Below are 72,089 nucleotides of genomic sequence, written 5' to 3'. Positions count from 1 at the left end.
ACCTGAGTAAATTTTATTTAATGTTGAAGATCATTTAATACAATTAGTTAACTATTGGTGAATTAAAGAGTTATTAATTATATTTTATTTTTAATTAACAATCATAATATTATAAATAAGATTAGTAAAAAAAAAACGTTTTTACTTTTTAACCAATAAGAATAAGAAAGATAAAAATGGCAAATAATAAATTTAAAAGAAAAAAGAAGGAAGACTGAATTCAAAAGGTCAAAATGCTAACTGTTTTTATTAGTCAATTGAAAAAGAAAGTAAAAAAAGAGAATAAAGAGGATAGAAAAAAGATGTGGAAAAGTATATATTTTTTTTCTCCAAAAGGTACGTGGAGGAGTAAAATTGGTTGGCAAAGAAGTTAGGCTATAAGTGGTTTATCAAGATGGTACAAATATATTTGTTAAGGGCTCTTATAACAAAAATTGTTTGGGCATGGGATGGATGCCTCTTCAAAATCGGAATGTAGCTTTGGAAACCTGATCATTGAAACCCCCAACAAGAAGAAGAAAGAGAAACAATTCCAAATCACAATAGAACATTTACATAGTTCACCGAAATTCAGGATTAATTCCATAGATGAGGAACTTCATTATAATCATATAGAGATATTATCATATTACAATCTCGTAAACCCACTCTCCCATTTGTACTCGCACCTTCGCAAAATTGCCCTACCTCTCCACTTATAAGGTCTCAACCTCAATGTCACACCCCGAATCCTAATAACCCGGTACACGAATGGATAACGAAAACTTTAACGTATTTTAACTAAGTTGATCCGCACCTAAATATCATCAATGAAGTTATAGTGGAACCTTAACAAGTCAATTGTGTTGGGATTTATATGCCCTGTCATAACAAATTCCTATTTGGATTATGGTGACATGTGTTCCTGACATATCTGAAATATATATATTTATATAATTGGTGAATTCAATATATTATGTTTCAATTCATTAAGGAATTGATAGTGTCCATTTGATTACAAAAGATATTTATATATGTATGTAATGACAATCAATACATGAATATAAATAGTAATCATAAAATTGTTCATAATCAGTAATTTTGAATAGACTCATTATTAACTAAGACTTGAACTGGATTCGCGTTAGGTTGAGATATATTGCGAGAGCCGTCGTATGCAATTACTCCGTATCACCGTCATGGCATTTCACTCTTAAGCATGAGAGAAGTATAGACTCTTTTATTAATTAGTAATTATTTTGATTTGTTCGACGGAATCTTCGGAATCCTTAGACCGACACTTTGGGTAATTATATAATTAATAGTTAAAGGATTATATTTTCAATTCATTATTAACTAAGACTTGAACTGGATCCGCGTTAGGTTGAAATATATTGTGAGAGCTGTCGTATGCAATTACTCTCGATCACCGTTATAGCATTTGACTCTTAAGCATGACAGAAGTATAAACTCTTTTATTAATTAGTAATTACTTTGATTTGTTCGGCGGAATCTTCTAAATCCTTAAACCGACACTTTAGGTAATTATATAATTAATAGTTAGAGGGTTATATTTTCAATATTTGCATCATTGCTACTTGTATTTATTTTGTATTGATTATGGTTGATCACAAAGTAAATTCGAAGACCTTCGTGTGTTTTTAGACAAAATGATTTATTATATATTTAAATTATTATTTTTGTCAAACAAATTTTTTTTGTGATCGAGCCAGAAATAATCAATGGTACCAAAATAAATATATTAATTAAGTAGTCGAATTGATGGCTGTATTTATCAGATAACTAATTATGCATAGAGGGGTCAAAGTGCAATATTGAGTTAGAGGTTATTTATTATTTAATTGGAGTTCAATTAATTTCTTTTAGTGGAGTAGAAATTAATTAATGAATTAATTAAATTGGGTCCATGGACCGGTCCAATTATTAATTCATTGTAGCCAATAAAATAATAAGTCTAAAGGATTCTCATTCATAGCCTAACTTGATATTGGAATCATATTAGATTTGAGACATGTGAATTAGAGATTGAGAAGGATTTGTTATTTCTTTTTCTTTATCTTTTTGTTACCTATATATATACATGGTCTATGTATATTTTAGGGTGATTTTGACGAGAAGGAAAAAGGAATATATTTTCTATCTCTAAAAAATTAGGGTTAGTGATCTCATCTAATGGAGGCTCCCACAAACCTAGTTTTTCCAAAGTCATTCATGGAGGCTTATGAGTGATTCCTAAAGGCAAAACAATTACCAAGAAGATGAAGATCCAAGGAGATGGCATCTTGCTAAGGGATCTGCAATAAGTGAGAACATTCACTTTAGAGGAAAAATTTAACGGTTTACTTAGACATTTGGTGTAAGTATTCAATCTATTAATTGAATAATACATCATATTTTATTTTTGCATAAAACTTGTCTCTATGTGATGAATCAAGATCTGTGAATCAAAATCCCTCGAAAAGTTTTTAAAACTTGCACGTTTTTCAACAGTGATATCAGAGCATGGTTTGATTCATTACTAGAGATCATGATTTTATGAAAAACATCATTCATGGATCCAAATTTATATATGCATATGTATATATTATTATATAATCATGATGTATGTATATTTGTGATTGGATGATGTTGATGTATGTTTGGGTTATGGATGAAACTTATAGGTTATTGGAATGTATTTTTTTTTTTTTTTTGATGAATGTAATTAAGGCTTTGATTTAGTCGTTTGAAAGTTCAATGATGAAATTTAATTTTTTTCATTGTATTTCAAATTGTAAATTTATTTAAAGCCATGTAATCTTTATCAAATGATGCTATGAAGCTTCAAGAGGGTCCAAAAGGGTTAAATTAGGCTTCAGGAATTTTCTGAAATTTTTCGAAATTTTTCTGAAATTTTTTGGGCTTAATTTATATTTTTTGGAATTTTTTAAATATTTTCTAGTATTTTCGGTGTTTTTCCGGCGACCGAAGAGTTGCCGGCGGCAAGGTATTGGCCGGAGATAGGAGGACTGATGATCACATGCTTCGCGGAACACAATTATATAGTGCAACTGGAACTGAGCCTTTGGATCAAGGGGAATTATCTTGTGTGCCGTGGAACAGGTGCAATCAACCTTCTGGTGCGTGCTCAAGGTTTCCGGCGAGTAAGGAGCACGCGCAGGACAAAATCAATGATGCTCAGCGCGTGCACACGCATGGAGGCACGTGCCACACGTGAAGGCGCCCCCCAAGCGCGTGCCACGCTCTGCTACACCCCCCAAGCGCGTGCTAGAGCGTACGGTGTCCTTCGGGCGCGTTCCAAGCATTGTTTTGCTTCTCCAGTCGCATACAAGCTCACTACAGGTGTTAATAAGCGGTTGGTGGACGCCCGTACAGCAAGAATAGTATTTAACTGTTAAAAGCTAATTCCATTGGCCATGTTTATTTGCTTTATCTGTCATTTATTGATGGATGTGATGCATGGAATAGATAATTATTTATTAATTATTATTCATGCATTGGATCCATGATATTTATTTAAATGACTTGATTTATATTAATTAAATTATGAAAATTAATTGGATCAGATTACTAATTATTTGAGGGCACATCAGGGGAAACGAAAAATTATTTTTATAAATTATTTTTAAAGTGTGCCTCAAATTAAATATTAGTGAATCATTTAAAGTCCAAATATTTTCTAAATTTAATTAGATTAAAATCAAGACGTTTTGCATGCATTATATCATGGACATGAATAAATAAATAAAAAAACCCCAATTATGAATGATTAAAAAATTAAGTGGGAGCGGGGATTTTTATACATTACCTCATGACCTTCGTTTTTAAAATCATTGTAATTAGATCTTCAAAAATAAGGCTCCACGCATGATTTGAAGAGTCTTAATATTACAAGAATAGTTGTCTCATGAAAATAAAAATATTAAATGTTCATTGTAATTAGATATTTAAAAACAAGGTCCTACGCATGATTTAAAGAGTTTAGATTATAATGACAAGATATTTAATGTTTTATTTTTCATTAGAGCTTTAATAACGTTATACATTCAATCTAAAATCAATAGTGTTAGCTCCCCAATGGAGTGGTCTACACTAGGTGATTTTAGAAAGGCTAAACAAAATCAGGAATTATTTCATATGATAGACAAGACATTGTCTTAAGAGATATGGAAATGATGAGATTTGCCCGCCAATAACAATAATGAACTTCGCCAACCGAATAAGTTATTGGCGTATTGTGTTAACCTTAAGGATTTCATTTAATGACAATCTAGATGTTTTGATGATAACAAACCATTAATGGTGTTTAAGAACTAATATTTACATTGAGTGTTATATAGATTATTCACATTTAAAGAATGACCTCAATGAAGCTATAAAGATCATTCCAAGTATTTTATTATTCAGGATCACATCAATGAAAGAAATGGATACATAGAATAATTGAAGTTGCAATGAGCCAAATGCAAAGTCCATCCAAAGATAACTTGGACCACAACAAGCAAGAAAGCAACTCCAAGAAAGCAAGAAAGTAAGACTACCTCAAAGCCTACACAATCATGGACAAAGCATGAAGAAAGGGGTAGATAAGTTGGTGAGTGTTTAGGATTCATTATCAAAGTATTTATAAATTCATTTGAAGCTCATCTCTATACGACCATGCATATTATACATCATTCATATGCTCCTATTTCCATTAGTAATAGATTATGCACTTCATTCATATATAATTGCACATGAAGTTATTGCTAAAGAGTGAGTTAGTTCAAGCTTGCATAAGCTTTAAAAGAACTCATCACTTGTGCTAGAAATGCTAAGACCATGCACATCAATCATATAATTCATATTGGTCAACAGTTAAGGCATGAGAAGCCTTCATTACTATGAGTTGGTAACGGACATTAAGACCCCAGAATACGCGTTATAAAAAACTGTATTTTTGGCTAAGTGTGAAAAATGAATTTTTGAAATAATGATTATTTCAAAATAATTTTTCCCGGTAATAACTCTTTATACTTAAACTAGCCTAAATTGATTTTATCAGAATTTTTGACCAAGTCTACATTGGTCTACATGTCAAAAATCCAAATTTGTACTAAAACTGAATTTCTACATTTTGATTTAGTTGGATTTCAATTTCCTAGTATTTTTTATTGAATCCAAATGGGGGGTACTTCCTTATTTTGATTTAGCCAAGGCTCATCATGTACAATTCACAACTCAGCCGACTCAGTTTGGAATCCAGCCGACTCAGTTAGGCCGAGGCTCATCAAAATCAAAATTCAATTCAGCCGGCTCATTTGATAATCCAGCCGACTCAATTCATAATTGAGCCGACTCCCTTATCAACCCAACCGACTTAGTTCACAACTAAGTCGACTAAGTCCTGAAGGAATAGCCAACAGCTATATTCCTTCTATGTCAGAGTTGCACATCTTCTTTAATATTTCTGCAATCTTACTCCATGTTTTACACAGACCTTTATACACATATTTCGAGCACCTTTGCACCAGATACAGATATGCCCATCAAGTAGAATCCAAAATAACGGTCATATTGCGTCTCATGGACTTCATATATATGCATCAGTTTTGTATAGCAAACCAAGATAAGAGAGAGCCATATTCGTGAGCCTTAAACAGAGCTTTTGTTATGGGTTTCACTTACCATTTATAGAGCTTTTGTTCTGGTATAATCCATCTTCAAAGGACCTTTTGTTCCTAGCTTGATTTGATCTTAAACAGAACTTTTATTCTGATATTTTACAGAGCTTGTGTTTTGTTTGGTTCCTCATCATCTCTCATACATTTCATACTTAGAGTTTGAGCTTCACTTGATTTCATATATACTCTATTGTAAGGTTTGATTTGTATCAGTTCTTGAGAGGATTTATTGTACTACCACTTCTATTTACAAATCTGCTGTAAGACTAAGAGGTGTTTTTCTTAGCAAAGAATTTGTAAGGGCTGGTGTGGCCCAAGTAAGCCTAAGAGAAGGAGTTTTTTTAGCAAAGCTATTGTAAGGGCTGGTTTGGCCCAAAGGAAGACTAAGAGAGGTTTTCTCTCAGTAAGAAGTTGCTTCTAATCAAGGTTTGCTCTCCATCCGTAAGGAGGAGTCATAGTGGATTGGGAAGTCTCAAGAGGAGTCTTGAGCCGAGGAGTAGGAGTTTCCGAACCTCGCTAAAATCGCCGTGTCTATGTTTGCAATTTCTCTTCCCTTATCTCTCTTATGATTGTGCCATTATATTGCTAAATTCATATATCTATTGTTGCACAATTACTATAAGATACTTGCTAAAAATTGGAGTTCTATAAACTTAAAATCAGCCACTGCTTGCTATTACATTTATATGCTGATTTTGTTTAACTTATAGTTGTAAAATAGAAATTGCATCTTGCACATCTACTTAATTTTAAATCTACCATTATTAGACAAGGACTCTATTCACCCCCCCTCTAGAGTTTATTCTTGGGCAACATATTGGTTATCCGATTTTTCATGTAATGATTAAGGGATCCACATATTATTATTTTAATGAAAGTGCTCACCAAATAGCAAATGAATCCCAACAATAGTAATAATGAACTCCTCTATCAGGATAAGTTATTGATGTATTGATTGTATGATTTATTTTGCTACGAAGTTGAGGAACCCACATTAATTAAAAGGGATTGTTTACCAATAATGATAATGATCTTTTATTCTATTTGAGATTTATTATATTAAGTGGTTAACAAACTCATTTTAATTTTAAATATACATGATAGTATTAATAATTCACCTTGCATATTGTATGAATGCATTTATATTCAGATTAATTATATCTAATCTATTTTATCTGCTTGCTTACATATTCAATGATACTGGACTTTATTTATATTGATTGGAAAAGGAACTTAGATATTTTATTCACAATGTAGTGGTACTAAATGTATTGATTACTCCTATACTTAATCTTTTTACTTTAAGATACTCAATTTGACATTAATGTTTTTAATAAATGAAATAAGGCAAATGATATGACTTGGTGCAATATTTTAGAGTTTATCTTGAATATGCTCCAAAGCTAACATTTACATTATTTTATTTGTTTCAAGCATCATGTTAAATGTCAATGAGATGTTTTGGTGAGATTAGATAGAGCATATGCCTAAGTATTGTGTCAAATATAAATATCATCAAGATAGCCTGAGGAACTCTAGTATGATATCGGATTTTGAAAGATGATTGTTTATTATTGAAAAATTAAACTGGAGGTCTATAGTGTGATACCCTCAAATTTCCACGTGTAGGTTGGCTAGGCCCACACCCGAAAACACGGGAATATTAAAACAATTTAGTATTTAAATAAGCACGGAATACAAAGATGAATAATAAAGAATAAATAAACCGTTGAAGAAAACTATTAACTAAAAGTTTCATTAATAATTCTCCAAAATTTACAACTCGGGAATCCTGTAACTCAAGGACCTCTTCACAAAAGTCCACTATCCAGAAGTTCATTATTAAATACTAACCTTAAATGAAAAATAATAATAATATTCTACTTTTAAATAAACCAAAAGAATGGATAAGTCCTCCAGCTGCGGATCCTCAACCTTGAAACTTGAACATCTAATAACCTGAAAAATAAATCGTGGGTTAAACCCTACGAGCAAGTTCTGTCTACCAAACCTCTGAAAACCAATCAATAGATCATCTCTGATCAAAAGCAAACCTAATAAAGTTTTAACCTTAATATACCATGATATACATATATATAACTAATTATATACAATATAACAATAACATCTATAGCTAGGTGCATTAATTCCAAAATCAATAATGATTTTAAGTATTTAAATCACACAGCCAATATCAAGGCTTTGACAAGTCATCCATGTCACCCCCAGTATTATTTTATTAATATGTATAAAATAATACCCTAACCTGTAAGTACTGGACTATTCTAATTTAAGATTATCTAATCCTAATCCACCTTTTATACATATAATAATCATAGATGATATATTTTAATCATCAAACCCATAGCGATATAATTACATCTTGGCAAATCAACAATGCCATTATAAATATATTTATTTATATATTCGCAATTCTACCATGCCTCGTGAAAGTATATTTATTTATACCTTGGCAATTCAACCATGCCTCCTTAAGTATATATTTTTATACTTTTAACTTAGCAACTCATCCATGCTTCCTATTTATATTTTATTCATCCCTATACTTAGGCAATATATTTACACCTTTAACAACTTATCCATGCCTACAATTCAACCATGTACCAAACCTTATAAATTAATTTACCAACCAAACAATTCATACATAGGCAAATTAACTTACCAATAAAATAATCCATACCTAGGCATTCCATACATATCATATGCATATAATTAATTTAATAACCAGCCTATCCATATATACCAAATAAGACTAATATTTTAATCACCTTAAATGATATATACATATATCAATATATTATACAATATATATATGTATAATACTTTCCACATATAATATATATACACACACTTCATTCCATACTAATCATTAGTTAAATACCACATATATATATATATATATATCCACCCCTCATTCCATCACAAAAAGTATTAATTAACTATGTAAACGTCAATTAAATGCTACTAATACTGTAGTAGTACTCTATGGCTCTCGGAACACCAAGAATACCTTTTCCAATGGTTGCTTTCGACCCTAATGGCTTAAATATCAACTCTGGGAATTCACCGAACCCCACAGGAGCTTTCCGGGACTCCAAACACTGCCTCACGCGTCGTCACGCGCCCAGACTGCTGCACGCGCATCTACGTGCTTCCCTTCATTAGCAGGCGCGTACACGCGCCTGCACACGCTCCCACGTGCTTTCCTTACTCGCAGAGTGAAGTGGCGTCTTTTGGTTGGTTGGCTCCATTCTACTTCGGTGAACTTACCACACTGGATCCATCTACTCCGTTACACCTCATCCAATGGTCCAAAATCCATACGCTCTTGAACACGCCCACACAGGATTATCCTACACCCATCAACTCTATCCAACACCCCCCCAGATCAGCGAGTGTAAACTTTTCCATACACCTGACCACACTAGATCGTTTACTGGTCATCAGAATCATCAAATGGTCCTACCTTGTGGTGCACCAAAGTGCTGCGCACCGCAACTCACCTAAACCTTACCCATATGATGCACACATGCATACTGTGCATATATTTATTTAAAAATTATAAAAATAATTCTAAAATGAATCCCAGAATATTTCAAAAAAATACAAAACACATTCTAAAAATATTCTAAAAATCCAGAAAAATTACAGAAAATTCCAGATAAATTCCAGAAAATATAAAAACCCTAATTAATCCTTTTGGGTCACAAATCCACCTATACGTTGCTTTTACAATATATATACAACACCTTATATTTATTAATTTAAAATCCAAAATTCCAACAGATCAATTATAATAATTTATGTTTTTAATTAATCCAGTCTAACAATGATTTTTAAATAAACAAATTTAATCTGAATATTGATACTCAAGGTGATAAACTTATGGGTCCTAAGAGGAGAGTTAGAAAAGAACTTGCCTGAAGGTTTCAAAACGAAACCGACGCTTCAATCTTTGATTGTCTTTTCAAATTCTGGCATCTTTTTTCTCAGATCCGACCTACTCCTTGTCAGCTTTCCCTTATTCTTCTCTCTCTATCTCTCTTATTTTTCTAACGTGTAAAATTTTCAACAATAAAACCTTATGTCTATATTTATAAACATTAATTACCCTCATCCCATTCCTACTAGGATTACCAAATAAAAATAATAGTAATTATCTTTTAAATAATATAATATATATAGACATAGATTGTATTACTTATATATATATATATATATATATATCTTCCATAATTAATTATTGGTTAATTAAATCATATATCCTATATATATCCTTCAATAACACCAATTAATTAATTATATTTATATATAATTAAATATATAGTTATAATTATACAAAAATGATTATTTAAATAATCACAAAACCATGGGCTTTATTAATTAACCCAATAAAGCTTCATACAAGCCTAAGACCACATCTTTTGGTTCAACTTCTCTTAAGCTCAAATCCAATTAATTTAAATAAATCAAATAATTAAATAAACACTTAAATTAAAAACTAATTACACTAAACACATAAACAAAACAATAAATTACAACCAAATCACACCACACTAATAAAATTAACACGCCAACAATTCAATCAATAATTAAGTACACACACAACAATCATCATATCAATAATTCACGAAATATAAATAAAATAAAATATTAAATCAAGCACTCAAGAAAACAAATTAATTAAAAATTAAAAAAAAAAAACACACACACAATTAATTCAAATTAAATCAAATAAATCATTTAAAATAAAATAAAAGTAATTAATTTCATTTAATAAATCCTTTAAAATATCGGGGTATTACATATAGGGCTGACTTGAATGGTAAGTTTCAAATTAACATGAGTATTGCCTTGTTACCAAACTGGTTCGACTTTTTCAGAGTAAACTAAATAAGGAATTAATTTGAGTTCACACTCGCTGATATTCTTATAGAATTGGTAACAGATGAAGGGATAATCAAGAGTATGGGCGTTCCTATCAATCTAATCTAGTCTATACCATCTTCTTCTAGGCCCAAGTGGATGGGCAAAGGAAAGAAGAAGGATGATAATAGGACTAGGCTAGCACAAAATATGGGTATCCAAAAGATTAAAGGGAATAAGGCAGTGTATGTTAAGGGCGAAGGAAACTGTTTCTTTTGCCGCTAACTAACACACTAAAGGAGAGAACTGTCTAAGCAATGACGTGGCGTAGGAAAATGTATATTTAATCATTGAGCCATGTTATGTGGTTATATCTATTAATTCCTGATGGATAGATTCTGGAGCTACTAAACATGTTTGCAATTCGTTGCAAGGATTTCAGGAATCCAGAAGCCTCGATGATATGGATATATATTTGTCTTTTAATCTGATGCCAAGGTTATAGCTAAGTCAGTAGGAGTATTATATTTGAAATTAGAGAGTATGAGGATATGAGTATTTGAGAACTATCTTTATGCACAGATGTTAGACGCAATCTAATTCTTGTTTTACTTTTGGTTTATAAAAACTGTATTGTTATTTTATAAAAGTGGTTTTATAAAATTGAATAGATGTGCGATTACTTCTGGTGCATTAAAAGATGGTTGATATACTATAACCACAAGCTCTTAATATTTGCATGATGTAGAAACTAATGTTGCATTTTCTGAATTAAATGTTAAGAAAAGATTTGTTGTTCTAACTCATTGTTTTTTTAGTGTCTATTTTTGGGTTATAATCAATCAAAATAAGATTCAAAGATTGGTCAAAGAAGGTTTATAACCTAGTGAGACAGAGGAGCCTAAACCCACTTGTGAATCCTGTTTTGAATGATAGATAACCCTAAGGGCTTTAAATCAGCCAAGTGAAATAGATATAAAGAACAATTGGAGTCGGTACACACTGACACATGTGGTCTTATGAACATCCAAGCAAGATTACTCATGTATTGGATAAATTTACCTGTTGCGACACAAGTCTTAAACTTTTGGTATATTCCGATAGTGTCAAGACTGATATGGAACACATATTAGGTAAACTTATCAAAACACTTCGATCTGATCGTGGATATGAGTATTTCTTGGGATAGTGCAAAGATTAGATGGTCAATGAGGGTGTTGTGTACCAATTTTTTTCGCAATTGACGCTCAATGAATTGAGGTGTCAAATAGGAATAACAACTTTCTGCTTAACATGGTTAGATCTATGATTTGATATGTTTCATTATCTTTTTCATTCAAGAGTTTAGCATTAATGATATCGATACACATTATGAACTGCATTCCATCTTAGTCTGTTTCAAGGATACCGTTTAAGCTGTGTTTTTGACTAAATCTTAGTTTGAATCACATGCACATATGGGGTAGTCTTGCACATGTGCGCTTGAAATAGACAAGTAAGTTGGAAGCAGATCATAAGCATGCTTAATTTGATGGCTACTCTAAATGCACTAGGATGGATTATTTTATGATCGTAATGATAAAAGTTGATTGTTTACACTCACTGTTTATCTATAGGAGGATCATATTATGAATCATATACCTAGTAGTATAATGTTAGAGAATATGGTATGAGTACCAGATGTACCACAAATGAACACACTTATTATAGAGATTGAGAATAATATATGAATTCCCGATTGATGCGTCAGTATCATCTAATAGATAGATTCCTGCATCGGTACATTATTGTAGTGGGAGGATTATCATCCAATCTGACAGAATCATGTTTTTAGGTGAGACCTTTATGGACATCCCTATTAAACATGAGTTGGACCCAATAAGCTACACGGAAGCGTGAACCGATATGGATATAGATCATTTTGGCAAGTTGCTATGAAATCAGAGTTGGAATCTATGTATTCTAATTAAATCTGGGATCTTGTAGAACTTTCTAGTGGGGTGATACCTATGGAAGGCAAGTTAATCTACTAAAAGATACCAAAAGATTTCTTAGTGAATAAATCATGAGTGTACACGGGAATGTCATTATTTTTCTAATTCTATATATATTGATGACATCCTACTCATTTAGAATGATATGGAAAGTTTTGTCATCAGTAAAGAGATAGTTGTTCAATTATTTTGAAATGAAGGATTTTAAAGATGTAAGCTATATTCCTATTATCAAGCTTTTGCAAGATCAGGTTAAAAGGAAAATAGGCTTATCTTAATAATCCTACATTGATAAAGTTTTGACCAGGTTTGGTATGCAAAACTCAAAGAATGAGTTATTGCGTTATTGACATGGATTGCTCTCTCTAGTAAGTAGTTTTCCAAGACTATCAGAGAAGATTGAGCAAATGAAACTAGAACTATATGCTTTGGCATATGGGAGTCTTATATATGCCATGGTCTATACCAAAAAGGACATCCGCCACATGGTAGGGATAGTCAGTAGATATCAGTCCGAACTCGGACTCAATAATTGGTCTGTTGTGAAAAATATCATAAAGTACCTTTGGTACCAATGATCTCATACTCATTTATGGATGTGATGATATGGTTCTAGTCAGGTATGCTGATTCTCATTTTTAATCAGATAAATATACTATGAGGTTCATGACTTAATGTATGTTCTCTCAATGGAAGGGAAATCAGTTGGTAGATTGTTAAGCAATTTTCAATTGCTGACTCAAACCTGCAGGTGGAGTACATTGCAGCCTTATAGGCGGCAAAGGAATCCTTTTGATTTGAACTCACTGATTTAGAGGTTGTGGAGCATATTACCCTGCCTATCGAGCTATATTGCGACAATAGTGCAAAAGTAATCCAAACCAATGACCCAAGGTTCCATAGAGTAACAAGGTACACTGAGAGGAAGTATCATGTTCTACATGATATTGTCCGGCAATAAAATGTACTCGTGGCTAGAACATTGCATTAGAACACAACTTTGTTGATCCATTAACAAATGTGTCATTGATCAATAATTTTGATCGTCATCTGGATAACATTGGAGTTAGATGCAATTTGAATTGGCTATAAGGGCAAGTGGGAGCTGTTGGGATTTATATGCCCTATCATAGCAAATTCCTATTTGGATTATAGTGACATGTATTCCTGATATATCTGAAATATATATGATTTATATAATTGGTGAATTCAATGTATTATGTTTCAATTCATTAAGGAATTGATAGTGTCCATTTGATTACAAAAGATATTTATATATGTATGTGATGACAATCAATACATGAATATAAATAGTAATCATAAAATTGTTCATTGTTAGTAATTTTGGATGGACTCATTATTAACTAAGACTTGAACTGAATCCGCGTTAGGTTGAGATATATTGCGAGAGCCGTCGTATGCAATTACTCCCTATCACCGTCATGGCATTTGACTTTTAAGCATGAGAGAAGTATAAACTCTTTTATTAATTAGTAATTACTTTGATTTGTTTGGCGGAATCTTCGGAATCCTTAGACCGGCACTTTGGGTAATTATATAATTAATAGTTAAAGGGTTATATTTTCAATATTTGCATCTCTTTTGTTGATTAGATTCAAAGACTATTGGAGCTCGATCTTGAATCGATTCGTTGAAAATCTTCTTGAAATACCGCCGATAGTTTCTGATCGAGGGTTGAAAAAGCTTAATCTCGAACGGTATTGTTTGATGATTCTTCGAACTTGTTCAATTACAAAGAATAATAACGACACGTCTGTTGTTTGCCTTATTATTCTTCTTCTTCAAAGTTTGACAAAGATTTTGTATTATTTTTGAGTCTTGATTTATATATCTCTAGTATTTATTTTCTACCTCACCCCCATGCCTCTATTTATAAACTTCATGGATGAATATGACTATGACACTTGTTCTTTCTTGATAAACACAATTATAACTGGGTCGGGCTAGTTTTATTGTGATAATTATTCATTAGAGTAATTATTCCTGCGTATATTTTATTGTGAATAATTATCTTTTTTATTTAACTAACTGGACGGGACTAGTTAAATAATTTAAATTGATCAAATTGGGGTCAATTAAGTAATTTAAATAAATATGAAACCCATATTTGACGGGCCAATTTGTCAAAGAAAAAGCCCACAATATGCCAAGACTTGAATGCCGATGGGTATGATTTTTTTTTTTTATATATATTTTTTATATTTTTATATTTTTTTTAACCAAAGTTAAAGACTTTGTCCTCTTTTTTTTTTTGACCTCCATGTAATCACCATGCACACACATGCAGGGTGTAGCCAGGATTTGAATTCAGGGGGTCATAGTGAAATTTTTTTATAAAAAAAAAAAAAAAATAAGAAGAAGAAAAATAAGAAGAAGAAAAATGGAAAGAAAAATGAATTTTAAAGGAAACAAATTAAAGCAGGATTAAATAAGAAAATTTTGACCTTTTTAAAAGGGTAATTAAATAAATTTAAAAAGTAAAAGAGAAAAAATAGAATTTTTTTTTTTTAAATTTGGAAACTAATAATTTTAAGGGAGCATAATATACTAATATATATATATATATACACACACACACACACACACACACATGTATGTAAAAAATAAAATAAAAAAAAAGTTCCTGGGTTACGAAGTCTGGGTTACGACCTGTGAAAGAAAAACTCTGTAGTCAAAGTAATATACAAAAGTGGATGGAAAATTATACGAGTGGGTCGCCTTACATTAGGCTCCTTCTTGTACTCGTATCAGGAGACGGTAAAAAACAAGAACTGTGAAAAGAAATAATAAAAAATCCAAGTCAAGCCCATACAAGACAAAGCTTATGTGTGCACAGGGAGGAGGAGGAGCCAGTGTGTGCCCAGGAGTGCCTTGGGTAGGGATAGTTTGATTTTTATTTTAATAAATTGCGAGGTTAAAAAAAAAAAAAAAAAAAAAAAAACTCCCCTCGCCCGCACCAAAACTCGTATGGGTTTTTATTACATCAAACTATCCCTACCCAAATGAAACCAGTTTAAATTGGTTGAGTTGAATTTAAATTAAAACCAGTTTCTAGTATTTAAATTTAAATTAAAAACTACTTTTTAGTTTTTTTCCACAAGGTTGCACTTACCCGAAAAGGCACCTTGCTTAAAAATCACTTTTTAGTTTCCAAAGAGTTGCACCTACCCGAAAAAGCACCTTGCTTAAAAACTACTTTTTAATTTTTTCTAAAGGATTACACTCACCCGAAAATCAAAAAAAAAAAAAATGGGTTATATATATATATATATATATATATATATGTGTGTGTGTGTGTGTGTGTGTGTGTGGGGTAAGTGCAGAAAATACTCAAGTATACTCTGAGTGGTACTTTTATCCCCTATTTGAAAAGGTATGCAATAAACACCCATAATCTTTTGAAATTGTGCAAAATTACTCATCTATCAAAAATCTGACATAAACTATTGCTGTAACACCCATTTTATCCTTTTACACTTCCGAAGATACCCATTAAGATGTGCCATTTTACAATTTAGCTTCACCTCGAGTCAGCCATGGCCGCAGATTCCAAATCAGCTTTGAGCCATCTCCACGTCATCTTTCATTCCCCTCTCAACACAAAAATTGCAGTGGCGTCGAGTCATCGTCATCGGCGGAGATGAAAGTCGTTAATAAGAGGAGAGAGAAACGCGGAGATGTCGGTGTGGCAGCAGCGACGTTAGTTCTGTGGCCAATATTTGTTTGTTTGTGGGTGAATCTCAAATGAGGATTAGTGGTGGAGGGTGAACTAGGCAAGGGTGCATGCGATCGGTGTTTCTGGAGGCGAAATTCGCCACGCTTGAGGACGGGGTGGTCGCCGTTGGATTGGATGGCAGGGCAGATGGTGTAGGGGCAGTTATTGAGATAGAGAAGTGATGGTCGACCTCGCCGCCGCTGGATTTCCCTCAATATTTGCAGAGTCTAGCTTTCGGCCGATACCACTTTCAGTGGAAGATTCGAGAGGGCTTCGTTGGTGGGGACGCTTAGTAATTTCGAAACTACCTTCACAGCCAACAACAAATAACAATAAAGTTTCACCTTTGCAACTTCAAGCGAACAAAACCATACCAAACCCTGTTTGGGTTTTGTGATCAATATCAGATAAAAATGTGGATTTTTGGATGGAAAGGGCCATCTGGGTTCTCAGCTTCCTTTACTACTGAGGAGGTCACACAAAGAATTGATGCAACTAGTCTCACAGCCATTGTTACAGGTCTTGTTCTCATCTGGGTTCTTCTTTTTATTTTCTCTATCCTTTTCTATTTAATTATTTTATGCATATTCTTGATTATTCTTTGATGGGATTGTTCGAATATCAATCTACAAGTGTTCTGTTCATTTTGTGGTTGTTGATATATGAATCCAGATGGCCTTTTCCATCCAAAAATCCACAATTTTATCTGATATTGATCACAAAACCCAAACAGGGTCTTCTTCTTGGTCAGTCAGTGTTCTACTCTACCAATGTGATGACAAATAACAATGGGTTTCGCAGAGTCCTTTTTGGTCTTTTTACAAAATTTTGTATTTTTTTTATATATTTTATAAAATTGTTGACTAAAGGTACTTTAGTCAAGTTTGGTTTTAAATTTCTCAGAGGAACTTGATTGCACCAAATTGAAACTTGAGGGGTATTTTTTGTATGAGAGGGGTGTAATATGTGCTGTAAGCATACTCTAGGGGTGTTTTTTGCACTTGACCCATATATATATATATATATATATATATATATATATATATATATATGATAAAATACACTGACCTCCCCTGAGGTTTCATCATTATACATTGACCTCCCCTCTTGTTTGTCAAATAACACTGATTTCCCCTCTAAATGGATGTTATTAACGGAAAGAATAAAATTACTAATTTAACCTTACTTATTAATTTATTATAAAATATATAAAATATCATGGATGTAAAATACCAATGGTACCCTTTTTAAGATTTTTTCTTTCTTTCTCCCTTCCCACGGCCTTGCCACTGTCGACGAGCCCACTCTTTCTCTCCTCTGTCCGCGACGGCTCCCCTACAACCATGCTTCATCTCCAAATGTTTGTTTTTTATATGTTCCCACCTTGTTAGTGGGCCTGTGCTGGAGACGGGTGGTGTCAACGAAAAAGAGCATGGACATTGACGTGCTCGACGACGGAGTGTATCGTCAAACACACGAAACGACGGCGATGCAAGGGGCTGTTCGTACCGGTGGCGAAGGAAGATGTCTTTACCGACGAGCATGGACTAACTAAACAGTGGTTAAGTTAGAAGGAACTGTCCCGGGGAACAAGTGACTGATTTGCAGATGTTGGGACTGTGCTTTACCGATGATGACCCAAGCGGTCTGTACTGTCGACGGCAAGAGAACTTACTGGCTATCAAGGATTTTACGGCAATGGAACTTTCCGGTTTGGTAGCGGCGAGCTTAGAACAACTAAATGGTCGGCAAGGATGACAAGACCGCCGATGATGGTGACCGTCAGTGTGCTTGGATGACGATCGATGATGGTGATAGGCGACGGCAAGCATAACAGTTGCAGCGACGATGGGTCAGACTGTGAGTGTGAGTATGCAAAGCTCCATTAATCTAAGTGTGAGTATGCAAAGCTTCGAACAATATCTCCGGCGAACTCGTTGCATGAACCTTTTCTGTCGAGGAGCGCACCCGAAAGACAACTTGCCGATGGATTCTTTATTCCTCGTGAGTGAGTTCTCCATGTCGCGGTTTGTCCTCGCCAGTAAACTCCTTTACCGCTGTTCATATTTATCGCTCCGTTCTTGTTTGCTCGCCGGCCCATCCTTGCTAAATTCAGTGCTTGCATTGCGGCCGGATCCTTACACTATGTTGCTCACTATCATCGCCGGAATCGCGACTATTATTGTTGTAGCTTGCTCGGCGAAACCCAGTTCCAGCGAGATTCCAGCTGTTGGGAACCGTGCTAGTTTTAAAAACTTTTCGAGGGATTTAAATTCATAGATCTTGATTCATCACATAGAGACAAGTTTTATGCAAAAAAAAATAAAATATGATGTATTATTCAACTAAAAGATTGAATACTTACATCAAGGTTTGAGTAAACCTCAGATCTCTCCTCTAAAGTGAATGTTCTCACTTATTGTAGATCCCTTTTGCTAGACATCTTTTCCATGGATCTCCATCTTCTTGGTAATGGTCTTGCCTTTAGGAATCACTCATAAGCCTCCATGAATGACCTTGGAAAACTAGGCTTGTGGGAGCCTCCATTAGATGAGAACATAAACCCTAATTTTCTAGAGAGAGAAAATTTATTCCTTTTTCCTTCTCATAAAAATCACCCCCTAAAATATACATAAACCATGTATATTTATAGGCAACATAAAAATAAAGAAAAGGAAACAACAAATCCTTCTCCATCTCTAATTCATATGTCTCAAATCTAATATGATTCCAATATCAAGTTGGGCTATGAGTGAGAATCCATTGGGCCTATTATTTTATTGGCTACAATGAATTAATAATTAGCCCGGTCCATGGACCCAATTCCATTAATTCATAAATTAATTTCTACTCCACTAAAAGAAATTAATTGAACTCCAATTAAATAATAAATAACCTCTAAGTCAATATTGCACTTTGACCCCTCTATGCATAATTAGTTATCGGATAAATATAGCCATCAATCCGACTACTTAATTAATATATTTATTTTGGTACCTTTGATTATTTCTGGCTCGATCACAATAAAACATTTGTTTGACAAAAATAATAATTTAAATAAATAAATATATAATAAATCATTTTGTCTAAAAACACACGAAGGCCTTCGAATTTACTTTGTGATCAACCATAATCAATACAAAATAAATACAAGTAGCAATGATGCAAATATTGAAAATATAACCCTCTAACTATTAATTACATAACTACCCAAAGAGTCGGTCTAAGGATCCCGAAGAATTCGCCGAACAAATCAAAGTAATTATTAATTAATAAAAGAGTCTATACTTTTCTCATGCTTAAGAGTCAAATGCCATGACGATGATAGGGAGTAATTGCATATGACGGCTATCGCAATATATCTCAACCTAACGCGGATCCAGTTCAAGTCTTAATTAATTATGAGTCCATCCATAATTACCGACTATGAACAATTTATAATTACTATTTATATATCATGCATTGATTGCCATCACATACATATATATAAATATTTCTTGTAATTACATGGACACTATCAATTTCATAGTGAATCGAAATATAATACATTAAATTCACCAATTGTATAAAACATAAATATTTCAGAAACGTCAGGAACATATGTCAATTAATCCAAACAGGAATTTGCTATGCCAGGGCATATAAATCCCAACAGCTCCCACTTGCCCTCATAGCCAATTCAAATTGCACCTAACTCCAATGTTATCCAGATGATGATCAAAATTATTGATCAATGACACCTTTGATAATGGATCAACAAAGTTGTGTTCCAATGCAATGTTCTAGCTATAAGTACATTTTCTTGCCGGACAATATCATGTAGAACATGATACTTCCTATCAGTGTATTTTGTTCATCTATGGAACCTTGGGTAATTGGTTTGGACTACTTCTGCACTATTGTCGCAATATAGCTCGATAGGCAAGCTAGTATGCTCCACAACCTCTAAATCAGTGAGATCAAACCAATAGGCTTATATTGCCACTTTTAAGGCTGCAATATACACCACCTGCAGGTTTGAGTCAACAGTTGAAATCTGCTTGACAATCTACCAACTGATTTCCCTTCCATTAAGTGAACTTACACTGAGTCATGAACCTCATAGTATCTACTTCTGATTGAAAATCAGAACTAGCATACCTGACTAGGACCATATCATCACATCCATAAATGAATATGATATCATTGGTTCTCCTTAGGTACTTAATGATATTTTTCACAATAGACCAGTTGTCAAGTCCTGTATTGGACTGATCTCTACTGACTATCCCTACTATGTAGCGGATGTCCTGTTTGGTATAGACCATGGCATATATGAGACTCTCATATACCGAAACATATTGTTCCAGTCTCATTTGCTCAATCTCCTCTGCTAGTCTTGAAAAACTAGTTACTAGAGAGAGCGATCCATATCAATAAAGCAAGAACTCATTCTTTGAGTTATGCATACCAAACCTGGTCAAAACTTTATCAATGTAGGATTATTAAGATAAGCCTATTTTCCTTTTAACCTGATCTTGCAAAAGCTTGATCCTAGGAATATAGCTTACATCTTGAAAATCCTTCATTTAAAAGTAATTGAACAACTACCTTTTAATTGATGACAAAACTTCCACGTCATTATAAATGAGTAGGATGTCATCAATATATAGAATTAAGAAAAATAATGACATTCCCTTGTACACTTATGATTTATTCACTAAGAAATCTTCTGGTCTCTTTTTGTAGATTAACTTGCCTTCCATAGGAATCACCCTACTAGAAAGTTCTACAAGATCCCAGAATTTATTAGAATACATAGATTCCAACTCTGATTTCATAGTAACTCACCAAAACGATCTGTATCCACATCGGTTCACGCTTCCGTGTAGCTTACTGGGTCCAACTCATGTTTAACAGGGATGTCCATAATGGTCTCACCTAAAAACATGATTCTGTCGAATTGGATGATAATCCTCCCACTACATCAATGTACCGATGCAAAAATCTGTGTAGTAGATGATGCTAACGCATCAATAGGGAATTCATATATTATTCTCAATCTCTATAATAAGTGTGTTCACATGTGGTACATCTGGTACTCATACCAAATTCTCTAACATTATGCTACTAAGTATGTGATTCATAATATGATTCTCCTATAGATAAACAGTGAGTTAAAACAATTAACTTTTATCTTTGAGATCATAAAATAATCCATCCTAGTGACATTTAGAGTAGCTATCAAATCTAGCATGCCTATGATCTGCTTCCAACTTACTTGTCCATATCAAGCGCACATGTGCAAGACTAACCCATATGTGCATATGATTCAAACTAATATTTAGTCAAAAACACAGCTCAACGGTATCCTTGAGACAGACTAAGATGGAATGCAGTTCATAATGCGCATCGATGTCATTAACGCTAAACTCTTAAATGAAGGAGATAATGTAGCATAGCTGATCATAGATCTACCCATGTTAAGTGGAATTCTGTTATTCCTATTTGACACCTAAATACATTTAGCGTCAATTGCGGAAAACTGGTACATCATACCCTCATTGACCATATAGTCTTTGCACTATCCCAAGAAATACTCATATCCTCGATCAGATCGAAGTGTCTTGACAAGTTTACCTAATTTGTGTTCCACATCAGTCTTAACCTTCTCAGAAAATACCAAGAGTTTAAGACTTGTGTTGCATCAGATAAACTTATCCAAAACGTGAGTAATCTTGCTTGGATGTTCATAAGACCACACGTGTCAGTGTGTACCGACTCCAATTGTCCTTTATGTCTATTTCATCTGGCTGATTAAGCCCTAAGAGTTATCTATCCTTCAAAACAGGGTTCACAAGTTTGGTTTAGGCTCCCCTGCCTTACTAGGTAATAAACCTTCTTTGACCAATCTTTGAATCTTATTTTGATTGATAACAACCCAAAAATAGACACTAAAAATACAATGAGTCAGGAATAACAATTTTTTTTTCTTAACATTCAATCTAGAAGATGCAACATTAGTTTCTACATCCTGCAAATCTTAAGAGTTTGTGATTATAGTATATTAACCATCTTTCAATGCACCAGAAGCAATCGCATATCTCTTCAATTTTATAAAACCAGTTTTACAAAATAACAACACAGTTTTTATAAACCAAAAGTGAAATAAGAATGAGATTGTGTTTCACTTCTGTGCATAAAGATAGTTCTCTAATACTAATATCCTCATACTCTCTAATTTCAGATGTAATACTCCCACTGACTTAACTACAACCTTGGCATCAGGTCAAAAGATAAATATATATCCATATCATCAAGGTTTCTGGATTCCTGAAATCCTTACAATAAATTGCAAACATGTTTAGTGGCTCCAGAATCTATCCATCAGGAATTAATAGACGCAACCACATAACATGGCTCAATGATTAAATATATATTTTCCTATGCCACGTCATTGCTTAAACAGTTCGTCCTTTAGTGTTTTAGTTAGCGACAAAAGAAACAGGTTTCTTCGCCCTCAACCTACACTGCCTTATTCCCTTTAACCTTTTTGAATACCCATATTTTGTGCTAGTCTAGTCCTATTATCATCCTTCTTCTTTGCTTTGCCCGTCCACTTGGGCCTAGAAGAAGATGGTATAGACTAGGTTAGATTGATAGGAACGCCCATACTCTTGATTATCCCTTCATCTGTTACCAATTCTATAAGAATATCAGCGAGTGTGAACTCAAACTGATTCTTTATTTAATTCACTCTAACAGAGTCGAACGAGTTTGGTAACAAGGCAATAATCATGTTAACTTGAAACTTACCACCCAAGTCAGCCCTATTGATCTCCAGCTAATTTTAAATAATAAACAATCATTTTCCAAAATTCGATTTCATACTGGAGTTCCTTAGGCTATCTTGATGCTATTCAAGTCTGATATAGTACTTCAGCATACTCTCTATCTAATCTCACCAAAACATCTTATTGATATTTAACATGATGCTTAAAGAAAATAAAATAATGTAAATGTTAGCTTTGGAGCGTATTCGAGGTAAACTCTAGAATATTGCACCAAGTCATCTCATTTGCGTTATTTCACTTATTCAAAGCATTAATGTTCTCTTGGGTATCTTAAAGTAAAAGGATTAGGTTTAGGAGTAGTAAATACATTTGTACCCTTACGTTGTGAATAAAATATCTAAGCTCATTTTCCAGTCATTATAAATAAGGTCCAATATCATAGAATATGTAAGCAAGCACATAAACTAGATTAGACATAATTTATCTGAATATAAATGCATTCATACAACATGCAAGGTGAATTATTAATTCTGTCATGCATATTTAAAATTAAAATGAGTTTGTTAACCACATAATATAATAAATCTCAATCGAACAAGAGATCATTATCATTATTGGTGAACAATCCCTTTTAATTAATGCGGGTCCCTCAACTCTGTAGCATAATAAATCAACCAATCAATATGTCAATAACTTATCCTGTTGGAGGAGTTCATTATTACTATTGTTGAGATTCATTTACTATTAGGTGAGCACTTCCATTAAAATAATAATATGTGGGTCCCTTAACCACTACATGAAAAATCGAATAACCAATACGCCAATAACTTATTCGGTTGGCGAAGTTCATTATTGCTATTGGCGGGCAAATCCTATCATTTCCATATCTCTTAAGACAATGCCTTGTCTATCATATGAAATGATTCCCGATTTAATTTAGCCTTTCTAAAATCACCTAGTATAGACCACTTCGTTGGGAAGCTAACACTATTGATTTTAGATTGAGTGTATAACGTTATTAATGCTCTAATGAAAAATAAAATATTAAATATCTTGTCATTATAATCTAGACTCTTTAAATCATGCGTAGGGCCTTATTTTTAAAGATCTAAGTACAATGAACATTTAATATTATTATTTTCATGAGACAACCATTCTTGTAATATTAAGACTCTTCAAATCATGCGTGGGGCCTTATTTTTGAAGATCTAATTACAATGGTGTTAATAACAAAGGCCATGGGGCAATGTATAAAAATCCCCGCTCCCACTCAATTTTTAATCATTCATAATTAGGGTTTTCATTTTATTCATTTACATGATATAATGCATGCAAAACGTCTTGATTTCAATCCAATTAAATTTAGAAAATATTTGGACTTTAAACGATTCACTAATATTTAACTTGAGGCACACTTCAAAAATAATTTATAAAAATAATTTTTCGTTTCCCAATAAGTGCCCTCTAATTAATTAGTAATCAAATCCAATTAATTTTCATAATTTAACTAATATAAATCAAGCCATTTAAATAAATATCATGGATCCAATGCATGAATAATAATAATTAGCAATTAATTATTTCATGCATCACATACAACAATAAATGACAGATAAAGCAAATTAAATGGCCAATGGATTCAGCTTTTAACATTTAAAAACTATTCTTCCTGTACGGGCATCCTTCAACTGTCTGTAAACACCCATAGGAAGCTTGTACGCGTCAGGAGAAGCAAAACGCCGCTTGAAACGAGCCCGGAGGACCTCACACGCGCTGGCACGCGCCTAGGGCAAGCTGCATGTGCTCCCACGCGCTCCCACGCGCCGGCACGCGCCTGGGGCGCTTGGAATGCACACTCACGCGCTCCCACGCGCCTGGGGCGCGTGGGACGCGCCTCCACGCGCCTTCACGCGCGTGGAGGTCAAGCTCCCTTGGCTGGCGCGTGCAATGCACGCGCCAGCATGTGCACTCTCCTAGCGCGTGTGGAACACGCGCCAGGCTCACCATCTTGACGCCACACCTGATCCGGGCCACCTCCGACGCCCCTTCTCGCCGCTGGCGAAGCTCCGGCCACCGAAAAAATGCCAGAAAATTAAATTAAGCCTCAAAAAATTCCAGAAAAATTCCAAAAAATTAGGAAAAATTCCAGAAAATTACTGAAGCATAATTTAACCCTTTTGGACCTTCTTGAAGCTTCATAGCATCCTTTGACGAAGATTACATGGCTTTAAAAATATTTACAATTTGAAATACAATGGAAAAAATTAAATTACATCATTGAACTTTCAAACGGCTAAATCAAAGCCTTAATTACATTCATCCAAAGATAAAATTACATTAATTTAACCTAAAAGCTTCATCCATGACCCAACCATACATCATCATTCATTCACAATTATTCATACATCATTATGTATCAATATATATCAACATATTAAATCATACATCAACATACATCAAAAAATATATATGAATATAATTTTGGATCCATGAATGATGATTTTCATAAAATCATGATCTCTAGTAATGAATCAAACCATGCTCTGATACCACTGTTGGGAACCGTGCTAGTTTTAAAAACTTTTCGAGGGATTTAAATTCATAGATCTTGATTCATCACATAGAGACAAGTTTTATGCAAAAAAAAAATAAAATTTGATGTATTATTCAACTAAAAGATTGAATACTTACATCAAGGTTTGAGTAAACCTCAGATCTCTCCTCTAAAGTGAATGTTCTCACTTATTGTAGATCCCTTTTGCTAGACATCTTTTCCATGGATCTCCATCTTCTTGGTAATGGTCTTGCCTTTAGGAATCACTCATAAGCCTCCATGAATGACCTTGGAAAACTAGGCTTGTGGGAGCCTCCATTAGATGAGAACATAAACCCTAATTTTCTAGAGAGAGAAAATTTATTCCTTTTTCCTTCTCATAAAAATCACCCCCTAAAATATACATAAACCATGTATATTTATAGGCAACATAAAAATAAAGAAAAGGAAACAACAAATCCTTCTCCATCTCTAATTCATATGTCTCAAATCTAATATGATTCCAATATCAAGTTGGGCTATGAGTGAGAATCCATTGGGCCTATTATTTTATTGGCTACAATGAATTAATAATTAGCCCGGTCCATGGACCCAATTCCATTAATTCATAAATTAATTTCTACTCCACTAAAAGAAATTAATTGAACTCCAATTAAATAATAAATAACCTCTAAGTCAATATTGCACTTTGACCCCTCTATGCATAATTAGTTATCGGATAAATATAGCCATCAATCCGACTACTTAATTAATATATTTATTTTGGTACCTTTGATTATTTCTGGCTCGATCACAATAAAACATTTGTTTGACAAAAATAATAATTTAAATAAATAAATATATAATAAATCATTTTGTCTAAAAACACACGAAGGCCTTCGAATTTACTTTGTGATCAACCATAATCAATACAAAATAAATACAAGTAGCAATGATGCAAATATTGAAAATATAACCCTCTAACTATTAATTACATAACTACCCAAAGAGTCGGTCTAAGGATCCCGAAGAATTCGCCGAACAAATCAAAGTAATTATTAATTAATAAAAGAGTCTATACTTTTCTCATGCTTAAGAGTCAAATGCCATGACGATGATAGGGAGTAATTGCATACGACGGCTATCGCAATATATCTCAACCTAACGCGGATCCAGTTCAAGTCTTAATTAATTATGAGTCCATCCATAATTACCGACTATGAACAATTTATAATTACTATTTATATATCATGCATTGATTGCCATCACATACATATATATAAATATTTCTTGTAATTACATGGACACTATCAATTTCATAGTGAATCGAAATATAATACATTAAATTCACCAATTGTATAAAACATAAATATTTCAGAAACGTCAGGAACATATGTCAATTAATCCAAACAGGAATTTGCTATGCCAGGGCATATAAATCCCAACACCAGCATCATCTTATGCTTCGGCCAACCTTCAAGACCCATCTCGATGAAGCTTCCCAGCACCATCACAGACTGCCCATTGCGAGTTTTACCTCCCCAGCAACCATTGTTGCCCTTATCAAAAGCTAAGCGCTCTCTCTAGGTGTGTATCTATATTTCTTTGTCTACAAATTTTTGGTTTCGATGTGGTTCAGTCCGAACTGGATTTTGCTGTCACCGAAACCAAGGAAGGTCTTAAGAGACAACGATTTTGTTGTCACCAGAGTTGCAGTTTGTTCGCCGAACTGGGTTTCATACTGTTCTTGCCTATTTGGTCGCTGACCCATCTTTCCTTGTTCTCGTTTCTCTCTAGGAAGACAGCCGCCGTTGGTCTCTCTGGTAAATTTCGTGGCTGCAGTTTAGACCCATTGGGTGTCGTTGATATAAGGGCACCATTGTCCTTTTGAGTTTATATGTCAAAGATAGTATTGTAAATTTGCGGTGATTGTTGAGGTTAAAAATGTCATTTCATGTATTAGAAGGGTAAAATTGCCTTTTTACTAATTTTTTCAACGGACATAAGCATAAACCATTAATTGTTGAACGGCAAGGGAGGTCAGTGTTATTAATATATAAGTTTTGAGGGAGATCATTGTTATTTGACAAACAAGAGGGAAGGTCAATGTATATTAATGGAAGGTCAGTGTAATTATCCCATATATATATATATATATATATACGCGCGCGCGCACACTTGTGTAAAAGATGAGGGAAACCAGATCATCGATTTTTTAAAGAACTTACTGGAGAAAGAAGCAAGTAAAGAGAGAAAGAGTAAAGTGACCAAACCCATCTCCTGATTTTCTCTGTATCTTCTCTGAATGGTTTGTGATAATCTTAGGTGTTCCTATTCAGAACTGATGACCATTTATTTTTATTAGAGAAGAAAGATTTGACAACGTGTGGAAAAATTAATGTAAAATAGAGAGAGATAAAGTGCGGCAAAAGAACTATCACCTGAGCTCGTGGAGAGAATCGTCCGCCGATAATGATGTCAAGATTCAAAAATCCGGTGACGTATCAGATGCTCTAGGGTTTGATTTCCAACATAAGTAGAGAAATCCGGCAAAAAAACTCTCACTTGAGCTCGTGGAGAGAATCGTTCGCCGGTAGAGGTACAGTCGGCGACGGTCTACACAAGTAAGCCACCCCATCTCCGTTACCATCAACTCCTGCTTTGCCGGCGGAGGATTTGGTAACGAAGATGGTGTTTATTTTGTAGTGATGTAAACAAACAGGGAAAAAATTCAGCTATCCCACGCCATACTGTACGGTTTCACAAGTTTTACGGATTTCTCGAATTATTCTAAATTCTAGTAATAATCTTTTAATAAACAAATATTAAAAAAAATACATTGTTATAGTCTCCTGACTAAATCGTCCAAATATGTGACAAAAAGTCAATAATATAATTTTATATTAATAATATGATCTCATATAATGAATTGGTGATTGATGATTCTATAAATAATTTAATTTTAAATATAAAAGTTATAAACTATACATCCCGGAATTGGATGATATTGCTGACAGCATTTTTCTTACATTTTTGTTGCAAAGAGAAGAGTAAGTACTATCTTTTTTCTGCCTGAGAGAATAAAAAATAAGTAAGCAAAAAATAAAAATAAATAACCTTTCAGGTGAACGGCGAAAAAAGAAAAGAACCTTTCATTTTGATGTTTGGATTTTCCTTGAATGGTTTGTTTGTTGTTTTTTTTTTTTTCTTTTTTCCCCAGTGATCTTCTGTTCTGGATTGGTTAGCTTGTTCTGCTTTGATGTTGAGGTTTCTTTTTCTGTTTGTTCCAAGCCAGATGCTTTTAGAGTTGTTTTGATTGTATTCTGTTGAATTTTGTTTGGCTTGGTTGCTGCCCTTGGTAGGCTTGCTTCTTGGCTTTTTAGCCTTGTTGTTTGTTCTTTCTAGTTTAATGAACTCTTATTTACCCAAAAAAAAATAAAAATGTTGCTTGGTTGCTGGTTAATGCCAGAACAAAGGTATAGAGAGAATTTAAACAAAAAAAAAAAAAGGAAGAGAATGGAAAAAGATACTGAAAGAATTGTGATCCTTGAATCATCGTGATGAATTTTGTCTTTCTTCATACGAAGTCTGAATTTTCATTGAAACAATGGATGATTGCAAAAAAGAATTTGTCAAGCCTTTGAAAATTTCAACGATCAATTTGAATTTCCAGGTATGAGGTTCTCATTGAAAATCTTATGGACCCTGCTCATGTTCCATATGCACATTATGGATTAATGCAAGTTCGACGACCCAAAACCAAGCTGTCATGGAAGCTCTGAGTGCTTCACCTTTATCTTCATTTCAGGTCACAATATTCTCTCCAAGACTTCCCAAAACCCAAATAGGGAGAAGACCCTTTTTAAATCTTCCCCTCAGTAAAAAAGCCAATTCGTTTCTCTCACCAAATCCTAAAGAGGAATCCAAATTCAAGCTTTTCACTGCCATTGCTCCCTCTGTTTCAACTGAATTTGCAGACCCACCTGAAGAAGAAATCAGTATCCACAACCAGGATGAGAAATTCGACTGGTTTTCGCGGTGGTATCCGATAATGCCGGTTTGTGACCTCGACAAGAGGGTACCACATGGGAAAAAAGTGATGGGTGTTGATGTTGTGGTGTGGTGGGATAGGAATGAGAATGCATGGAAGGTGTTTGATGATGCGTGTCCTGGTAACTGCAAATTCATTCCTCATTTTATGACCATGGTTGGTGTTTTGGTGGCTCTGGTGACTACAAATTCATTCCTCAGGCACCCCCAGATGGTCCACCGGTATGATGACTCTCCTTTTTCTCATTGTATGACCAAATTGTTGTATGAGTTCAGATTTTAGATTAATTTTTCTGTGAATTTTGTCACATAAGCAAAAAGGAGAGAAAATCTGTTAAAATGGTTTGGGCATGTGCGAAGAGGGCCTTTTTAAGTGTGTTGGTTAAGAAAAGCGACATAGTCCACGTCGAGGGTAATACTAGGAGAAGGGGAAGATTGAAGTTGATATGGATAAAGTTAGTAAAGAAAGATATGATAGAGTGTGAATTGATTGAGACTATGCCCTTAAAAAGAGCGGAAAGGAAACATGAAATTCATGTAGCCGACCCCAGTGATTGGGAAAAGGCTCCGTTGTTGTTGTTTAAGCGAATTTCTCAAATCTCTTTTGTTGTATTTTTTTTTTTTTTGTTATTGAACTCTGATTGTCTTGTGTTTAATGTTTTATCTTTTATAGTCTCGAGCCAAAATAAGGAGGAGGGCTGTGGTCCTTTGACAACTAACAAAACATATGGCTCACACCCTATGGACATGGATCCTAAAATATTTGAGTTGAGTTTTACGATATAATATGCTAAAATTAGTAGTATTGTATTTATGAATGAGATGGATAAATATGTTCAAAGTTAGTGAAAGAGATCCTTGGAGAAGTTTATGGGAATAGGATGTCATCCAAAAGAAACTTGGCAGATAAATGAGGTGATTCGAATAGAAATTAATTGTAAAAGAGCAGGTTTATAGCTTAAATGTATGTAATAATGAGGAAACTTGTAAAAGTTAAATGAATATCATAGATTAGTGCCAAAGTTTCTGTGAAGGAATTGAAATGAGAGAAAGGGTGGAAGAGTTTCATAAACTGGTTGGTACAAAATCATGAGGAAGACCAACGGGCCAGTGGCCTAGCGGTACCCACCTCTTGCCTTTCAAAGGGAGGTCAGGAGTTCAAGTCTCAGAAGATACAAGTGTGTGTGAGTACCAACTAAAAAAAAAAAAAACTTGATAATTTTACTAATTTAAAAAAATTATGACCATTCTTGTAAAAATAAGGTCCTTGTAAGTTGAATTTGCTTTAAGCTTAATGTACATTAGAAAGGCTGTAAGAATCGTATTGCCATTGAAGTTTATAGTTTATGCACAATGGTGCAATAGTTGTTAAATTTAAAAAAATAAAAAATCAAACAAAAAGCAACTGAAAGCCCTAATATCTATGAGTTGCATTAGTGTATATCAAATTTTAACCTCTACTAATGTTAAATGATCTCTCTTGATCTAGAGTTTTGTTGTTTAGGATTAAGGATATGAAAACATTATATATTTGCATAATCATCAGAAGAACATAATTTGGTTGTGGGATGTAGCTGATATCCCGTTAGTTAAGTCTATACTGTCTTCCACTTAGGTTCATGCTTCATCAATTGTTCAAAGTAACTGTCCATTGATGTGACTATATGGAGATTGTGATGATCACATGCCTAAAATAAATGCTAATTACAACTCCGAGTACCATGATACATGGAACAAGAATAGTAATACCAGTTATGTTGGAGTTTGGAATGTGCTATAAAGGGCAGAGACTAATTGAGAATGATGAGTTTGTTCCAAATACAGGATCTCTTCTCTAGCTATATCAAGAGTAGATTAATAGATAATTGTTTTAAAAAGCAGAACTTCCGCACCTTTAAAAATGGAGTTACAAGGATTAATTATGTGCTTTGCTTGACGTGCTATGGCCTATTCTTTTTCATTTTTCCTTTTAACAATTCTATCCAGAAGTTTAAATTTAATAATGGGGACTTTCCATCCATACCCGCCCGTTTAAGATCATAATTTATTTATTGTTGAAATAGATTTGTTTTTTTTTTTTTTTTTTTTTTTTTTTTTTTTTTTTTTTTTAATTTCCCCTCATATTCAATTCTTCACCATTACAACTTTCCTTCTAGTCAAATTTATTTGTTACTTTAATATTGTTATATATTTGTCTATCTAAACGGAGCGGGGCGGAACACTCTCGGTATAACAGAAGTCATTATTATAACCTAAATATGCTAGTAATTTCTCAATAAATTGCCATGTTAAGAAAAAAAAAAAAAAAAAAAAAAAAAAAAAAAAAAAAAAACCCTCTCCCCGTCCCGCACCAAACCCGCACGGATTTTTATTATATCAAACTATCCCTACCCAAATAACTTAGACGATCCCCCAAAACTGCAAAAAATAGGGCAGGGCAGGGCGGGTAACTTCGAGGGCTTGTCAAATTACCATCCCTAGGTATACAAAATGTAGGAAGTGCTTGTCCCACATGGAAAAAAAAAAAAAAAAAAATGATAAAACTAATTAGAGTTTAAATAAGCCAAGTCTGGGACATGTGCTTGGGCTTGGGCTTGATGTGAAGTCCGGTTAATTTTTTTTATTAAACAAAATTTGGGCCTAATTAAATTTTTGGACTGGGCTTATTTAAATTGGTTGAGTTGAATTTAAATTAAAACCAGTTTCTAGTATGTAAATTTAAATTAAAAACTACTTTTTAGTTTTTTCCACAGGGTTGTACCTACCCGAAAAGGCATCTTTCTTAAAAACCACTTTTTAGTTTTCAAAGGGTTGCACCTACCCGAAAAGGCACCTTGCTTAAAAATTACTTTCTAATTTTTTCCAAAGGGTTACACCCACCCGAAAATCAATAAAAAAAAATGGGTTATATATATATATATATATATATATATATATATATATTTGGGGTAAGTGCAGAAAACACCCCTCAAGTATATTCTGAGTAGCACTTTTACCTCCTATTTGAAAAGTATGCAATAAACACCCCTAATATTTTGAAATTGTACAAAATTACTCCTCTATAAAAAATCTGACATAAATTATTACTGTAATATCTATTTTATCCTTTTACACTTCCGAAAATACCCATTAAGATGTGCCATTTTACAATTTAGCTTCACCCGAGTCAGCGATAGCCGCAGAATTCCAAATCAGCTTTGAGCCATCTCCACGTCATCTCTCCTTCCCCTCCCAACACAAAAATTGCAGTGGCGTGGTCGTTGTCATCGGCGGAGATGAAAGTCGTTAATAAGAGGAGAGAGAAACGTGGAAATGTTGGTGTGGCAGCGGCGACGTTAGTTATGTGGCCAATAATTGTTTCTTTGTGGGTGAATCTCAAATGAGGAGTGGTGGTGGAGGGTGAACTAGGCAAGGGTGCATGCGATCGGTGTTTTTGGAGTTGAAATTCGCCACGCTTGAGGACGGGTGGCCGCCGTTGGGTTGGATGGCAGGGCAGATGGTGTAGTGGCAGTTATTGAGATGGAGAAGTGATGGTCGACCTCGCCGCCGCCGGATTTCCCTCGATATTTGCAGAGTGTAACTTCCGGCTGATACCACTTTCGCTGGAAGATTCGAGAACGCTTCGTCGGTGGGGACGCTTAGTAATTCTGAAATTACCTTCACAGCCAACAACAAATAACAATGAAGTTTCACCTTTGCAACTTCTGGCGAATAAAACCATACCAAACCCTGTTTGGGTTTTGTGATCAATATCAGATAAAAATGTGGATTTTTGGATGGAAAGGGCCATCTGGGTTCTCAGCTTCCTTTACTGCTGAGGAGGTCACACAAAGAATTGATGCAACTAGCCTCACAGCCATTGTTACAAGTCTTGTTTTCATCTGGGTTCTTCTTTTTATTTTCTCTATCCTTTTCTATTTAATTATTTTATGTATATTCTTGATTATTCTTTGATGGGATTGTTCGAATATCAATCTACAAGTGTTCTGTTCATTTTGTGGTTGTTGATATATGAATCCAGATAGCCTTTTTCATCCAAAAATCCACATTTTTATCTGATATTGATCACAAAACCCAAACAGGGTCTTCTTCTTAGTCAGTCAGTGTTCTACTCTACCAATGTGATGACAAATAGCAATAGGTTTCACAGAGTCCTTTTTAGTCTTTTTACAAAATTTTGTATTTTTATATAGTTTATAAAATTGTTGACCAATGGTACTTTAGTCAAGTTGGTTTTAAATTTTTCAAAGGAACTTGATTGCACCAAATTGAAGGGGGTGTAATATGAGCTGTAAGCATAGTTTTTTGCACTTGACCCATATATATATATATACATACACATACCCAGATCATCAATTTTTTAAAGAACTTACTGGAGAAAGAAGCAAGTAGAGAGAGAAAGAATAAAGTGACCAAACCCATCTCCTGATTTTCTATGTATCTTCTCTGAATGGTTTGTGAAAATCGTAGGTGTTCCTATTCAGAACTGATGACCATTTATTTTTATTAGAGAAGAAAGATTTGACAACGTGTGGAAAAATTAATGTAAAATAGGGAGAGATAAAGTGCGACAAAAGAACTATCACCTGAGCTCGTGGAGAGAATCGTCCGCCGATAATGATGTCAAGATTCAAAAATCCGGTGAGGTATCAGATGCTCTAGGGTTTGATTTCCAATATAAGGAGAGAAATCCAGCAAAAAAACTCTCACATGAGCTCGTGGAGAGAATCGTTCGCTGGTAGAGGTACAGTCGGCGACGGTATACACAAGTAAGCCACCCCATTTCCGTTACCATCAACTCCTGCTTTGCCGGTGGAGGAGGACGTCGCGTCGTATTCCCTCTGGGCATCTACCTCACCGCCATCATCTTCCTCAGATATAGCGTCGTGTTGGAGATCCAAAATGGAGCCAAGGTCTTAGGGAGGGCACGGTGGACATGGGGACCGTGCTCTTCCTGCGTATGATTTTCCGAACCTATTCTTGAAGAGGGAAGAAGTGATGGTCGGCGTCCGACAGATCACGAGGTGGTGTCGTTGGCGGAGAAAAAAGTCACCGTCCGGCGAAGAGAAACATATCCAGTGCTGACTTGTCATTTGGTCAATGCTGAGTTGTATTTTTGCTGACGTGTCTTCCAATGATTGGGCTAGAACTTATCAGTGCTGACTTTCCCAATGCTGAGTTGTATTTTTGCTGACGTGGCTTCCTATGATTGGACGGGAATACATCCAGTGCTAATTTATCCTTTGGTCAATGCTGAATTATATATTTGCTGACGTGTCTTCCGATTTAATTCATTTACATCCATGAAGTATCGACAAACTACATAGGTGTAAATGAATTAAAGCCAAAATTAAGTGCCCATTAGATTTCACTTAATCACTGACGGTGTTGAGTGATCCGTGATCTCTGTCCATCCGACGTGGAATGGGTCCTGATAGGGAAAAATAACCCTAGCCTATCTTGACTTAAAGAAAAAGGTAATTAAATATTGACCGGCCACCAGATTTCTCCAACTCTCGACGATAATATCTCGTTATTAAGGATAACCATTTCTATTAGATAAGAATGATGACAAATCGTATCTAGGATAGGATTTGTCATGGGGTAAGTTCAAATCTTATCAAGGATAAGATTTCCACGAGGTAAGCTCCATGGGCTAAGGACGATGAAATTCCCCTATCAAGAATAAGGGAAGTGATTATAAATACAAAGACGACTCAGGAATAAGGTACACACAAAAAAACTCATACTAAGCGAATTACGATGAAAATTCTCTATCGAGAACCCTTGCTAACTTGATCGTCGGAAGATCAACGGCCGGCACCACACCGGTGTTTGACTTTGTCATCCTTATTTTGCAGGAAACGGTGTCGTACTAGACCGCGGCGAAATTCAACCTCAACAGTTGGCGCCGTCTGTGGGAACAGCGATTCCCTTGAATCGATTTATTACTCGTTGGGTATAAACATTTGCGGTCCGGTATGGTTACCGAAGGAACACCGTCGCAGGGATCTGGTCAAAGGGAAGAGTCGGGTGAAAATCTAGACGTCCCAAATGACCAGACACGATTTGCAGCGTTGGAACTGCAGGTCCAAACTCTGAATCAGGGTATGGACCAGTTGATCCAACAAAATGCAGCACTCCTGCAACACCTTGTTCCACCGGTTCAACAGGGCTTGCCACGCCAAGACCTCTCGAATCCAAACAGGGGTAATGGGAATCTGGAAGAGTAGGATACTCATCCTCCCCGACATGAGACCGAAGTTGAACAAAGCCAGGTGGGAAACTGACATAGATAGTTTGGTGCAGAAGACCAATTTGCCGTTTAGCCCCTCGGTTATGAAATGCCCTTTGCCAAGCAAATTTAGAATGCCCACAATTGAGAGTTTCAACGAAACTAAAGATCCCTTCGACCACTTGGAGACTTTTCAGGCGCTTATGCACCTACACGTGATGCCGGATGAGATCATGTGCAGGGCTTTCCCAACGACTCTTAAAGGATCAGCACGGGTATGGTTCAACAAACTAAAGCCAGGAACCATCGAAACCTTTGAAGAATTGAGTAAGGGCTTTGTGGGCCATTTCATTGCTGGCCAAAGGCATAGAAGGCCAGCTACCCACCTTCTTACTGTGAAACAACAGAAGGGAGAGTCACTGCGAGATTACATTAGTCGTTTTAACACGGAGATGTTACAGGTGGAGGAAGCGGATGACAAGGTGGCCCTAGCCGCCTTCATGGGAGGACTTTAAACCTCAAGATTCCTCTTCTCTTTATCAGAAGAACCTCCTACCAGCATGGCCGAGTTATTGGTTCGAGCTAAAAGACATATGAATGCTGAAGATGCAATGATTGCGAGAAAGGGAAAAGAATGGGAGGATAAGAAGTCAGACAAGAAAAGGTCGGCCCTGACGATCAGAGATGAAAAGGAAACTAAGTATAAGAAACCCATGGTCAACCAGAATGAAAGGGCATCTCGCTATAAGAACGCGGAGAGGTATACAAATTACACTCTTTAAATATGCTGATAGATCAAGTTTTCCTGCAGATCCAGGATGAGCCATATCTGAAGTGGCCACCAAAGTTGAAGTCAGATCCGGCAAGGAGACCTCGTGATAAGTATTGCAGGTTCCATAAAGACCATGGGCACGCTACAGAGGATTGCTTCGACCTTAAGGATCAGATTGAGACTCTGATCTGAAGGGGGCACATGCGAAGGTTTATTGTGGGGAATGACAGAACCGACATTAACCCACTAAGAGTAGGCTGAGACAACCACCCTCCTGATCAACAACTAATAGGAGAGATCAGGGTCATAGCCGGGGGGTGTGCAGGAGGTGGAGAATCGAGCTCAGCCCGTAAGGCCTATGCCAGGAAAATGCGAAGCTCATCTGAGGTGTGCGAAGTAGGAATACAGATTCAACATCGAAAGATGCCTCATTTAGGTGATCCAGTTATTACATTCTCAGATGAAGACATGAAGGATGTGCAGCAACCTCATGACGACCCTCTTGTCGTCACCATGATGATCGCTAACTATAATACTCGGCGAATCTTGGTAGATAATGGAAGTTCAGCTGATATCATTTTTCTTGATGCATTCAGCAAGATGAAGATTGGTGAGGAGAAACTCAGACCTACTAGATCACCATTGGTGGGATTCACGGGAGACAAGGTCTATCCTCTAGGAACAGTCATCCTTCCTGTCACTGCAGGAACTAGCCCAAAACAAGTCACTGTCATGGTCGACTTCCTGGTGGTGGATTGTCCATCTGCTTACAATGTCATCCTAGGAAGAGCGACCTTAAATTCGATGAGGGCCATCACTTCGACTTATCACCTATTAATGCGCTTCCCTACCGAGCATGGCGTGGGCGAACTAAGAGGAGATCAGTCCACTGCCAGAGAATGCTATGTTGCCTCCCTCAAAGAAAAAAGGTAGCAGGAGGCTTTGATTATCGATGAAGTTGAAGAGAATGAGCAAGACCGGGCTAAGCCAATCTTGGACTTGTTAGAGATATGCTTGAATGACACTGACATAACAAAAAAGGTGAGGATAGGGTCTCTGCTCCCCTCAGATTTCACAAATATTCTTATACAGTTCCTTAGACAAAATCAAGATGTATTCGCTTGGTCACATGAAGACATGCCCGGTATTAATCCAACTACGATTGAGCATTGATTAAACACAGATCCTACATTCAAACCTATTAGGCAAAAGCGAAGAACATTTGCCGCGGAAAGGAACATGGCTATATCAGAAAAGGTGAATAAGCTTATGAAAGCTGATTTCATCCAAGAGGTTCATTATCCCGACTGGTTGGCCAATGTTGTTTTGGTAAAAAAGGCCAATGAAAAATGGAGGTTGTGCGTAGATTTTACCGATTTAAATAAGGCGTGCCCCAAAGACAGTTTCCCTCTGCCAAGAATTGATATGTTGGTAGAAGGGACAGCTAGCCATGAGCTGCTCAGTTTTATGGATGCATACTCAGGGTATAACCAAATCTCAATGCACACACCAGACAGAGATAAAACCTCTTTCATCACGGACAGAGGTTTATATTGCTATAAGGTGATGCCTTTTGGGCTAAAAAATGCTGGTGCAACATATCAGCGGCTAGTAAACCTGATGTTTAAGAACCAAATCAGAAGGAATATGGAAGTGTATGTGGATGACATGCTCGTAAAAAGCTTGAAAGCTCAAGACCATCTGGTTGATCTACAGGAAACGTTCCAAGTCCTCAGGAAACACCAGATGAAGCTCAACCTAAGTAAATGTGCCTTCGGAGTCTCCTCTGGGAAATTCCTCGGTTACATGGTAAGTAGAAGAGGGATAGAAGCTAACCCTGAGAAGGTCCAGGCGATTCTCAACATGCAGTCTCTAGCATCGACCAAGGAACTTCAAAGATTGACAGGAAGGATCGCAGCTCTGAACAGGTTGATTTCCAGGGCGACCGATAAATGTTTGCCTTTTTTCCGTGTGCTTAGGAAAGCTTTTTCATGGACCCCTGAATGCGAGCAAGCTTTTACAGAGCTAAAGGAGTATCTCACTTCACCACCATTATTGTCGCGGGCGATGCAAGGAAAACAGTTGTATTTGTACTTGGCGGTTTCTTCGTCGGCAGTAAGCTCAGCTTTGGTTCGCGAAGAGGACGGAAACCAGAAACCGGTATATTATATTAGCCGTGCATTCAGGGGGGCGGAAGAAAGGTACCCAAGGATAGAAAAGTTGGCATTTGCTCTAGTTATCTCCGCGAGGAAACTCAGGCCTTACTTCCAAGCTCATACAATAATAGTATTGACGGACCAACCACTTAGGCAGGTTCTCCGCAAACCTGATACTTCAGGGCGACTCATGAAGTGGTTGGTAGAACTTGGAGAGTTCAATATCCAATACAAACCCCGAACGGCCTTAAAAGCCCAGGTACTGGCAGATGTTATAAGCGAATTCACACCAGAAGATGGGCTCGAGCATGCTACAGATAAGCAGGAAGAAGCCGAATCTACTTGGACGTTATATGTGGATGGGTCTGTCAACGCCCGTGCAAGTGGGGCAGGGCTAGTAATTATCTCCCCAAATGGGGAATACATCAAATATGCACTCAGGTTTGGTTTTAAAGCAACCAACAATGAGGCAGAGTATGAAGCCCTCCTAGCAGGCCTCAGGATGGCGAAAGCTTTGGAAGTTGAATGACTAGTAGCATATACTGACTCTCAACTAATAACTGGACAAGTCCAGGGGGAATATGAAGCCAATGATGAGAAGATGAAGACCTATTTACATAAGATAGAGGATATCAAGGGTTTCTTTAAGAAGTTTTCTATTCGCCGGCCGGATTCCCCGAGAAGAGAATGCGCAGGAAGACGCCCTGACTCGACTGGCAACCATAGAGGAAGATAAAGCCATACCCGTGGGATATTTGGATAAGCCTAGCATGGTTTGGGATTGGCCACAGAAAATACACCAGGCGGCCCACGGCATGGAGTGGGCAGAACCCATTATCAGGTACATTGAGAACGAAGAGCTACCCCAGGACCGCATGGAAGCACGAAAGATTAGGATGCGTGCGGTAAAATATTCCCTCATTGATGGGGTTCTCTACAAGAAGGGATTTTCTCTACCCTACTTGCGTTGTGTCTCCATTGATGAGGCAAATTACATTCTAAAAGACATACATGAAGGCCTTTGTGGAAATCATGCTGGGGGCAGATTACTAGCGCATAAAGCTATCCGACAAGGATACTTTTGGCCTACTATGAGGACATATACACTTGAGTTTGTGAAGAAATGTGACAAGTGTCAGAGATTTGCCAATGTCCCAAAACAACCAGCAGAAAAGTTAACCCCTCTTACAGGGCCGTGGCCTTTTGCCCAATGGGGGACAGACCTCATCGGCCCCTTACCCCAAGGGAAGGGACAAACTAAATACGTAATTGTGGCTATCGATTATTTCACCAAATGGGTAGAAGCTGAGCCATTAGCTCATATTGGAGCGAATGAAGTAAAAAAGTTTTTCTGGAAGACAATAAGTTGCAGGTTCGGAGCACCAAGGGTAATTGTGACCGATAATGGGAAGCAATTTGAAAGTGAGCAGTTCCTCGATTTTTGTAATGAACTTGGGATCAAAGTTCATTTCTCCTCTCCTGCCCATCCCCAAGCCAATGGGCAAGTTGAGGTCACGAATAGGACAATATTGAATATGATCAAGACGCGCCTAGAAAAGGCCAAGGGCTTGTGGCCTGAACAACTACCCGGAGTTTTATGGGCTTATTGCACTACCGTAAGAACCCCTACTGGGGAGACCCCTTTTGGGTTAGCTTTTGGAAGTGAAGCTGTGATCCCAGTAGAAACAAAGGTTGCTACCTTCAGAACCAAGTATTTTGAACCTCAACAGAACGGGGTGGAACTACTATTAAACCTAGACCTGGTAGAAGAGAAAAGGGAGCAGGCCCAGGTCAAGGTTGTGGCTTACCAGCGGATGATATCCAAGTACTACAGTGCCCGGGTCAAGCCAAGGAGGTTCGAGCCAGGAGACCTGGTGCTTCGCGAGGTTACCCCGGCTACTAAGGAAAAGGGGAAAGGAAAGTTAGCTCCCAATTGGGAGGGCCCTTATCGAGTAACCAAAAGCAACAGACCGGGGGCATACTGGTTAGAGTCACTTGGTGGGAGCCAGCTTCCCCACCCGTGAAATGCAGAACATTTGAGGAAATATTACCAGTAGGTACTCATGCCAGGCTGTGTTTTATTTTATTATCTCACTTTTAAAAGTGATATAATGTTTTTAGCTTCAACAAAGCAGACCAGTGTGTAACGGTCAATAAAGCAGACCAGTGTGTAACGGATGCTAATATTCGACTATCGATTATTATTTTCGATAGGTCTTTAATAAAATGGTTATTCGTATTTATTGCACGTGTTTCTACTGAATTTTATAAGTCACATAAGGACTAGTGACACATAAAGTCCACTTCTTTATTAAAAGAAATAAGTGACTTTCCCTTACTAAAGGGACGAGCTGGGTGAAGCTCGTAAAAATATGTTCCTTTGAAAGAAGGACGGGTTGAGTGAAGCCTGGGAAAGTAAAATGAGTTCTGTATAAGGAAACAACAAGTATGAAACAATACCATAAAAGACAAAAGTAGAGCAACTATTCTCTGGATTCAGAGATATTCTGAAAAGTTTTAAAGGAACAACATACTGAGAAATCAAAAAACCTAATATATATATATATATATATATATATATATATATATATATATATATATATATATATGACTAATACTATGGAATTCAATCTTCCTCTTCGCTCTCACTTAGAACGTCATACATAGAAAAGTCTATGTCTGGACGATCTTTGCCGACAAGAGCTTTGAACCGGTCAAAACCATCACAGTAAGCCTTGCCTATGAGCACCCTGAATTCATCAGAATTTTTAAAACTCTCCATTGCAGCTAGCTTCTCGAGTTCCAGCTTATCAGAGTATTCTTTGGTAAGTTTCACTTTCTCATCTTGAAAGTTTAATTTTGCATTAGTCAAGTAATCTTCTTTTATTTTAAGTGTAGAAGTAACATCTTCATATTTAGCCTTGAGGGAAGCCATCTCTAGGGAAAGTTTCTCGTATTCTTTGGCGATAACAACAGAGTATGTAGTGCCCTATAAATAAATAAATAGTGGCGAACAGTTAAAAATAAATAAATAAACGAAAAAAAGAGATGCACATAATAAGGGTAAAATCTCACCTGGCTGATTAGATGAAGAAATTTCTTTGAAAGCTCAGATGCTGGCAGACTCTGCAATCTGGCAGTGTCGTCTTTTACTACCATTTTATGTAACCTATCATTTGCGACATTAGTGTCATCGAGAACCGATTCCCCGTGGGAAAAGGCTTGGTTGGTTGATACCGAACCAAAACTTTCGAAACTAGTAGGAACCCCACCAAATCCGCTGAAACCTAGAGGTACAGGAGTATGACCTGATAACACTCCAGGGCTTGCGGATGTACCATGATTCCCTTCTCCTACCCTTCGTAATTTTTTGGAAGCAGGAGTAGAAGGGAGATTACTTGACCGGACTTGGGCTAGGAACCTTTTACTGAGCTTCTTGCCTGCATAAAGAGTAATAAGGGAAATACTTAATGAGATATTAACTAAAATCAGTAAGTTCACATATAAATATCTTTGTTTTTCTTACCTTTCTCTAAGTGGGTGGAGGTTTCCTTTGAGTTATGAGCTCGTACATACAAATCTAAAGCCTCGTCAGTTATGAGATCGCTAAAGGTCTTCACTGGGTAAGAAGAGGCATTACCAACATGCTCGACTTCTGGAATGGAGAGGGTTGGTTTGTCCTTAAATTCTGGGAAAAAGAATAATAAGTTGCACTAAAAAAAAAAAAAAAAAAATATTTTCCTATTCATGAACAGTACCCGAGGGTACTGTTCCCTCGGGTGCAAAAAAATAAAATAATAAATAAAATAAAATATTTTCCTATTCATGAACAGTACCTCAGGTACTGTTCCCTCGGGTGCAAAAAAAAAAAAAAAAATTTCCTATTCATGAACAGTACCCACGGTATTGTTCATAAACAGTACTCGAGGGTACTATTCCCTCGGGTGCAAAAAAAAAAAAAAAAAAAATTTCTATTCATGAACAGTACCCGCGGGTACAATTCCCTCAGGTGCTAAAAAAAATATATATAATAATAATAATAAATAAATAATAATAATAATAATAATTTGGAAACTATATACATATAAATCTTACCTGTTGGATCTGAATTATTCCAAACCGTTGGAAATTTCCCGTATGCACCGGAAATAAAAAAGAAACGACTCTTCCAACCTTTATTATTTTCAGGGATTGCAACAAGGAGGAATGTCTTCTTTGATCTACACTGGAAGTACCAAAAATTGTCTTTTTTCTTCTTGGGATAATAAAAATGTAGGAATTGATTTACTGTTAGACGGCCATTGCCACACTTTCCCCAAACAATCAAACAGCCTATAATAATTCTCCATGAATTAGGAGCAATTTGAGAAGGAGCTATCTTCAGATGAGAAAGAATTTCTTCTATAAATGGATGAATCGGAAAACGCAAGCCCGCAGCAAAAGTCGACTCGAAAAAACATACCTCACCCAATCGAATAGAAGAACATCTATCTTCTGGTTCGGGTTTATGAAGACGAATAGATGAAGGAATGGAATATTTAACTCTACAATTCTGTAAATTCTCATCCTTAATTAAGGATTCTCCTTCACGAAGAGGTTGCTTGGAAAAAGCAGTCCTTGGTCTTGAGGAGTAATCAACACTAGATTCATCAGCATAGTCAGGATCGAGTTCTTCAACACTTTCAGAGGTTGAGTCCTCGGATTGAGATTCAGTATTCAAGTTATTTTTTTACACGAACATGATGAGGTATCGGATATCGCGAAAATAGCGAAACCATTTTGGAATTACACCGATAACCCGGTAGAGACAACTTGACCCAATTACGTATCTACAACGATCCACAATAAACTCACAGTTAGGATCCAGTTTGGAGGATTTCAGACCAAAAAGAAAAGGAAGGTAAATAAATAAATAAATATATTTATTTATTTATAGGAAAGAAAATTCTTTTTCAAGTAACAGTGAAGTTCTTGTAAAGGAGTCCTACCACAATATGGAAGGGGCCTGTAGTAAAAATGAAACAAATGGAATATAGAAAGTATTTCCTTAGTCCACCACGTACCCGGAAATAGGGACAACTGATAGGGAAAAATAACCCTAGCCTATCTTGACTTAACGAAAAAGGTAATTAAATATTGACCAGCCACCAGATTTCTCCAACTCTCAGACGATAATATCTCATTATTAAGGATAACCATTTCTATTAGATAAGAATGATGATAAATCGTATCTAGGATAAGATTTGTCATGGGGTAAGTTCAAATCTTATCAAGGATAAGATTTCCACGAGGTAAGCTCCATGGGCTAAGGACGATGAAATTCCCTTATCAAGAATAAGGGAAGTGACTATAAATACAAAGACGACTCGGGAATAAGGTACACACAAAAAAACTCCTACTAAGCGAATTACGATGAAAATTCTCTATCGAGAACCCTTGCTAACTTGATCGTCGGAGGGTCAATGGCCGGCACCACACCGGTGTTTGACTTTGTCATCCTTATTTTGCAGGAAACGGTGTCGTACTAGACCGCGGCGAAATTCAACCAACAGGTCCTATGGAGGAAACCACGTGTACTGCCAGTCTGGCATTTCCAAATGGAGGAAAAGTGCAGCAAATGCCTTATAGTACCTGAGGTTCACATAGCAGTTGGAGTCTTTTTTTTTTTCCTACATTTTAAATTTGGATTTGGTAACGAAGATGGTGTTTATTTTGTAGTGATGTAAACAAACAGGGAAAAAATTCAGCTATCCCACGCCATACTGTACGGTTTCACGAGTTTTACGGATTTTTCGAATTATTCTAAATTCTAGTAATAATCTTTTAATAAACAAATATTAATAAAACTACATTGTTATAGTCTCCTGACTTAATCGTCCAAATATGTGACAAAAAGTCAATAATATGATTTTATATTAATAATATGATCTCATATGATGAATTGGTGATTGATGATTCTATAAATAATTTAATTTTAATCCTTATATTTTGAATTCTTTGAATTCTTCAAGCTCCTCGGGTTATTTAATTATTTACCCAAATTTCATCCAAAATAAATTTAGATTCTAAAATTTAAATTTAATTTCATCCCACGATTTCACCCGCTCCTATAAAAATTTCGGAAGAATATCAGATTGCTTGGGTTAGTCCCACCCCTAGTACATATATCCCTTAATACTTCGTGTGAAAATATTACTAAAAGTTTGAAATAATGCATGATAAAAATGAAAGCAAAACCAATTATTAGGTGAGTTTATTCTACATGATTTATGTCATTTGATTAGCTAAATTTACTGGACAGATTGTCGTCCATACTTAATTTTGTTCTAAATCATGATTGGACATAGATAGATGCACAAGTTATTTTATGGAGATCTATATTGTAAATTCTAAAAAAAATAAATAAAATAAAACTAGTAATAATGTTGTCATTTAATTAGTTGAAATTCAAAGATAATGTTGTCATTAATAATAATAATAATAGTTATTATTATTATGAGATGTTTTAAATACCTTTAAAAGGCAGTCATGTCTTGATTAATATTTTTAATTGTGTTATTTCAAAAAGTTATTATTTAACGTAAATTTGTCTTTATGTGATTATTTACTCAATATATTATTATTTTTGTTAATCCGTTCTAATAATTTGTAATAATCCATTCCAACATAATTATGTTGCAGTGTGATTATTTTTTCAATACTTCACTTTTATATTAAAATTTTTTTTTTAATACAACTACATTATGAGTGCCAAAATTTAAGTTATTACAAACTTTAATGTAATAGGGTGACAGAGTTTAAGTTATTACAAACTTTAACGTTAAAAAAAAAAAGACAAAAGTTTAATTGAACCTAAAATAAAGATAGATACACGTTTGGTCCTCAATAGATTCGTTGATGCAGTTCTCGTGATAAACGTAGTTGCATGGTTTGACAACAATGGCAAACAAATTGGCTTATGGGATTTGGAGTTGCCTTACCTCTAATACATTGAGAGATGTGTATATAAAAGATAAAAAATCAAATTAAAAGTAATTTCATTTTACACCTATTTAACTAGAAATGAGAAATAGAGAGACTGCATGGTGAGTTATATAGGAAAGTTATATGGTAAGGTGAGTTATTTATAGAAAGAGCCCCTTGTAACATAAACATGACTTCGAGAATATAAAATTTTGAAACTTTTTAGAAGTTTGGTTTAATAGAAAAAGAAAAATTCTAGAAAATTAAGATTCTCATGACCTTTTGAAAACTAAGATTCTCGTAACCTTCTATTTTTTTCGAAAAAATTTTATTTTCATGTGAAAATAACCTCTTTTTATTTTGTGTTCCTATTTTACTATTCAACTTCATTATCTAATTTTACACGACAACAACTTTATTGTATTTTTTTTTTCTAGGTTTCAAAGAATTGCAATCCACGATTTCAATTATATATCGATGAAATAAATATTAGTTTTCAAGGTTTAAATTAAATGAAAACTCCATCATTTTTTTATATACATACTACTAATTAAATTTTTATTATTTTACCATTTTTATAAAATAAGGACAATTTAGGTATTTAAACTATAACTTGATATTTTCTTACCATTTTCTTGGATAAATTTTCATCTTAATGTAATGCATACTAGAAAATCAAATTTTATTTATTTTCACTTCACTTCACTTTTCTTTTCATTTTTCATTTCCTTTACTTTCTTACTATTTCCATCTAACAAAGAGTGCCTTAAGAAAAATCTATATTTCTCTAGAATTTTATAATTTTATATATGCTTCAATATATATATATATATATTTATCTGTATATGGTTCGATATTAAATGGGTAGAAAAGTGGTTTTGTTATATTAAGTATATATTAAGCAAATATTAGTTTATTTTAATTTCTATTACAATCACTAAATATTATTTTGTATTATTCTTATTTGAGAACTTATATATATTATTGAATCTTATTTAATCCTACATAAGTGAAAAAAAATAATAATAATTATCATAGTTAAAATTTTGTTTTATTATATATTTTCGTTAAATTTGTATTACAGTTAGAAAAATACTCTATAAAACTCGTCCTGCCTTGCCCCCTTTAATAAAGGTTATTGGAGCGGAAATGGAGTAAATATTCTAAACGCGAATGAGAAGGGGATGAGGATGGCATTCCAGCCCCGATCCGTCACATTGCCACCCTGGACATGACCACACACAATTAATAAAATCAAGATGCTACTTCAAAATTCATTTTCGAACACCTTTACAATGAATTTGGATTCCTAACTCAAGATGTATAATAAGATTCTCGAACTCCAAACTGGAATCTCTTTCCTATTCATTATGAATCTACTTTTGTTCTTCCATTTCTTTATTTTTAATCCTTCTTTAAATTCTTTAATTTTTTCTTAATTTCAACTGTTTATTAATTCAATTCAGTCATAATGAAAGAAATTCTATTGAATTTTGAACTTCTCGAAAAAACTTCTATTGAATTTTTATCTTCTCGAAAAAAAAACTCTTGTTGCGCAAATATGACGGATCATCTCCTCGATCGAGCAGGAGGAGAGCCGTTGCGACCACGTCTCCATGATATCCAAGTTCGAGTCTGAGCTCTGCTTCATCTGGACTGTATTCTCAAGCTGTTTCACTCGTGGCTCAATGGCTCATCCCTCATGCTTTCGCTGCGGACTCCAAAGTCTTTTACCTGAAGGGCAATTATCATCGTTATCTCGCTGAGTTCGAGACTGTTTTCCGTTGAGAGCACGCTCAATGCCTACAAATCCGTTTGTTTCCGTTGAGAGCACGCTCAATGCCTACAAATCGGTTTGTTTCGCACTCGCTCTCTATATATACATGCTCTTATAAATCACTATATATAATTACATAACAATTCTCAAATCGACCATTGATGCAATTTGAGTTGAGCACTATATAGGCTCTGGTAGATCTGATACAGTTTGTTTTCCTGATGAATAAAGTTTAAGGTGTAAATTTTGTTTGTTTTCCATGAAATTAGTTATAGGAATATAATAAGTTTACTGAGGTTGGCCGTGAAATATTCATTAAGATATGTGTCTATTCTTAATCATTCTTTGCCTTTTCTTTTTTTGAAGGAAAAATGTTGTTATGGAGCACATTTCAAATGAATAAAATGAATTTTAAATGTTATTACAAGTAATCCCCTTTGCCTAAATAAAAAATTGATTCAATTCAGCTCTATGAAGACTCGTCTTGATTAGTCACACAGTTACACAAACTCAAATTTGCCATTATGCTCTATCAAATGACACAACTTCAATTATATTTCACGCTAACATATTTTTTTTCTTATCATCTAAACTCGTGTTAATTTTTGTCCTCAAGCATTATCCTCAGCATGAGACATATATAGGTGTAGTTATTGGTCTTTATTCCATATGGCCGAACTTCTCTATTTTATGTCTAATTAATAAATTTCTTGATTATTCTTATCACATATTTAGTTTAGCATTTACATTCCAATAACGCTTATTCAATGTACATTTTTTGGTAGACCAAATTTCCTTTTCGTAGATCATGGTCGGCCTAATAACTATTTCATAAAATTTGCATTTCAACTTCAGAGATGAAGTGCATCATTTAAACAATATGGCAATATGGCAGAAGCACTTTTCCCTTAACTCAATTTACTTTAATTTTAGAAGCAACACCATTTCTATTCTCTACCTCCTTGTGTTTAATCAAATGAAAGGTTGTGATATTGTTCACTGCTTGCTATGACCTTGATACCTATTATATATTAATTAGTATTCTAGTTATGATAATACATTCCATGTTTTAAATTTATAACTCTACTCTTTTTAGACCCTTTCAGTTCTAGAGTTTCTCTCAAACCTTTAATTTAGTAGTTATCCCTACTTTAATTCTATGAACCAAAACAATGCCATCAACAAATTACTTCTACATAGAAACTCGTCTTGAACATATATCGTTAGTTTTTGCAATAGAGAGGAAAAAGATGGATGTTCTTGTTGATTCTTGGTGCAAGCTTGCCATGGCTGGAAATTCTTTCGTTTATCCTTTGCTTGTCCTTTATAAGTCATATCTCCACCATATATGTCCTTATCATGTCATATGTATTTGTAACTCATTGCTTTTTCTTCTTCTAAAACTTGCCATCTTATATCTCCAAAGACCTTATAAAAATAATATAATTTTTTTTTTCTTCTTTTTTCTATCTATTTTTTCATTGCTTTTTAGTTTTCATTTTTAACCTCCCCAATGTAAATCAAAATGAAAATCTGACACATTTTTTTAGTATTAGATACTGCTCAGATAGTCTCTAGTCTCTCACAAACTTTTGTAGTGTTACTCATTATTCAATTATATAGTAACTTGTACAATTTTGACTATCCCCTTATTTTTACATATTTATGTCCTAAAAGACTTTTATGTTGCTTAGTAGGTTTTCTTAATTGTTATGGTACTATAAGGCATTAGGCAATTTTATTAATCAAGGTTCATCATCGTCCCTCAAGCCCTACAAAGTTTTAGTAGGGATTTCATATGATGCTGTATTCATATTTCTCAATTCATTTTTTTTATCTTAGGCATCCATTCTTTCAAAGAAATTAAAATTTTCAATCTTTTAAAGGTCAACAAAAAGTAGCACTTTCCTCTTTTCTTTTACTATATTTTCAAAAGGATCCTTAGATTCTCACTCTTCATGCACTTTATACTATCAGAACTTCTACTTTTCATTTCGTTCAGTATGGTAAGTTTGCATGTATTCTTCTTTCTATTTTTTGTATCTAGTGCAAAATAGCAATCGTTGTATGCCCCAAGTGTCTCTTACTAAATGCCTAGCTTTTTTTTTTTTTTTTTTTTTTTTTTTGTGTTTTAAAACTTTCTTTGTTTCTAGAGTCTGGATTCAAGACTCATAGAGAAGCCATTGAAGATTTATCTGATATATTTACATTTAGATATATTGTGTTTAGACTCACATATGTTAGATGAATATATTAATAATCTGGTGTCTTTAGTCAGGGGTAATGTTAAAATTTTCTATTCTTTTTTTGACATAAAGTGAGAGAATGAGAACTAGTTTGCGTGTCACACTAACAAGCTAGGTTTGCACTTTTAGTATAATGTAGTATTTTATATACATATGAATTTGCATTTTGATACCATTGACAATTTTTTTAGCAGAAACTCATCAAGAAGTGGTTTATTCCCTGTTTGCTCATTCATATCTCATGATAATAAGTGTAATACTCACGGAGACATATTAAAAATAGTAGCTAAAAAATAACATCCAGTGCTTTCTGTCGCGAACAATTTTAATTTCTTTATATTCTCATACACAATATGGTATATTAAATTGTATGAATTGATATAGTTCTGATCTTAGGTTATAGGTTTATTAGTCCAATTTGCTGGAAATGGTTCTTATTTTTAATAAAAGAATATGTACTTTTTTCTAATTGCTACTGATATGGCATCGATACTTTTGAAGGAAAAATAATAATTATAACCCTAATAATGATAGTTCTTAGGATTTTGATTTAAAATGAAAGAGAAAAATGAGATAAATTTAAGTCGTGGTAGTGGAACCGATGTGGAATCGACTCTAAATGTTTATTGATTTTTTTCCCTCTAAATGTTTATTGATGGAGAAAACCAAGAAATGGAAATAAAGTAGAGGTTTTCCATATATTGAAAGTGTCATATTAGTTTATGGAAGTGGTAAAAGACGTAAACTTACCTCCATTCCATTATACGGTTGCTTTTGGATTTGTTGGCTTAAAATTTTAGTTGCCAAAATGTTTGGTCTTGACAATTAAGGATGCTAGAAGGGGCTGGTTTGTTGCAAACCTGAGCTTCACTTTTGTTGGCACAAAGTAGATTCAGTTGAAACTCGAACCTGCCTTGCCGTTCGGAAAAAAAAAACTCGAACCTGCCTTCTCTTTGTGAAATGTTGTTTTCATGCTCAAAGCATTGAAAACCGAAGAAAATTGTTTCTTTTACTGCCTTCTCCTTGCAGATAAATTAACCGTAAAATTCATAGATGTCGATAGGTTTTGGCTCAAGAGAGACAGGTTTCTAAGGGGTGTACTTAGCAGCATTAGGTTGATGATATCTCTCTCTCCCTAGGTGAGGCAATTCATATTATGAACAATAACATATATATAGATTATTGAGGGATGCTCACATATACAGACTAAAGCCAGCAGAAGGCTAGAAATCTACTCTACAACTCAAATAAACATCCCAAGATGCTAAAACTACACTAAATGTCACCTCAATTAGGAAAACTTGTTTGCCCCAAACTACACTATGTGCCTTGTTGACTTGACAATGAAAGGTTTATATGTGCCTTGTTGACAATTGAAAGGTTTATATTGACGAAAATAAATATAACAGATTGGTAAATAATATAATATCTGTTCATGGTATTTTACTTTGCGTGCATATCTAGGTTGTTTGGCAGTGTTTTATTTTATTTATCTATTTTTATTATTTTTGAAAGGTTGTTTTACAATGCTGACAAGGCTCATCCTTTTGTTATTGATAGGGGAGTTCATTTGATTCGTCAATTCATGAAATCGATCCAATCCAATTCAGATCCGTGTGGATTGGATTGATTTTCTAGCCTCACGGTTCGATTACGGATTGATAAATAAGGAATTCTTAGTCCACGGATCAGTTAACAGATTGAGGTACTAAAAAACCGATCCAATCCATAAACTGATCTGATCTGTTCAATTTTAATATATATACACGTTATTTCTGTTTTCTTTATTCTTTTATTACTTTAAGGTTTTTTTTTTTTTTTACTTAATTCCCACCATTTTGTATAAGTTTTGATATTGATTCATTTTTCAAGAAATATTAGAGATTGATCCTACTTTTAAACAATTCTGTTAGTCAACAAACAGTAAACTAAATGGTGTTAAGGTTAGTAGTGCCTTTCTTTTTAAATCTCAAAACTACCCCCAATTTGTTTTTACCAAACTACCCTAGTCACAATTAGAGCCCACCTCTGTTACATTATTCTCTCATAATTCTGAATCCTACAAAAGCACTGTGTTTTTTTTGTTATTGAACTCTGATTGTTGTTTAATGTTGTATCTTTGACAATCTTAAGCCAACAGAATGAGGGGGCAGTGATTGTTAGACAACTAATATGCTCCCTATGGACATGAATCCTACAAATTCTTGAGTTAAGTTTTATAATATAGGGTAAACTACAATGACCTCCCCTGAGGTTTGGTCTAACTGCAACTAAACCTGAGGTGATTCAAATAGCAATTAGTAAAAGAGATCCTTGGAGAGTTGATGGGAATGGGTTGTGATCCAAAAGAAACTTGGCATGTGATTCAAATAGCAATTAGCTGAAAAAGGGCAGGGTTTTATAGCTTTAATGTATGTAGTAATGATGAAAATTGTAAAAGTTATAAAGGCCAAATGAACAAGCTTATAAGGAAAGCTGAATTAGAGGTGCTGCTTACCAATAAACTAGTTCCGTCTGTACGTATTTTTACACAAGTTAGATGCAAAGGATGGTGAAAAGGCCGTGTATAATTTGACTAGGATAAGGACAGGACAAGTAAGGACTGAAAGCACATTAACTGCATCATAAGATTACTGCCAAAGTTTCTGTGACGGAATTGAAATGAAAGAAAAGGTGGAAGTGCTTTTCATAAATTGGTTAGTGCAATTCCATGAAGGAGATTAATCTGTAGAAAACTTAATAATTTTACTATTTTAAGAAATTATGACTATTCTTGTAAAATAAGGTCCTTGAAGTTGAATTTGCTTTAAGCTTAATGAACATTAGAAAGGCTGTAAGATTTTGTGTATTGCCACTGAAGTTTGCAGCATATGCGCGATGATGCTATAGTCGTTAAATTATAAAAATAAAATAAAATAAACACAATGCAACTGAAAACCCTAAGATCAATGAGTTGCAGTAGTGTGTATCAAATTTTAACCTCTACGAATGTTAAATGATCTCTCTTGATCTAGAGGTTTTGTTGTTTAGGATTAAGGATATAAAAACATTATATATTTAACTTCCGAAGAACAGAAAGAATTTGATTGTGGGATGTAGCTGGTTTCCCATCAGTTAAGTCTATACAGACTTCCATTTAGGTTTGTTCTTCATTAATTGTTCAAAGTAAGTGTTGATTGATGCGACTATTGTGAGATTTTGACGATCACATGGCTAAAATAAATGCTACTTACAACTTCAACTACCATAATGCATAGAACAAGAATGGTTATGCGGTTATACCTGTTATGTTTGAGTTTGGAACGTGCTATAAAAGGTAGAGAATGATTGAGCATGATGAGCTTGTTCCAAATACAATTTTGAATTGTGTGATCCAACTTGCAGATAGTTTTGATACTATTGTTTTGTCGTTCCTTGAACAGTATATAAATCTTGGATCTTTCTAAAGAAGTGAAGGATATATCAATCCCGACATATTTATTCTCTCATAATTCTGAATCTAGTTTATTTTCAGGATATTTTGATAGTTCCTTACATATCTGATTCAGATCGGCTTTTCCAACAAAACTTGTAGGTTCACACGTTCAAGAAAGCATGTGCAGCTGTTTATCCTAGTACTGTGCAAAATAACATTGTTTGATTTTGGCCAAACACTGATCCTCAATATAAAGATATCCTTGTGAAGAAAAAACCCCCTACATCCCGGAATTGGATGATCCATCATTTACCAATACAATGGGAAACAGAGACATACCATACGGGTATGGAAAACATATTGCTGACAGCATTTTTCTTACATTTTTTGTTGCAAAGAGAAGAGTAAGTACTATTTTTTTTTCTGCCTGAGAGAATAAAAAATAAGTAAGTGAAAAATAAAAATAAATAACCTTTCAGGTGAACGGTGAAAAAAGAAAAGAACCTTTCATTTTGATGTTTGGATTTTCCTTGAATGGTTGGTTTGTTGTTGTTGTTTTTTTTCTTCCCCAGTAATCTTCTTTTCTGGATTGGTTAGCTTGTTCTGCTTTGATGTTGAGGTTTCTTTTTCTGTTTGTTTCCAAGCCAGATGCTTTTAGAGTTGTTTTGATTGTATTCTGTTGAATTTTGTTTGGCTTGGTTGTTGCCCTTGGTAGGCTTGCTTGCTGGCTTTTTAGCCTTCTTGTTTGTTCTTTCTAGTTTAATGAACTCTTCTTTATCGGAAAAAAATAAAAATGTTACTTGGTTACTGGTTAATGCCAGAACAAAGGTAAAGAGAGAATTTAAACCAAAAAAAGGAAGAGAATGGAAAAGATAGTGAAAGAATTGTGATCCTTGAATCATCGTGATGGATTTTGTCTTTCTTCATACAAAGTCTGAATTTTCATTGAAACAATGGATGAGTGCAAAAAAGAATTTGTCAACCCTTTTGAAAATTTCAACGATCAATTTGTGCTCGAGTTCTTCTAAGTTTGCTAAATTTGAATTTCCAGGTATGAGGTTCACATTGAAAATTTTATGGACCCTGCTCTTGTTCCATATGCACATTATGGATTAATGCAAGTTCGACGACCCAAAAACAAAGTTGGAACTCCTATACAAACCCTTTTTCTCTTTTTTTTGGGCAAGCAAGTCACTCTATCGCTCAATCTTCTATTTGGAAGGAGGAGGAGTTACCACTTAGGCTAAGCCGTTGGTGGTACATGATCCTCATTTTTAGTTCTTATTTTCTCTCAACTTTTTGAAGTTCATATGGCTAACACTGACTTCCCTTCACTGGTTAAGGCCGATAGAGAAGGGGGGCAGACCACTTGAAATGAGTGTACAGAAACTGGACATAAATGGCTTTATTGGGAAGCAGGAGATAGGCGATAACATATTTATTGCACCTTGTATATTTGAAGTTTCTGCCAGTCTTTGTGAAGGATCAAGGAAACAGATCTAGTTCATCATCTGGAACCAAAGAGGTAATCAGTTGACATATTTCATTACGTCAAGTTGATCGATGGGAGTTCAATTTTTATTTTAGTTTGCAATTAATGATCCATTTTATTTTGTTTTTTTTAGTACTTCATTTGATGTATTATACTTGGTTGGTTCAGGAACCGTCATCACATGTGAAGCAACAGAAATTTCTTTTAATTTTTATCTGTATACCTGTTAGTCCGCGTAACAACAGATTGATATGGATTTTTCCAAGAAATGTTGGGGTTTGGATTGATCAAGTTGTTCCACGTTGGATGTTCCATGTGGGACAAAATTTGATTCTAGTTTCGGATTTATATCTTCTTCATGTTGAGGTAATTCCTATCTCTTTATTTTTTATAAATATGCAAGTTATTTGTTAACTTTTTGTATCGTCTTTTCTAAAGTATATTGTAATACAACCAACTAAAGCTTACCCAGCCAGGCGGATAAAATCCACCGAGTAGAAAATGGATTCAGACTTAAGTTACCGACCTTTAATACCAAAAGTCCTACGCAAGACCAATCCCAGATCCTTCAGCTGTTGATCCATTGACAGACTCCGTTCTTCATGAACTCTCTCTATGGATCTTCGATCTCCTTGTGAGTAATGTCCAGCTGTGTGTGCGCAGACTTTGTTGTTGAGATCCCTTAGAGCAGCAATTGATGCTTCAACAACTCACTGATCCATTCACCATGCTAGATGTATGATGATGGATACAAAAACACGTACCCTGGTAACCAGAGGATACTAGAGAACACAAGCAATATGAATGAAAAGCTTAAATGCAAAAGCATGTCCTAGAACTTGTGCTAGCTAACCTTCTTATTTTTCTGAATAATAGAGAATAGATTCAGAGAAAAGTAGGGTTTAAGAGTGTTATAATTTAGAAAGGAAATTAAGAATTTGAACCATCGATCCACCGTGGATGTGTCTTATCCCGACTCACATTTTCCTACATAAGATTATGAACATTGGCCCCTCCAATTGGCAGAAAACTTGTTTTTTGCCAACAAAGTCAGATGCCCTTGTGGTTGGTTTCAGAAAGTGGTTAAACAAATATGCAGGCGGTCAAGTTGATTGGCGATCCAAATTCACTGGAGCCCTTCTTCCATCTCCTCCTAGAGAACAGCTGATGGACAGGTAAAATGTGTGGATTTCAAACAAGGTTTCAAGTTTTTGTTTGATTTAGTTCTTGAAATTCTATAAAGACAGGAAGCTTTTTGTTATTAAAAAAAAATTTATTTTTTATAAAATTGAGAAAGTTCCACGGCATATCGTAAATCTTAGCCATGGAAACACCTTTTGAATCATAATTATCGAAAAAAAAAAAGACACCTTTTGAATCATGGCTTACAATGATCTTAAAAAGTAGAAGAAGAGGAGTGTGAATCTGTGATGGCAACTCCAATCCAAACTCGATGCAAGATCTCGCGTTTTCATTTTCTTTAAATTCATGGTTTGTTTCAGGTACTGGTCCCATGCAGTAAATTGCCGTAGTTGCAAAGCAGCAATGAAAGGCCTCAATGCGCTGGAGGTCGTACAGGTAAACTCTATTGCTTCAATCGGGATTGTGGCTGCAGCCCAAGCCGGGCATGCTGTCAGGTGCTGCAAGGAACACTCTGGTCTCCATGGCAGTGTTATGCTTTGTTGCTTCTAAGTGGTTGCCTCATTTCATCTACAAGAATTTCCATTGCCACTGACCTGAGACTCATTTTCTACCTTTTGTCAATGTAATCACCATAGCTACTGTAAATAATTGTGACATTGTTTGTATATGCAAGTTTAAGTCAATAAATAATTAAATATTTGTATAAAACATCCTGAGGAAAGCAGAGTCTAATTAGTGCTTATATTTAAGTCAATTTGTCAGCTGTTAGTATTGTTTCTTTGGCAGAATTGTTTGAAAAAGAACCCAAGATGAGGGTTCCTTTGGTTTTAGTCCTGATATGATGACATTTGCAACATTATACTATATGGACTCTCCTTGCATTCTGTGCACAAAAACCCATCTTCTAAAACTATACTCCCATCACAAAACTGCATAACCGCTGCTCCTATTAAAACTACAGCAATTTGAGCTTTCGAACCAAGGTACAAGCTCTATCACTAAGCATTTTGAAACCCTACAAAGAATTGCATACATGATTCAAGAATATACAAACCTAGAATCAATAGATTTGATACTATGATTTTAATCGTTCAATGGTCAATACATCCCTCCTATGTCGTTGAAGAATAAACTCGTATCAATCCCACTTGGTAAAGCACCTGTCGTTGAAGAAAGCTCACCTCCTCTGAAACAAGATAACATTGGCCTCAAGATCCATGATTTTAAAGAGACATAAATCAATCAGAGTTACTGATACATGTAGAGAATTTGATTTGTATATATATATTTTTTTCCAACATTTAATGTTTTATAAATAGTTCGTTGTTTAAATAAATCTTAAAAAGTTTTCCATTGCATTTGCTCACTGTATCTAAATAACCAATGAATTTTTAAATTAAACGTGCAGTTATTAATGGTACCATCTTAATTCATATTTTTCACCTTTGACCATCTTTCTTGAATTCTTCATGCAATAACACACGTGCAGACAGCACTTGTCTGCGTCTTCTACCATCAAAAGATCCTTTTGAGGCCACGTCAAGCAAATGCAGTACTTTTCATACAATAAAGTAGAATAAAGATACGGAGTATTAACCAAATAACGCACCTTCAACAAGACTTGTTGGTTAAATTCAAACCACAAAGCTTTGGAACACCTCTTCAACTCATACCATCTCTCTCTCTCTCTCTCTCTATCTCTCTCCAGTTTGAGCTTTGAAAATTGTTAAACCCAAGTTTACTTTGAGATACTATTGTAAAAACCAAGCTGTCATGGAAGCTCTGAGTGCTTCACCTTTATCTTCATTTCAGGTCACAATATTCTCTCCAAGACTTCCCAAAACCCAAATAGGGAGAAGACCCTTTTTGAATCTTCCCCTCAGTAAAAAAGCCAATTCGTTTCTCTCACCAAATCCTAAAGAGGAATCCAAATTCAAGCTTTTCACTGCCATTTCTCCTACTGTTTCAACTGAATTTGCAGACCCACCTGAAGAAGAAATCAGTATCCACAACCAGGATGAGAAATTCGACTGGTTTTCACAGTGGTATCCGATAATGCCGGTTTGTGACCTCGACAAGAGGGTACCACATGGGAAAAAAGTGATGGGTGTTGATGTTGTGGTGTGGTGGGATAGGAATGAGAATGCATGGAAGGTGTTTGATGATGCGTGTCCTCACAGGTTGGCTCCACTCTCTGAAGGGAGGATTGATCAGTGGGGCAGATTGCAGTGTGTGTACCATGGTTGGTGTTTTGGTGGCTCTGGTGACTGCAAATTCATTCCTCAGGCACCCCCAGACGGTCCACCGGTATGATGACTCTCCTTTTTCTCATTGTATGACCAAATTGTTGTATGAGTTCAGATTTTAGATTAATTTTTCTGTGAATTTTGTCACATAAGCAAAAAGGAGAGAAAATCTGTTAAAATGGTTTGGGCATGTGCTAAAAGGGCCTTTAAGTGTGCCGGTTAAGAAAAGCAACATAGTCCACATTGAGGGTAATACTAGGAGAAGAGGTAGACAGAAGTTGATGTGGGTAGAGTTAGTAAAGAAAGGTATGATAGAGTGTGGATTGATTGAGACTATGCCCTTAAAAAGAGCGGAAAGGAAACATGGAATTCATGTAGCCGACCCCCCACTGATTGGGAAAAGGCTTCGTTGTTGTTGTTGAAGCGAATTTCTCAAATCTCTTTTGTTGTATTTTTTTTGTTATTGAACTATGATTGTCTTGTGTTTAATGTTCTATCTTTTATAGTCTCGAGCCAAAATAAGGAGGAAGGCTGTGGTCCTTTGACAACTAACAAAACATATGGCTCACACCCTATGGACATGAATCCTAAAATGTTTGAGTTGAGTTTTACGATATAATATGCTAAAATTAGTAGTATTGTATTTATGAATGAGATGAATAAATATGTTAAAAGTTAGTAAAAGGGATCCTTGGAGAAGTTTATGGGAATAGGATGTCATCCAAAAGAAACTTGGCAGATAAATGAGGTGATTCGAATAGAAATTAATTGAAAAAGAGCAGGTTTATAGCTTAAATGTATGTAGTAATGAGGAAACTTGTAAAAGTTATAAAGGCCAAATGAATATCATAGATTAGTGCCAAAGTTTCTGTGAAGGAATTGAAATGAAAGAAAGGGTGGAAGAGTTCTTCATAAACTGGTTGGTACAAAACCATGAGGAAGACCAACGGGCCAGTGGCCTAGCGGTATCAGCTTCTTACTTTCCAAAGGGAGGTTAAGGGTTCAAGTTTCAGAAGAGACAAGTGTGTGTGAGTACCAACTAGAAAAAAAAAAAAAAAAAAAAAAAAAAAAAAAAAAAAAAAAAAACCTTGATAATTTTACTATTTTAAGAAATTATGACTATTCTTGTAAAAATAAGGTCCTTGTAAGTTGAATTTGCTTTAAGCTTAATGTACATTAGAAAGGCTGTAAGAATCGTATTGCCATTGAAGTTTATAGTGTATGCACAATGGTGCAATAGTTGTTAAATTTTAAAAAAATAAAAATAAAAAATAAAAAAATTTAAAATAAAAATCAAACAAAAAGCAACTAAAAGCCCTAATGTCAATGAGTTGCATTAGTGTATATCAAATTTTAACGTCTACTAATGTTAAATGATCTCTCTTGATCTACAGTTTTGTTGTTTAGGATTAAGGATATGAAAACATTATATATTTGCATAATCATCAGAAGAACATAATTTGGTTGTGGGATGTAGCTGATATCCCGTTAGTTAAGTCTATACTGTCTTCCACTTAGGTTCATGCTTCATCAATTGTTCAAAGTAACTGTCCATTGATGTGACTATATGGAGATTGTGATGATCACATGCCTAAAATAAATGCTAATTACAACTCCAAGTACCATGATACATGGAACAAGAATAGTAATACCAGTTATGCTGGAGTTTGGAATGTGCTATAAAGGGTAGAGACTAATTGAGAATGATGAGCTTGTTCCAAATACAAGATCTCTTCTCTTGCTACATCAAGAGTAGATTAATAGATAATTGTTTTAAAATGCAGAACTTCCGCACCTTTAAAAATGGAGTTACAAGGATTAATTATGTGTTTTGCTTGGCATGCTATGGCCTATTCTTTTTCATTTTTCTTTTTAACAATTTTGCAATGCAGAAGTTTAAATTTACTATTTACTACATTTATCATCACTGGAGTTAAGATTATAAAAGAAGTTTATGGGTTTTTAAATTTATTATTTAATGAAGGCTACAATGCTTTGAATTGTGTGATTCGACTTGCAGATTGTTTTCGGTACTATTTTTTCTGTTTCTTTGAACAGGAATATTTAGGTAATTCTTGCCTTCTTGGATCTAAAGAAGTTGAAGTTAAATAAATCTCAACCTATTTATGCTCTCGCAGCTCCGGGTCTAATTTACATTCAGTAAATTTTTTTTTATTTTCTTATGTATATGATTCAGATTGGCTTTTCCAACAAAACTTATAGATTCACACGTTCAACAAAGCATGTGCGGCTGTTTATCCTAGTACCGTGCAACATGACATGGTTTGGTTTTGGCCGAACACTGATCCTCAATACAAAGATATTCTTATGAAGAAAAAACCCCCCTACATACCAGAATTGGATGATCCGTCGTATACTAAATCAATGGGAAACAGAGACATACCATACGGGTACGGAAAACATATTGTGACTGCATTTTCTTACCTTCCTTGTCGTGAACAGAAGATTATGTACTGTCTTGTTTCTGCGTGAGAGAATAAAAAATAATTAAAAAGAACCTTTCAGGTGAATGTAATGGAGAAAATAAATTGTATTTTTTTATGTGGTTGCTCGTTAATGCCTGCACAAAGGTAAAGAGAGAAACAAAGAGAACAAGAAAAAAAGGAACAGAGTGGAAAAAGAAAATCAAAGAAATATTGTGTTCCCTGAATCATCAAGGCAAATTATTTCTTTTATACGAAGTCTGAATATAACTTTGAAACATTTGATAAGTACCACAAACAATTTGTCAAGTCTTTCAATAATCAATGTATGCTCGAGTTATTTTGATTTATTTAAAGTTGAATTTGCAGGTACGAGATTCTTGCTGAAAATCTTATGGACCCTGCTCATGTTCCATATGCACATTATGGAATAATGAAAGTTCGAGAGCCCAAAAACAAAGTAAGAACTTTTACATAAACTTTTTTTTTTTTTTATAACACGGGCACACACCCATCCTCAACCTTCTATTTGGAAAGAGTAGGAGCTACCACTTGGGCTTAAGCCCTTGGTGGTACATAAACTTCATCTTTAGTTATTATGTTAAGTTTTCTCTTAATTTGTTGAGTTTCATATGGCTAACACCGACTTCCCTTCACTACTAAGGTTGATAGAGAAGGGGGCAGACCACTTGAAATTGGTGTAGAGAAACTGGGCATAAATGGTTTTATTGCGAAGCAGGAGATGGGTGATGGCATATTTATTGCACCTTGTGTGTTTAAAGTTTCCGCCACTCTTGCGAAGGATCAAGGGAACAAATCTAAGTCATCACATGGAACCGAAGAGGTATTCAGTTGGCATCTTCCATTACATCAAGTTGATCAATGGGAGCTATTTTTTTTTTCTTTAATTATCCATTTTATTTTGATTTGCTATTAGGACTTTATTTTCTGCATACTTGCTTGGTTCAGGAACCGTCATCACATGTGCAGCAACGGAGTTTCCATCTAATTTTTATCTGTATTCCTGTTAGTCCGGGTAACAGCAGATTGATATGGACATTTCCAAGGAACTTTGGAGTTTGGATTGATCAAATTGTTCCGCGTTGGATATTCCATATGGGACAAAATTTGATTCTGGATTCGGATTTATATCTTCTTCATGTTGAGGTAATTCCTATCTCTTTATTTTTTATAAATATGTGAGTTTTTGTTAGCTTTTTGTATCATTTTTTCTAAGGTATATTGTGATACAACTGACTAAAGCTTAACAAATCAACCTTACAAACATTTTTGGGATTTGGGTTCATCATGATAATTAGAATTGAGGGTTAGTAATTGTTGTTTACTAATACAGAAATTGGTCAAGGATAAATGAAGGCGGGTAGAAACTAGAAAGACAAGCCATTTAATTCAACCATGTCAAAAAAGCCTTTTATTCCAACAATTTAGGATCAACTACACAAAACCTTTTCAACCATCTAAAGACCATGTCATGACGAACATATTTAGTAACAGGATCAAGCCGAGTTGTAATAGAGAAGTCACCAAGGACGTATCCGGTTCTCAAGCCACCGAGGATATAGAGAACAAGATCTCCATCAGAAATTGGTTGTGCCAACAGCAGCAAGATCCATGACTTTATGTTTAGCCTACCGTAGGTAAACGGCACAAAGAACAGGAGAAAACTATTATACTGAAACCCTAGGCTTGGGGAAGAGTTGTGCAGGGTCCATGATCTAGACCTAGAAGAGGGGGGTGGGGGGAATAGTTCTCTACCTTTTGTTGAATTATACTCTTAACTACCTTTATCTGAATTTTGAAATATAACTAGATAAACAGAAATTATAAAGTCTATTTGATTGGAAATAAATAGATTAAACCAATCATTGTCATAATAATGCATGTGATAAGCATAATGCAATAAAGTAAATCAATCACACACTAAACACCGGATTTTGTGTGAAAAAAACAAACGAAATAAACTACAGAACCCAGCCAGGCAGATAAACATATGCCAAGTAGAAAGTGGTTACAGACTAAGTTACCAAACTCTAACACCAAAACCAAGACCAATCTCATACAAGACCAATCTTATATCCTTAAGCCCCTTCCAACTCAGACTCACACAAGACCAATCTCATATCCTTAAGCCGTTGATCCATCGACAACTCAGTTCTTCATGAACTCTCTTTCTCCATGGATCCTCTATCTCCTTGCAAGTAATATCCAATTGTGTATGTGTGGACTTTGTTGTTGAATCCCTTAGATCAGCAACTGATACTTCAACAATTCACTGATGCTCTCACCATACTAGATGTATGATGCTGGATACAAAAACACAAACTCTGGTAACCAAAGGATTATTAGAGAGTGGCCCAAATTTGGTTCTGGGGTTGCAACTGATCCGACGACTCGTTGATTGACCTTTGTGTGGACCTTATTTTTGACCCTTTTTTCGCTTGCAGGTTGTGGACCCTATTTAGTACTCTATTGTAGCCCCATATATAAGGGTGTTGAGGGTTTGGAGTGGGATATAGAAAGACACTGAAAATCACAGAAAAGAGAGTGAGAGCAAGAGATAAGGTTTGGGGGCCGAAACTTGTAATCTCTTGTTTTTCGCACAGTGAAATCTTTCTACGGATCTCCATTGTGGATGTAGACACACCTTGTGTCAAACCGCACTAAATTTTTATGTTCTGTGTGTGGCGTGTTTATTTTTTCTGTTGTGTTTCGTGATTGTTACTCGGTTCGTCATTGTTTGTTTTGTCGCAACAGAGGGCACAAGTAATATTGATGAAAAGCTTATATGCAAAAGTATGACCTATTACTTGTGCTAGCTATCCTTTTCCATTTTTCTTGAACAATACATGCCTTTTCGTACAGAATAGTAGAGAAAATAGGGTTTGAGTGTTATAATTTAGAAAGGAAATAAAGAAAATGAACTCTCAATTGGTCGAGCCAAGTGTTGATCAATCAACACGAAGCCAGTAAGCTTCGATGGATATCTCGATCGATTGTAGTTTTCTGCCCTAATTAGATTTGGATATGGATTTCAGTTGTTTCCAGAAACACTCCTAATGCATATACAAAGAGTTCTGAATGCATCAAGCACACAAATTACGAAACCCTAATTACTATATGCAAAACCCTAAATGGTGAGTATCACAATTCAAGTTGTAACTTACCTTTACATCCTTGAAACTTGTGAAAGTCCTGATGTACCCTTGAACAAAAGGTACCACAACTAACTTAACTACCCAGATTTAATAAACAAAAATACAGGCCTCAAGTTTTGAACACAACTCTATCAACCTTAGTCCTATATTTGTTGTGAGTGAGAGACAAAATATTTCCCAAGATTCTTCCAAACTTTTTTTTGCGGTGGATAATCAACTGAGAAGGAGCAGATAGTGTTTATGCAACGTGATTGTTAACGCCCTGTATTAGCCCCCTCCCCAATTGCTACATCTACCAATGGATGTAAGCCACTTAGACGTCCGTACCACTAGAAATTAAAAATTCAAGAAATTTGGATTAGGGTTGGTTCCAGGCCATTGGAACCCAAAATGGTTACAAAGCCTCGCTGTAATCAAGAAAACAAAAAGGCCAAGATAAGGCGTGTGGTGTGAAGAATGCCAGCTGTATTGTTTTCCAGCCACAGAGCCATTAAAAATCTCTGGAAACGTAGCATGTGACAGCTCAAGCCATGCTTCTGGCTTGAGGATGGAAAGCTCCCCAATCCGATAGTGTAAATTCCAGGCTTAGGTTGTACCTTTTCAGGTTATGATTTTTTTTTTCCCTTGATTTTTCTTTTAACTGTCTCTCTGTGAAGGATCAAATTAGCCCCTTACTATGGGCTTTGAGACATATATCTAGGGGTGCTTATTGTCAAGAGCATATTGTAATATGCTGGCATGCCTCACAATTGTCCATTGGATACATTCCATTCCCTTAAAGTGGGTTCACAATAGTTCAAATACCATATGGAGTGAAGAGTCACCTTAACTTGTCCTTACTCCTTATTCTAGCTTCTGGACTAAACACCTCAGGAGTCAGGATGTTCCATTGCGGCAACGATTTGCAAAAGAGCATTGGTGTGACACTGGACCGTCTTCAGAAAGAGGTGTTGTCTAGGCCCTATCAATCAACCTCTAGCAGGTCCATTTGCCAAGGTTATGTCAGGAGGCATGACACGGGAGTTGGGTTGTCAGTCATGCCTGGTGTCAAGACACGGAGTGATTCTTCAAGGTACCATTCATCGTGTATCAGATGACTTTTTTTACATGGCACGTGTTGTTAAAAGAAGTCATAGAGGTGTGTCTGACGTCTTGATCATCCAAATGTTAACAAGAATATTTTGCTAATTTGTTCTTGTTTATAACCCTCGTATTCCCTGGTTATGCCTTCTAAAGTAATCATAGGAGCCTCAAAAGGATATATGTGCTTGCATAGTCATATGAACTTGAACTGAATTCAGTTTCATTGAGAATGGTTGAATGACCAAAGGTGCTCCCTTCTTAATGTTGGCACAATTGGATGTAGCACGAGTAGGGATAACTGTGGTAATCAATCAACCAACCAGATAAATGCAATGAACGTAGCTCATGGTTCTCTTCCATTCCCTTTCTACTTTTTATTCTAATTTATTCAAGGGCTAATTTTATTATTTCAGTTTGTTGTTGACTGAAAAATCATATAGCATGTTTTTACAAATAATTAAATTTTAATATTTTCTTTTCACTGAAACTTCATTTAGTTAATCAGCCTAGTGGCCTAGTTGATTGATATACCACAGTTATCAATTTAAATTAGTTACAATTTGTCGTTATAAAATATCATTTCTTCAAGCTTAGGATTTTTTAAATTCTTATTTTATTTCCATAGGTTCCCTCTGTTGCTAGGGAGACTATGTCCCATATGAATTTACCTCCATTGGGCTTAGTTTGCAGTATGAGAACTACTTTTACCAAATAGAATTTTCATTCCATGTTGTATTGCCCATCGATTAGGGGGTGGGAGGGAAAAATCATTTTGAAGATGGGATTAAATTATTCGCTTCGGTTTTATCCAGCAAGAAGTGAACTGTATCTAATGTACCAACCATGTAATCACAGTAATTCTCCGTCACGCTTTTATATGAAACAAATGGACCCTCGGGAAAGATGTGATATTGCATTTAGTTAATTTTATACCGACTCACATTTTCCTTGTAGGAACGTAGGATTATGAACATTGGCCCCTCCAATTGGCAGAAAGCTTGTTTTGTGCCAACAAAGTCAGATGCCCTTGTGGTCGGTTTCAGAAAGTGGTTAAACAAATATGCAGGCGGTCAAGTTGATTGGCGAACCAAGTTCACCGGAGCCCTTCCTCCATCTCCTCCGAGAGAACAGCTGATGGACAGATAAAATGTGTGAATTTCAAGTAAGGTTTCAAGTTTAAGTTTGATTTAGTCCTTAAATTCTATAAAGACAGTAGCTTTTTGTACAACGTTCTAAGGAGGAAAACAAGAGAAAACTTGGATTGTATGACGGCCACTCCAATCCAAACTAGATGCAACATCTCGCGTTTTCATTTTCTTAAACTCGTGGTTGGTTTCAGGTACTGGTCCCATGTGGTGAATTGCCGCAGTTGCAGTGCAGCGATGAAAGGCCTCAACGTGCTCGAGGTCGTACTGCAGGTAATCTCTGTTGCTTCAATTGGGATCGTCGCTGCAGCCAAGCAGGGAATGGTGTCAGCTGCTGCACGGACCACTCTGGTCGCCATGGCAGTGTTATGCTTTGTTGCTTCTCGGTGGTTGTCTCATTTCATCTACAAGAATTTCCATTACCACGACTACAACCATGCTCTTCTCTGAGACTCATTTTCTACTTTTTGTCGATGGAATCACCATAGCTACTGTAAATGTGACAAACATTGTCTGTATATGTATAAACAATTGAAATTTGTATAAGAGCATCCTGAGGAAATAAAAGCACAATATAATAAGTTCTTGTTTTTAAGTCAATTTGTTAGTTGTCCTAGTGCTGGTTGGCTTGAATAGACCAGTGAACTAAGCTCAAGCAATGTTAGGCCTGCCGGCATATGCCTGAAAGAGGAGGGGTGTGTGTCCTCCCTTTCTGACATAATGTCGGCAGAAATATACTTATTCTAAATATATATATATATATATATATATATATATATATATATATATATTTTATATTTATGTACATGTGACATATTAATATACTACATAAGAAAAAGTTATCAAAAGAATGCATAATTCAGGTAAGCTTCTTAAAATTATATTTCCTCTAATTTTCCTTTGAAAAAAAAAAAAATTTACATATATCCCTTTTTCAAGTACCCCATATTTTTTTTCCTTCTCTAATTTTTGTTTCCTTTTTTAAAAAAATTCTTTTTTTCACTTTTGTATAATTATGTATTGTAACATTTTTTCCTCTTCTTTTTATTTTTTTATTTTTCTTCTACTGATTTAAATCAATTCATACATCGTTTGTTTATCAGAGTACATTTGTTATTGTATTTAATGAAAATATTATTAACTAATATTTCTATTCTTATTTTTGTCTAAGCATATATATATATTTTTTACAGTACTCTTATTTAGCATATTATTTTGCAACTATATATATATATATATATATATATATATATTCTTTGCATTTTGATTTTAAAAAGTTATATTTGTCCTACTTGTTAAAAAGTGCACTGTGCACTCTGAAATAAAATCCTGATTCCGCCTTTGATCACTCTTATAACGAACTTGCACGGTACATTCTAAGGTCAAGTTTATGACAAGGCTGTCTAAGCTTGAGACCAGAATCCTTTATAAAAATTTAGAGATTTAAAATTATTCACGTGATTGATTTAAATACATTATAACTATAAAAACACGGTGATGTGACCATTTTTAAACCATTAGATTTTATTTCAATCCATTGATCTGGATATGAAAAATGCATCCAACCATGATAATTGAATTCAAAAACATTCTGCATCCCACCATGATAATTGAATTCAAAAACATTCTCCAAAATTCCGACTTAAAATTAATGAACCTTGAAAAAGTTTAGTCGGCACTAATATAATCATGACTAAAATTTTCATATTCCCACTCATCTCATCCAACAAATAAAATCACAAATTTATCCGGGTGATATTTCACAAAAATATAGTTATCTTTCCCCACAAACATTGGTTCAGTTTGTTTTGATATAAAATTGTTTTTAGGTAAAAAATAAAAATAAAAGATTTTTAACAAAGGTTTAGGTCGAGGTGGGTGGAACGTGTAAAATACCTTGTAAAAAATTGATGAATAAATTATTTTTGTTAAGTTTTAATTTTTTTTTCTTCATAAATATTTTACGAAAACCAAATACCAAAAAAAACACAAAAGATATTTTTCAAAAAATATTAAAAAATATTTTACGTTGAAATAAAAGGAGACGAAAAGAGAACTTAAGTTATTTTAACACCGTACCAATGACCTGATGACGATATTTCTTAATTAATTATTCCAAAATAAAGGCACAAATGAAGAAGAGTAATAATCTCGTGGTTGGCAATTGAAATTTGCAGTTTTTGAAAGAAATTTTTTTTTTTTTTCAAAAAACAAGAAACAAAAAAATCAGAAAAAGAAAAAAAAAAAAAAAAAAAAAAAAAAAAAATTGCGATAAGTTGGACTCATTAGCTGTGTGAGACCTGTCATTTGATGCTGATATGTCACTTGCTATTCATAGAGGATCCAGTATTATACTCATAAATTATACTCTTGCTTGAAAATTAAGACATAATTATTGCATAAACAAAATTACCCAGATCGATCTCTCTCTCTCTCTCTTCTCACACAGGCTTGGAGTGGCTACTATTCAGATCACAGATCCAGAGCTAAGAAGGCCCTAACCCTCTCTCTCTCTCTCTCTCTCTCTCTCTCTCTACTTCCAACAACCACTCTCTCCCTGAATTCCCAAAATACCTTCCACTCTTCTCTTCTTCCAGCATTATCACTCTCTGCAATAAGGGTCTCTCCACATCAGAGGTAAACACACCTAACCCTAAGTTTTTCTCTCTTCCTCAAATTCATTCTTTTAAGTCTTTACTCTGCAAACCCATTTGTCATTATCACCTTCAAGATTGGTCTTTTGGTTATTTTGCGAAATTACACTCTGGTTATTCATAAATCTAGTCTGATCAGTTGTTGATGTTAGGGTTTTTGAATTCACAATGAAAGAATCGGATCCAACAACAGACCCAATTGGGCAAAACCTAATAAAAGTCATAAGCAATGTGTTTTTCTCAGTGTTTGTGTTCTCTGTGCTCGTATTTACGGTAATTGCAATCACATACCAACCTCCCGATCCATGGGAGTCCTCCAGAGCCCTAACTAGGGTTTTCACTGATGTCGAAAATGCCACCTTCAAAACCGACACCTCCGTCCTCCAAACCGGTGAGGACGTCGCTGTCTCACCGTCGGCGCTGCCCTCTGCAGAGACGGCCACTATCACCGAAGCGGTGATAGAGAAATCCGAGGAGAAAATGTCGAATTTGACTGTGAAATCGGGTTGTGAGGATCTGTTTGCCGTGAATTGCTCCGACCCACGAGTCTTGATCACGATTGAGAGGTTTAATTTGAAGCTTTTCAAGTCAATTGTGTTTTTGGAGTATCAAACCCCAGTTAATGGGTCGAAACCCGATGAGTGTGATGTGTCATGGAGGTTTAGGAACAAGAAGGAGAAATCTTGGAGGAAATATAGGGATTTCAGGAGGTTTAGGATTGGATTTGGTGAAAATTGTACTTATAAAGTGGTTGGTGCAAGGGGTTGGCATTCGGGTATAAATGCTCGTCGGCCTAGGAGTAGAGCTAATGCCACTAAGAATGGTGGGAATGCTAAAATTTCAGCTCGATTTCGTGATGATGAGATCAATGACACAATCCCGGTTTTGGGATCTGATGCAGCCTTTAGGAAGGGGAAGTATTTGTACTATTCGCGTGGAGGGGATTATTGTAAAGGAATGAATCATCACCTTTGGAGCTTCTTGTGTGCTCTTGGTGAGGCTCAGTATCTGAATCGAACATTTGTGATGGATCTGAGTATTTGCTTGGCGGGGACTTATAATCCAAGTAATAAGGATGAGGAGGGAAAGGATTTCAGGTATTATTATGATTTTGAGCATTTGAAAGAGGTGGCCTCAATTGTGGAGGAGGGTGAGTTCCTTAGAGATTGGAGGAAATGGGATAAGACCCACAAGAAGAAAATCCCAGTTCGGAAGGTTGCGAGCCATAATGTTACTCCAATGCAACTTAAGAAAGATAAGAGCACGATTATCTGGAGGCAGTTTGATGCTCCTGAGCCGGAGAATTATTGGTACAGGGTGTGTGAAGGGCAAGCTGCAAAGTACGTCCAAAGGCCGTGGCAAGCTCTGTGGAAATCAAAGAGATTGATGAATATAGTTTCTGAGATTAGCGGAAGTATGGACTGGGATTTTGATGCTGTTCATGTGGTCCGAGGAGAGAAAGCACAGAATAAGGAGCTGTGGCCCCATGTCGATGCTGATACATCCCCAAATGCCCTTGTTACGAAGCTTCAAGGGACGATTCAACCTTGGAGGAATCTGTATATTGCCACTAATGAACCATTCTATAATTACTTTGATAAATTGAGGTCTCATTACAAGGTTCATTTGCTTGATGATTATAAGGCACTGTGGGGAAATACAAGTGAGTGGTACAATGAGACAATGATTTTGAATGGTGGCCGCCCCGTTGATTTTGATGGATACATGAGAGTTGAAGTGGACACTGAGGTACTTTACAGAGCAAAGACAAGGGTAGAAACATTCTATAATTTGACAAAAGATTGCAAGGATGGGATTAATACATGCTAACCAGGTTGGATACGTTGTTCATTGCTTTCATATAAGTTGTTTTTCATCTCTTTTTCCCTCTTTTACTTTCTATATTGTTTCAGAATGAGAATACTGAGTTCATTTCAGGCTTCATGTTCATTTGTTGTACTCATTGACCATTTCTGTTGTGAAGCCTGTATTTGTACTATAGATTCAAGTTTTTACAGCCTTTACACCACATATGGTGTGTTTGTTGAGTATATCCTCTATTTCCTTTCCATCACATATGGTGTGTGTTTGTGTGTGTGTGTGTTTTTCCCTCTCTGTGGAAAGTCGAGGGTTATAATGTTAAGGGTAAAATATTAAGTTGCAGTGAGATTTTCCTGAAATTCACAGAGGTTTGTTTGTTTGCTTGACTAATGCAGTTTCCTTTGTATATATCACGGAAAAGTAAACCCCCTTCTTGTATTTATTGTAAATGACCCACAATAGCTATTGAGCTCTGCATTCTCGGGAGGACCAGAGTCTTCCTTAAGGTCATTGTTTGGCTACCAGTCTAAATATTTCAAAATTCTACCAGTCTAATTATTTCAAAATTCTACCAGTCTTCCGTAAGGTTACTAAACTAGAATTTGGTGGATATGCTCTATCCCTGATCCTTCAAGGACTCCTCTCTTTAAGACTAATTTCTGGGAGTTTATCCCTAAATTTCCATGATCACGACCACCTTGCCGTCACAATTAGCCAACTGCCTCTTCGATTATGATTGGTGATGTTTATGTTGATTTCGCCATGATATTAACCTCCTTCCATCTGTGTAGGCTCAGTGGAAAGAACCTTTTTGTTCTGTATTGTTAATCCAATTTCTCATGTTATATAGATCTTACAGAATTAGAAATGGAAAGAAATGCACTTCACAAGCGATGAAGCCATTCGTTCCGTATACCGGGCACATGAAATGGGTGAAAAAAACTGCAATACATGGATTCATTCTTCTCCCCTTCCCCCCTTTTGTGGAACTTCTAATGTTTTCTATTTTGCTTTTTTCGTTCCGGGCATCTTCTTCTCAGTTCCCTGAATGTGTTTGTAAACTTGCCCTCACTGAATATACTATTGAGGACAAATATTTTCCATATAAGTTGTCCAATTGTTCATGTCTTCAACATTTGAAACCATATTGTCTCTCCACTGTATTATCTGTCGTCTTCTTTTTCGAAGACAATACAGCTTGCAAGTACTTACTGGTTTCGCTTTAGTGAATGGCTTGTTTGGCCATTCGAGTACATTTTCTCTTGCTCATTTTCTTTTTTGCTTGCAAGTCAAGAAGTTCCTTCTCTTGGATTATGAATTTATGAAAGAAGAACAAACAGATACCAATTTATCTGTTTCTCGTCTATGCATCACCTTGTACTTTGTGGCACTTCACCATGCAAGACTGTGTAATCCTCCCAACACATAGATGCTGGTAAGCAGCCAGGGGCGGCTCAATGTAACTCGGGACCTTAGGCAAAAAATAAAAAGCGGTACTTTTCATATCATAATATGCAATATATTGATTATTAAATAATAAATAATTAAAAATTATTTTTTTTGCCTTTTGAGATGCAAACATACTAATTTAATTCTTATATTCAAGTGTGGTTAAAATATCTTTTTCAATAGACAATATAGCCAATCCATTTAATCTTTCTTGTGACATAGTTGATTGTAAATAT

At 35.2% G+C, this 72,089-nt stretch overlaps 2 protein-coding genes and 1 pseudogene across 3 annotated transcripts; all 3 read left to right on the top strand.

Annotated features, from left to right (window-relative positions):
- Window positions 1-29,347: 29,347 nt before the first annotated feature.
- Window positions 29,348-56,589, top strand: LOC132271428 (protochlorophyllide-dependent translocon component 52, chloroplastic-like; annotated as a pseudogene).
- Window positions 56,590-57,443: 854 nt separating this feature from the next.
- Window positions 57,444-66,529, top strand: LOC132271427 (protochlorophyllide-dependent translocon component 52, chloroplastic-like). 2 transcript variants are annotated; one of them, XM_059772798.1, is made up of 7 exons: window positions 57,444-58,142; window positions 60,305-60,492; window positions 60,895-60,985; window positions 61,190-61,369; window positions 61,495-61,692; window positions 65,739-65,926; window positions 66,124-66,529. In XM_059772798.1, exons 1-7 carry the CDS (start codon window positions 57,609-57,611, stop codon window positions 66,377-66,379), a joined length of 1,635 nt encoding a protein of 544 aa, XP_059628781.1. In that variant the 5' UTR covers window positions 57,444-57,608; the 3' UTR covers window positions 66,380-66,529. The 2 variants fall into 2 exon arrangements, with proteins under 2 accessions (XP_059628781.1, XP_059628782.1); XM_059772799.1 differs by having other exon boundaries at window positions 57,445-58,142; window positions 65,739-65,946; window positions 66,124-66,263.
- Window positions 66,530-68,313: 1,784 nt separating this feature from the next.
- LOC132271426 (uncharacterized) lies at window positions 68,314-70,634 on the top strand. Its single transcript, XM_059772797.1, has one exon. It carries the CDS (start codon window positions 68,752-68,754, stop codon window positions 70,411-70,413), a length of 1,662 nt encoding a protein of 553 aa, XP_059628780.1. The 5' UTR covers window positions 68,314-68,751; the 3' UTR covers window positions 70,414-70,634.
- The last annotated feature ends 1,455 nt before the right edge of the window (window positions 70,635-72,089 follow it).

Source organism: Cornus florida, unplaced genomic scaffold, assembly GCF_030987335.1.
Source record: "Cornus florida cultivar Cherokee Brave unplaced genomic scaffold, ASM3098733v1 CherokeeBrave_3.0.0_Hap2_Chr08, whole genome shotgun sequence".
Taxonomy (NCBI): domain Eukaryota; kingdom Viridiplantae; phylum Streptophyta; class Magnoliopsida; order Cornales; family Cornaceae; genus Cornus; species Cornus florida.
Note: the sequence above shows the minus strand (reverse complement) of the source record. Positions and strands in the feature narration are given on the sequence as shown.

Excerpts from the sequence above, each read along its gene's own strand:
- LOC132271426 (XM_059772797.1), top strand. The coding sequence starts at position 68,752 with ATGAAAGAATCGGATCCAACAACAGACCCAATTGGGCAAAACCTAATA.
- LOC132271427 (XM_059772798.1), top strand. The coding sequence starts at position 57,609 with ATGGAAGCTCTGAGTGCTTCACCTTTATCTTCATTTCAGGTCACAATA. Across the intron at positions 61,693-65,738 it reads TATATCTTCTTCATGTTGAG|GAACGTAGGATTATGAACAT; the intron begins GTAATTCCTATC and ends TTTTCCTTGTAG. Across the intron at positions 65,927-66,123 it reads AGAGAACAGCTGATGGACAG|GTACTGGTCCCATGTGGTGA; the intron begins ATAAAATGTGTG and ends GGTTGGTTTCAG.